The sequence below is a fragment of the Apium graveolens genome, chromosome 10, assembly GCF_009905375.1.
Source record: "Apium graveolens cultivar Ventura chromosome 10, ASM990537v1, whole genome shotgun sequence".
Taxonomy (NCBI): domain Eukaryota; kingdom Viridiplantae; phylum Streptophyta; class Magnoliopsida; order Apiales; family Apiaceae; genus Apium; species Apium graveolens.
In genome coordinates, this window is record NC_133656.1 from 179,274,888 (window position 1) to 179,346,976 (window position 72,089).

General features: G+C 33.7%; 7 protein-coding genes across 8 annotated transcripts; 5 read left to right on the forward strand and 2 right to left on the reverse strand.

Moving 5' to 3' along the window:
- Positions 1-12,923: 12,923 nt before the first annotated feature.
- LOC141689657 (amino acid transporter AVT6C-like) lies at positions 12,924-14,883 on the forward strand. The gene is made up of 5 exons (XM_074494012.1): positions 12,924-13,330; positions 13,470-13,622; positions 13,719-13,922; positions 14,005-14,473; positions 14,638-14,883. Exons 1-5 carry the CDS (start codon positions 12,967-12,969, stop codon positions 14,762-14,764), a joined length of 1,317 nt encoding a protein of 438 aa, XP_074350113.1. The 5' UTR covers positions 12,924-12,966; the 3' UTR covers positions 14,765-14,883.
- A 411-nt stretch (positions 14,884-15,294) lies between these two features.
- On the forward strand, positions 15,295-17,940 carry LOC141689660 (amino acid transporter AVT6C-like). The gene is made up of 5 exons (XM_074494013.1): positions 15,295-15,827; positions 16,376-16,528; positions 16,629-16,832; positions 16,921-17,386; positions 17,599-17,940. Exons 1-5 carry the CDS (start codon positions 15,464-15,466, stop codon positions 17,723-17,725), a joined length of 1,314 nt encoding a protein of 437 aa, XP_074350114.1. The 5' UTR covers positions 15,295-15,463; the 3' UTR covers positions 17,726-17,940.
- A 126-nt stretch (positions 17,941-18,066) lies between these two features.
- Positions 18,067-21,759, reverse strand: LOC141689661 (uncharacterized). 2 transcript variants are annotated; one of them, XM_074494014.1, is made up of 6 exons: positions 21,413-21,759; positions 21,267-21,330; positions 19,962-20,069; positions 19,770-19,868; positions 19,553-19,678; positions 18,067-18,458 (listed from the first exon to the last, which is right to left on the reverse strand). In XM_074494014.1, the coding sequence occupies exons 1-6, from the start codon at positions 21,440-21,442 to the stop codon at positions 18,313-18,315; spliced, it is 573 nt and encodes a 190-aa protein (XP_074350115.1). In that variant the 5' UTR covers positions 21,443-21,759; the 3' UTR covers positions 18,067-18,312. The 2 variants fall into 2 exon arrangements, with proteins under 2 accessions (XP_074350115.1, XP_074350116.1); XM_074494015.1 differs by having other exon boundaries at positions 21,267-21,338; positions 21,413-21,755.
- Positions 21,760-23,227: 1,468 nt separating this feature from the next.
- LOC141691363 (uncharacterized) lies at positions 23,228-23,704 on the forward strand. The gene has a single exon (XM_074496088.1). The coding sequence runs from the start codon at positions 23,228-23,230 to the stop codon at positions 23,702-23,704; it is 477 nt and encodes a 158-aa protein (XP_074352189.1).
- Positions 23,705-23,779: 75 nt separating this feature from the next.
- On the forward strand, positions 23,780-25,494 carry LOC141691364 (uncharacterized). Its single transcript, XM_074496089.1, has 3 exons — positions 23,780-24,132; positions 24,225-24,446; positions 24,987-25,494. The coding sequence occupies exons 1-3, from the start codon at positions 23,780-23,782 to the stop codon at positions 25,492-25,494; spliced, it is 1,083 nt and encodes a 360-aa protein (XP_074352190.1).
- Positions 25,495-27,624: 2,130 nt separating this feature from the next.
- LOC141693157 (ribosome biogenesis protein NOP53) lies at positions 27,625-32,312 on the reverse strand. Its single transcript, XM_074498175.1, has 12 exons — positions 32,062-32,312; positions 31,422-31,594; positions 31,291-31,327; positions 31,159-31,184; positions 30,868-30,948; positions 30,659-30,769; positions 30,447-30,535; positions 28,708-28,827; positions 28,445-28,567; positions 28,225-28,291; positions 28,058-28,137; positions 27,625-27,890 (listed from the first exon to the last, which is right to left on the reverse strand). Exons 1-12 carry the CDS (start codon positions 32,228-32,230, stop codon positions 27,806-27,808), a joined length of 1,161 nt encoding a protein of 386 aa, XP_074354276.1. The 5' UTR covers positions 32,231-32,312; the 3' UTR covers positions 27,625-27,805.
- A 9,854-nt stretch (positions 32,313-42,166) lies between these two features.
- On the forward strand, positions 42,167-43,206 carry LOC141691365 (uncharacterized). The gene is made up of 2 exons (XM_074496090.1): positions 42,167-42,599; positions 42,677-43,206. Exons 1-2 carry the CDS (start codon positions 42,167-42,169, stop codon positions 43,204-43,206), a joined length of 963 nt encoding a protein of 320 aa, XP_074352191.1.
- Positions 43,207-72,089: the final 28,883 nt, after the last annotated feature.

Consider the following 72,089-nt stretch of genomic DNA (forward strand, 5'->3'; position numbering starts at 1 on the left):
AATTTCATCAAGAGTCGTTTCATCAAGATTATAGTTGTCTCTTATAGTTGTTGCCTTCAAATCCCAGCTTTCAGGAAGAGCTAACAGGAATTTAAGGTTCGAATCTTCAAGATCATACTCCTCATCAACCAGTGACAAATCATTCAGGAGCTTGACAAATCTGTCATATAAATCAGTCAATGACTCATTTGGCTTTAAATCAAAGTGTTCATACTCTTGAGTGAGTATTGTCTTCCTATTCTTCTTGATCGAATCAGTTCCCTGACATCTTGTTTCCAAGGCATCCCATATCTCCTTTGCAGTCTTGCAGTTAATTACCCTATTTGACATTACATTATCAATGGCATTATGCAGCAAGTGTCGTACCTTCGCATCCTTAGCAATTGAAGTGATATCTTCAGCAGTGTAATCACTCTTCTCCTTTGGTACAGACTTTGCTGCTTCACCTGCAACTGCAACTGCGAGCTTTGTTGGATTGTGAGGTCCTTCCTTGATTCTGTCAAGATATTCTGGATTTGTAGCTTCCAGAAACATAGTCATCCTCACCTTCCATATGGGATATTCAGACGGTTTCAATATGGGAACTCTAATAGCTCATATCGACTTTGGATTTGTGTCTTTGGTGGTTCTTCAGTTTTGGTGGGCTTGGTTAGAGTTTCTGCTTCAGACATGATTGTTTTTGGATCTTAAATTGTTTGTGTGTTAACAGATAGGCTCTGATACCATTTGTTAGGTCACACACACTGTAGAGGGGGGTGAATATAGTGTATAGCACAATCAAATCGAATTCTAATAACACAAGTAACATAAAACAAACTTTATTCAAAGCAATAAACTCTGTTACAGTATGGAACTGTCCTCTCTCAGTGATGAACAAATATCACGAGAGCTGCTAGGGTTACAATGAATAATATTCTCGATAATGATAACACTTAAACTCTATGTATGTGTTTATATACTACACAGTTACAAGATAATTGCTAATTGATATGGAATATAATTCTGCTTCCTAAAATATATCAATCAGATATCTTTTCTTCCAAGTATTCTATTCTTCATAGAATTCCTTCTTCATGCATATCTCTTCTTACGTTTGTCTCGATCTTCCTTTCCTTTCAATCAGCCGCCTTCCTTATCTGAATGTTTCCTTTAAGTCCTGATATTATCTTCTGATAAATATCTCATGAACCTTAAGTACTGATGACTTAAGTTATGACTTCAGTATAAGTGCTAATTTCAGTTAAGTACTGATTTGTCCTATTTAAGTAAGATCTGAAAACTAAACATAAATCATATTAGTCATGACATTATCAAATATATCTAACAGAAGCTCAAGCTTTTTGTATATCCGTTTAACTTCTCACCGGAGTAACGTTATAATGCCCGATTTAATTCTTGTATATTCTTAGGGGCATTATAATCATTACCCGGTAATTAAATCCTAGTATAAACAAAAACTAGATCATTGTATAGGATTTGATTTGTAAATCTTTGTAGAAGCTAGGAACTTTATTGTTCTTAGATTGTAGCCGGTTAATTTATTTAATGGAGTGTAGCAACACCCTCGAGGATTTATATACGAATATATATTTCCCCGAATATCTTGTGTTCCTTGTTTTTATCGTTCCAAACACTATTCCTCTCAAGAACACGAAACCACTAACCGAGCACTAAATATTTTATCCGATAAAGATTCGAAAGAATTTTTAATTTAGTTATTATCGTATTCAACCCCCCCTTCTAAGATAATTCGGGACCTAACAAAGTTTTTAAACTTTAGTTTGTTATTTTTAAATAAAATAAAAATAAGTGAAACTTTTGCAAAAATTTGAGAATTGTGAGAACGAGTTCGTAAACTGAGTTATTTTTTATTAAGAGTTCGTAAACAATATTTATAAGTTATTCTTTGAATCATAGTTCGAGAGCATGTTCGCGAATAATAATTTGCTCAATAAGTCGATACAAGAATAAAACTTTTACTCGATAAAGGTTTGAACTCCAGTTCGATATATTTTTAACGAGTTGAAACATCTACACATAAGAGTCCGGTTCAATTCGGATTATTTACAACCCTAACAATACAACTAAAGTTATTTTAATACCAACACTAGACTTGCTCTAATCCCGGGCCTTTCTCTTGTCCACAATATAATTTTAATATTTTAAGGTTTAAATGGGCCTTTTGGAGTGGTCCAGATCATTTTATTGACTAGCCCAAGTTTGGTTGTTGAGTAGTCCATATTACAAGATTTTGTGTCGGAAGAAAAATAAATATAAGGTATGTATGATGTATCTAAGTTAGATTTTTAAAAATTAATGGATTTGGTATAATAATGATTGTCAAATCTTACTAAGGAAGACTCGCAATACTTACTAAGGAAGACTCGCGATACTTATCAAGAAAGACTTAATTTAATATTAGAAGCTTGTCACGAAAATCAAGATTTTGTTAACCTAACTAAGAAAACTTACCTATTAAGTTTTCTTAGTAGTTGATAAGCTCTACTATAAATTGAAGTTTTGCCTAGTCATTTGTACTTGAACAATCATAGAAGAAGTAATAATACTTTTGAGATCTCTATCTTTCATTCTCCATTTATTACTCTATAGTTTATAGTTTATTTATATCATGTTATCAGCACGAGTCTCTGCCAACTGAAGCTTGATTCTCGAAAGAGGTACGACTTATTCTGACTCACGAGTCTCTATCAACTAAAACTAATTCATAAAAGAGGTACGATTTTTTTTACTCATTTTATTCTAATTATTGTTACATATTTATTTATATAATAATTAAAAACTATAAGATGGCTATGTCGTTAAGTAATATTATAAAGATGGCTCTGCCATCAAGTAATACAACTATAAAGATGGCGCTGCCGTCAAGTAATAATCAAAAGTTTTCTGGCCGGCTATGTTGTCATAAATTTTATGTAAAGTTAGTATTTCAACTTGCTTGTCTAAATATTATGTGACATATTATATCTTGTTTAAAATCTATTCAGAATGGCGAATCTTGCAAAATTAGAGTTTCTTGCCTTGGATGTATCTAGGGATAATTATCTATCTTGGGTAGTCGGTGCTGAATTACACCTTAGTGCTAACGGGTTAAAAGACACCATAAAATCAGGAAAAACTCCAAGCATTGAACAAAATGCCAAGGCTATCATTTTTCTTAGGCATCACATTCATGAAAATTTAAAATATGAATACTTAACCATCAAAAACCCACTCACCCTTTGGAATAATCTCAAAGATAGATTTGATCACCAAAAACTTGTTCATCTACCTCATGCTCGATATGACGGCTTAACATAAGGTCACAAAATTTCAAATCTGTTGCTGAGTATAATTCTGCCTTATCCAAAATAAGCTCAAAACTGACCTTGTGTGGTGAGAATATTACTGATACTGACATGATTGAAAAGATGCTCTCAACCTTTCACCCCAATACTATGATTCCGGCGCAACAATATCGGGAGCGCAACTTTCAAAAATATAGTGAGCTGATATATCTCCTTCTTATAGCTGAAAAGAACAACAAGTTGTTATTGAATAATCATCAGATACGTCCCACAGGCTCTGCCTAGTTACCTGAAGTACATAACACGTCATTCCGGAAGAATGGACGTGGGGAAGGGCATAAAGAAGGACGAGATTACGGGCAGAATCATGGACACGAAAATTTTCGTGGTCGGTTTCGTAATCAATATAACTCTGGTCACCTGAAGTGGCAGCGTGATGGATACAACAACAACTCTGGCCACCAGAAGTGGCAGAATGAGATGCCAAATAAAAGGAAGGCACCACCATAAGGGGATACTAGAGATATCTGATTTAGATGTGGGGCTCATGGGCATTAGAATCGTATTTGTCGGACACCCAAACATCTTGTAGAACTTTACGAGTCATCTAAAAAGCAGAATGGACAAAGGATGAAACAAAGTTGGCTAGATATAATGATGAACCGAAGATTAAGACCACAAATGAACTAGAAAATGGTGTTAATATCTACTATGGCCTAGATGACTAGTTTTCATATGCACTTCTTTTATATCATGTGGTGCATCTACTTGTTTTGACATCTACTTCCATGTACTTGTTTTATGTTCTTGTTCTATGTTCTAGTTTTATGTACTTTTTTATCTTAATAAAGTCATTTTTCACTTATATATGTGTACACAGCACAAATATGGGAGACGTATGTATTGCTGACTACGCAACTACTCACACAATTCTACAAAATTAGAATTATTTTTCTCAGTTAACTAAAACCAACTCATGAGTATGGACAATTTCGGGTATGTCTAATATAATCGAAGGTTTTGGAAAGGCTAATTTTTCTCTACTGAATGAGACACATGTTCATATACCAAATGCCCTATACTCTAGCAAGTCAACTAGGAACCTCTTAAGTTTTAAGGATATTCGTCTTAATGATTTTCACGTGAAAACTACTAGTGAAGGTGGAAGAGAATATCTCATAATCACTTCAACTACCTCAAGCTATAAGAAAATCTTGGAGAAATTACCATCAGTCTCTTCTGGGTTGTATACCACACAAATAAAGGTCATTGAGTCTTATAATGTCACTATTCCCAAAATCATTGATCCAAAATCCCTTATTATGTGGCATAATAGACTTGGTCATCCAGGAGTTTCTATGATGCATCGTATTATAGGAATTTCTACGGGACATCCTGTTAGACACTATAAGATCATACCACAAGATGAACTTCCTTGTTCAGCTTGTTCTCTAGGAAAATTAATTGTTCGACCATCTCTTGTTAAACTTCAAACTGAATCCCCCAAGTTCTTAGAACGGATTCAAAGTGACATTTGTGGTCCAATTCATCCATCTTCAGGCCCATTTAGATATTTCATGGTTTTAATTGATGCATCAACCAGATGGTCTCATGTATATCTACTTTCTACCCGAAATTTAGCCTTTGCCAAACTGTTTTCCCAAATAATAAAGTTACGAGCCCAATCCCTGACCATCCTATTAAATCAATTCGTTTAGATAATGCTTCTGAATTTACATCCTCAACTTTCAATGATTATTTTATGACGGTAGGAATCTCAGTCGAACATCCAGTAGCGTACGTACATACCCAAAATGGTTTGGTGGAAACTTTGATTAAAAGACTTCAACTTATCGCTCGTCCCTTACTTCTTAGAGCCAACTTACCTACATCTGCTTGGGGTCATGCTACATTACATGATGCGAAACTAATAAGGATTAGGTCATCCTCCTATCATAAACAATCTCCCTATTAACTAGCACTTGGTCAAATTCCTGATGTCTCTCATTTTAGGATTTTTGGTTGTGCCGTATATGTTCCCATTGCCCCACCTCAAAGGTCAAAGATGGGACCACAAAGGAGGATGGGTATATATGTCGATTTTGATTCACCATCTATTATAAGATATCATGAACCGCTAACTGGGGATATTTTTACTGCTCTCTATGTTGATTGTCATTTTGATGAGTCAATATTTCCGACATTAGGGGGGATAAATTATTGCATAAGATAAACCCTGACTTGACATGGAATACATCAGGATTAAATGCTTTAGATCTGTGAACTAATTAATGCGAATCTGAAGTTCAAAGAATTATTCATATGCAAAATATTTCTAATCAAATGCCAGATGCTTTTAGTGATTCTAGACATATTGTTAAATCGTATAACCTGCCATTAACGCCCCAGCAAGGGTTGAAATACCTATTCATAAATCTGTTACCGAAGAATTGACTAGTAATTCAAAACCACGTCAGAAGCGTGGTAGACCAGTTGGTGCAAAAGATGTTGTACCACGAAAACGAAAAACGATTGGACATGCCTCTGAAGTGGCAAGTGTTCCAGACAATACCCCAGAAGTGGTATCACCTCCTGAAGAGGTTAAAACCCCTGAAGTGGCGGTGACAAAACCACTAGAAGTGGTATTGTCTCCAGAAGAGGATATTGCCCCTGAAGTGGCACATGCTTTCGTAAAAGCAAAGGTACTTGAAAGTTATGAGATCTCATTGAGTTATGTACATAACAAAAAATTATTGGATCGTGGGAGTATTGAAATTGATGATGTTTATGCTTTTTCCGTGGCATGTGATATTATTATGAACTCCGATCCAGAACCACAAAATGTGAAAGAATGTCGACAAAGAGATGATTGGCCAAAATGGAAAATTGCAATCCAGGAAGAATTGCAATCCTTGCGCAAGAGAAATGTATTTGGACCTGCAGTCCGAACACCAGCTGGTGTGATCCCCGTTGGGAACAGATGGGTATTTGTACAAAAATGAAATGAGAGAAATGAAATTGTAAGATATAAATTGCGGCTCGTAGCCCAGGGATTCTCTCAAAGGCCTGGATTTGATTACCAGGAAACTTACTCTCCTATGATGGATGAAGTTACTTTTCGTTTTATTATGGGTATGGCTTGTATGAAAAAATTGGAAACACGTTTGATGGACGTTGTGACATCCTACCTATATGGATCACTTGATAGTGATATCTATATAAAAATCCCTGAAGGATTAAAATTGGATGAGACTAAGACTCGTCATTTATACTCAGTTAAATTATAACGATCAATATATGGACTGAAATAATCTGGTCGTATGTGGTAAAACAGGCTTAGTGAATACCTATTGAATGATGGGTATGTTAATGATAAAGTATGTCCATGTGTGTTTATTAAAAGATCTCAAACTGGTTTCATTATTAAAGCTGTATATGTGGATGATTTGAATATTGTAGGTACTTCTGAAGATATTACTAATGCTGCTAATTATTTGAAAAATGAGTTTGAGATGAAAGACCTTGGAAAGACAAATTTCTGTTTAGGTTTACAGGTGGAACACTTATCTTCAGGAATATTTGTTCATCAATCAACCTACACAGAAAAAGTTCTTGATCGATTTTACATGGACAAATCTCATCCTCTGAATACACCAATGATGGTTCGGTCACTTGAAGTTGAAAAGGATCCATTTCGTCCCAGAAAAGAAGATGAAGATTCACTTGGACCAGAAGTTCCATATCTCAGTGTAATTGGCGCTCTTATGTACCTCACAAACAACACACGACCTGATATTGCTTTTGTTGTGAATCTATTAGCAAGATTCAATTCAGATCCGACTAAAAGATATTGGGATGGAATCAAGCATATATTGAGATATCTTCACGGGACAAATGAACTTTGATTATTCTTTCCAAATAATTTGAAATCACAGCTGGTTGGATATGCAGATGTTGGATACTTGTCAGATCCTCATGTTGGACGATCACAGACATGTTACTTATTCACATACTGCGGTACTGCTATCTCTTATAAATCTACAAAACAGACCATGGCTGCAATTTCATCAAATCACGCAGAATTACTAGCAATCCATGAAGCAAGTATGAAATGTGTCTGTCTACGATCCATAATCTAACATATTCAGCATTCATGTGGATTATCAAATGTCACAGGCGGCCCTACTATTTTGTTTGAAGATAATTCAGCTTGCATTAAATAGTTAAAGGAAGGATATATCAAGGGAGATCGAACTAAATGAATCTTACCAAAATTCTTCTACACTCATGAATTACAAGAGAATAGAGATATTGAGGTACAACAAGTTCGATCATGTGATAATCTGGCGGATTGTAACACCCCCAGATCCGGGGTCGGGGATCCGGGTTGTCACGGTCTTTCTTTCCACAATATCACTTCACTTAATTAATAATAAATAACCTCATGCTGTGACCCCATACTAACACACACCACAACCCGTTATAGTCTCAGAGATGAAATTGAAATAAGTACAAGTCTTTGAATCCACAATTTAAAATTATTACAACCCAAAATGATTACTTGATAATTTACAATTAATTACCATTATCTGCCACAAGTTATAATTATACATAATTTGATTCTCAAAAGTAGAATGCCTGAACTACAATGGATCTACCTCTGCAGCTATAGCAGCTATAACATCATCGGGAAGACGCGGGACGCTTCCCACGCGCTTGCGCTGGGTCTGCTGGAGTCTGGCCATCTCTCCTAACTGTTGTTGTGTGATGAAGAAATAAAGCAAGAGTGAGCCTTACAGCTCGCAAGATAATATATATAGTGATAACAATAATATAAGTATCTAAATGGATACTTAATAGAATCTCTATCATGCGTAAGATAATTACTTACTAGATATAAGTAAAAACAAGGAATGAAGTTACCAATACTTCACCACGCTTATATCATTTATAAAGCTACTTGAACTACCACCGTTCAAAGTATTATAAGTTTTAAGAAAAACATCCCATAGATGAGACCACAAGTTGAGACTTGAATAGATTCAATCTTTGAAATATTGTTGAATGAAAAAGTTATGAGATACTTTATTTAGTCCCGATATATATATATCCACATATATATATCTCTAAAACATTTCCTGGAACCTCTGTTATGTAAAGTATGAACAGAGTTTGAAACATCCAATGAATTTTGGAAAGGAAAAGAATTTTGGCATAAACCAGAAATCTTGCTGATCAGGCAAAGATACCAATAAGTAACCTTTTCTACTGTAGATGGATGAATTCCTCACCGGTCATCACCCTGGCCGCATTAGGACCTCGCGCTAGACCGTTACCCGGCCCCTCACGCGTTGATGGACTGCCACCCAGCCACTTACACAATAATAGACCGTACCCCGGCCTGTCGCTTATGCCGACTCAATCAAATGGACTTACTTCCCGAACATTGGGCAAGTAATCAAATTGTTTTCTCAAAACAGCAACCTCGTTGCGAATATAAAATACACCACAGAGCCGGATTCCCCAGGTTTTGAGCGAGTATTTAAATCCCCTTAAAAGGAAGATCTTAAATATAAAAAAAAGAGTTTTGGGATCCACTCTGACTTTTAAAAATCATTTTGAAGACTCGAAAACACTTTTAAAGAGTGTTTGGAGTAAAGCTGATTTAATGAAGTAAATCAGTCCCCAGAATATTTAGAAAATGACCGAATATTATTATTTAAATAATATTCCCATAAAGAATAGTCTTTATAAAAATAATTGAAGTAGAAGTATTAAAATTTATACTTGAAATGAGTATTAAATAACCAAAGATATACTTATATGAAAGTATTATCTTTATTTGAATAATCGAAAATAAGTTTGATTATCGAAACATTATTCTTTAATAAAATAAAGAATATATCTCAGCAAATAATCGGAGTCATAGATCCTCAAATGAATATTCAAATAATATTCATTAAATAATATAAACTGAGTCATAAGCCCTCGAATGAATATTCAAATAATATTCAATAAATAATATAAAAGAGTCATAAGCCCTCGAATGAATATTCAAATATTATTCAAATAATAAAATAAAAGGAGTCATAAGTCCTTGAATGAATATTCGTAATAATATTCATTAAATAAAATAAAGTTATCGAATAAACCTTATTCGATTAATAGTTTAAAAACTATATCAATATATATACATAAATATATATTATACTCGGGAGCCTCGCCTCCCGGTTTAGAAATATGTTCACCTTTTATCCACTATACTAAGGGTAAACTCAAATACCGCTTATCTCTAGCATAGGTATTATCAACTGAACCAACAGATATATATTTCAAGAATATGAAACAGGCATGCATATATACCATATCACATGCTACAATATATCGCAAGAATTTGCTAAATAACCAACATGCATCTATCGCAAGATAATGCATATACAAGTGTATACATCACAACAACAGTATAACGGATAGAATACTTGCCTGAGCGACTTGGGGGTGAGAAAGGCTCGGGACGAGTCTGATAACCTATAAACAACAAGTAAGTTGGAATTAAACCAAAATCACTTGTAAATCTATACTTTAACTAACTTAGACTCTAATGCTTGTTTTGCGCTCACTGATTTGCTTAAGTCACTCGGGTGCCCTCGGCTCCACCATTTTTAATAATTTAACCTTTACGAGTTTTAAAGCGATTCCTTCGCGAATGTCTTACCAACTTCCTAACACACTTACCATAAATGTTTCATACATTAATTAACCCTTTTTGGTCTTTAACCTATATTTCAAAGTAAGGCGAGGGAAAAAGTTTCGTTCGCGAAACGCCGTTACTTGAAACGGTCGTTTCTCCTAAACCGTGCATCGGAATCGAACGAACTACATATCAAAACGAAGCTCGTAACATGAGCTATCTAAACATGGCAGTGGTCATAATCTAGCAGGGGGTTCTCGGGTCCTAATGCTATGCACAAAAACAGTCCAAAGAAAATCGGACGTTACGACGACTATGTTTACGCGATTTCCAAATTTTAAACCATACAAAACCAACCACAAACCATCCTCAAATCCAACATACAACCAACATCCATCCTTATCACATCATAACAACCCCAACCAATTCAATTTAATCATTCATACTTATGCTTAAACTTAACTTTAATCATACTTAAGTTCCTTTAAATCAAAACCACAACAATTACCATTCCATTTCACTACCATTCCAAATCCCAAACTCTAAATCATAACAACAAACTACAATATCAACCCACTAATCAAAATCATCTTATAATATATAAGAATCTAGGGTTTGGAGATGGTATACCTTCCTTGAAGTGGTGGGTGGAGCTAGGAAGCCTTAAGAAGCTTTGAGAAGTCTTAAGAATGCTTGGATCTTCAAGAAAAACAAGAAAAAGTTCAAGTTAAAAACTTGAAAACACTATTCATTGTCTTCTTCTTTGATTAAATGAAGAAGATTGAGAAAGAATTAATGGCTTAAACTCATGATATAGTCCTAACTAAGCATGAAGATGATTAGGGAATTATCTTACCAATTTAGGAGGCTTGGATCTTGAGTTTTGAAATTCTATGCCTTTAAAAATGCTAAAAGCCGAGAGCAAATGAAGAACTAATGCCTTGGTTGCTTTTGATTTTTGATGGAAATGATTTTTACTTGGCTTGGTTGACTTGTTTTGTATTTGATTTAGTCAATTACTTTCTTGCCCTTGAAATTGTGTGGTTACAAAGCTACCACACCTCCTTCCTTCCCATGTCATGCTTATGTCATCCTCATGATGTCATCCTCCCTTCCTTGTCCTCTTTCTATTGGTTGGATGACATCATTCCCACTAATCCCTTTGATTAACTTCCTAATCATTTGCCTAATGACCGCTGATCTGTTACACGGTTCGCTTAACTTTCGTTCTCGTTTATCGTTTGAAGGATCATACCCGGGATCTTATTACTTAGGTTCCCTTAACCTTTCTCAATACATTATATTCCTTTTTATGATCCTCTATTATAATCCTTTAATTTAAATCCTTTTTATCCTGTTACCTTATACTCAATTCTCTCCGTATCTTGTGGATTTCCGGGAAAAACCAAAGTGTTCGGAATTGGATTCTGACGATCTTTACATACACTTATATACTTCATAGAGTACTAATAATATCCCAGAATATCCATAACAGAACCCCTACATAGTGTGGCATGAAAAGTTTTCTCATTCAGCTAAAACACTATTCACAAGGGTTACAAAAAGTTGAAAATTTTGGGGTTATTACACGGATATACTTATAAAGTCACTACCGACATCAACATTTGAAAAGCTACGAAATAACATCGGAATGCGAAGATTAAAGAACATATTACATCAAGATGTCAATATGTGAGATATTTTATTCAGGGGTAGACTGTACTTTTTTTTCTTCGTCAAGGTTTTTATTCTGCCGGGTTTTTCCTTGCAAGGTTTTAACGAGGCTGTCAATCTTTGAGATAATCACATTTGACAATCAAGTGGGAGTGTTATAATAATGATTGTCAAATCTTACTAAGGAAGACTCGCAATACTTATTAAGGAAGACTCGCGATACTATCAAGAAAAACTTAATTTAATATTGGAAGCTTGTCATGAAAATCAAGATTTTGTTAATCTGACTAAGAAAACTTAGCTATTAAGTTTTCTCAGTATAGTTGATAAAGTTTTACTCTAAATAGAAGTTTTGCCTATTCATTTGTACTTAAATAATTACAGAAAAAGTAATAATACTTTTGAGATCTCCCTCTTTCATTCTCCATTTCTTACTCTATAGTTTATAGTTTATTTATATCAGGATTTGTTTTAATTTATTATTTTTAAATTTTTTAACAATTTAACGGGGTTCATACAGTTTTGTGGATAGAGGTGATGTGAAATTTTAGTGATTTAAGTGGAGTTTCTTAGAGTAGGGTCCACATTAAATATAGGATAACTATAATAATTTTGTGTCAAATTTAAATGTATGATATGACATCTTAATTAAATAAGATCGAAATTTATAAAATAATTTTGGAAATCAGTGTAAGGTTGAAATTTATACAATAATTTTGAAAATAAGTATCTATTTATACTGATCATACCCTGCGTTACTTTTTGTTGTTATGTTCTAATCTTTAATGATTAAATCGACTGTTTTTGACTGAAATTTATTTATAATATATAATTGAAGTTATTTTGAAAAATTATATTATTGAAAACTAAGCTAGTTTATTTTACTATGTAATTTTTCGTTTTTAAAAATAATAAAAGAACAGGTTTGTAATTTATGATGAAAATGTGTCAATTTTTTTTATTTTTATTTTTTTTGCTAAATAAAATGTGTCAATTTGATTACTAAAAATGACGAAATGAGTAGATAACATCACATTTTTATAAATCTTTATAATTTAAAGAGGATCCAGCTGGATTCTTAGAATTAAAAAAAATCATTTGATATTCAAATTAAATACAAAATCAAATACTTTACGACCATTATTAAAAAAAAACTTTACTATCATAGTTCATAGGCCTAATGTTACCAACATTTCCGTCTACATGCATAGTATAATCTCTAATATAACGTCTTCTTTTCAGATTTATCAAAAAAAACATAACAAGAGAACAAGCAAGGGTCTCATAACTTTGAGTATGGCTTCTGCAGGAAAGGTCACTGGAGCTCATGTTCCATTGCTCGAAACGACACCAGTGAGGCGTGCATCGATACCAGGGGCAGTGTTTAACGTCTCCACTAGCATTATAGGAGCTGGAATTATGTCCATTCCAGCAACTTTGAAAGTGTTAGGTGTTGTTCCAGCATTTATTTTGATTGTTTTGGTTGCGATTTTGGTGGATATTTCTGTGCAGTTCATTTTGAGGTTTACGTATGCTGGTGAGACGATGACTTATGCTGGATTAATGAAGGAATCATTTGGGAGGTTGGGAGCTGTCACGGTGCAGATTTGTTTATTGATCAATAATTTTGGTGGTTTGATCATATATCTTATTATAATCGGTAAGAACACAAATTTATTTTATAAAATCTTTGCCAACAATTTTTTAAAGTGCGTCATTGCAATTCTTTTTGTTCTTCTGTTGATTGAACATTTTAATTTGTACTAATGTCCTGTAACATTTTAATTTTTTGTTGACAGGAGATGTATTATCAGGAAACCAGGCGGATGGATCAGTGCACTTGGGTGTACTGCAACAATGGTTTGGCATCCACTGGTGGAATACTCGCGCTTTCTCTCTGTTTTTCACCATTGTATTCGTTTTACTTCCATTAGTCCTCTTCCGTCGTGCAGGTCCGTTTAAACAATCAATGTATATCTCTCTCACACATATAGTCGCTAAGATTTCAGTTTAGTGACCCCTGTATATGTATTTTCTTTGGTTTGCAGAATCATTAAGGTTTAGTTCAGCAGTATCAGTTGTTTTGGCATTGGTGTTTGTGGGAATATGCTCAGGACTGGCAATCTCAGCGGTCTTGGGAGGCAAAACAAATACCCCAAAGCTCGTACCTCAGTTGGACAATCAATCTTCCTTCTTTAACCTCTTCACTGCAGCTCCTGTTATAGTCACTGCATTTGCTTTTCATTACAATGGTTGGTATACAACTAATAAGTACTTGTAAATGACACACTACTTCTCCAACGGCATTCCTTACCATTATTCAGTTAATTTCAGTTCATGCTATTGGAGGGGAGCTTGGTAAAGCATCAGATATGACCTCAGCTGTTCGAATTTCTCTCATACTATGTTCAGGAATCTACTTTACCATTGGGATATTTGGATACCTGTTGTTTGGAGATTCGATTATGGCAGACATACTTGTGAATTTTGATCAGGCCTCTAGATCAGCAATGGGATCTTTACTCAATGATATAGTTCGATTAAGCTATGCACTTCACCTAATGCTGGTGTTTCCTCTTTTAAACTTCTCTTTAAGGTCCACCCTTGATGAGTTACTCTTCCCTAATAAGAAGCCTCTTTTGGCAACCGATAACAAAAGATTTGCGTCCCTTACCTTTGCTTTGCTAGTTTTATCTTACATGGCAGCTATAGCCATCCCAAATATTTGGTATTTCTTTCAGTTTTTAGGATCAACTTCTGCACTCTTGCTTTCATTTATCTTTCCAGGTGCCATTGCTATCAAGTAATCTCTCTCTCTCTCTCTCTCTCTCTCTCTCTCTCTCTCACTTTCTCCCCCTCCCTCCCTCCCTCTCTCTACTTTTATATGAATTTGATAATTAGCATAATCATCTTCCTGCAACAATGCATGCTAAGTTGTAAATTTTTTCATAAATTTATCATTTTCAGGGATGTTCATGGTATTTCTTCGAAAAAGGACAAGATTATTGGAGCAACAATGATAGTATTAGCTGTAGTTACCAGCACAATTGCTATTTCCAGCAACATATACCTTTGGGCGGGGGACAGTTCTTAATTTTTGTTGGCCACAGAGGTCTACTATTTTGTTGTCATCATTTGTAACTATCTGTTTAAAGTGAAAGAAGATGAAATGAGACTAGTTACTAATAGCACAACTTCATTCTCTAGTATAGCACAAACATAACATGAGATAGTTGAAAACGTTAGTAAAATTTCAAACATGTTTACTTGATTAATAAATTACTAGGCATGCTGTTAATTTAGCAATTATTTTAGCATAACCATTAATTTTGCTGACGATTTTGCAAGGACTGATCGAATATGCGCAGAATCGTATAGAAAATAATGCTTAATTAAGTGGCAAACTCAACCACCGGAAAGATACAAAAAGAAGTTGAAGAACATGTGCTAGCTACCATGTTTGATAAGGAAAATGATACTCCAAATTAATTTTCCATACAAATTATAATCATGGACCCAATACATCCCACATTTCTGTCCACATACATTATATAATCTAAACAACGTCTATGTACATGTTTCACTTAATAATTTTATCCCATAACATTAACAAATTATAAGAACATGAATCACGATAATTATTATAAAGCAATATAATATTCTTCTATCATAGCAGTCTCAAGTCACAATGTTCCATATTTACCCTTGTCGAGTTGTTATCACTAGCAACAATGATATATAGGGAGGTCATGAGCACATGAATGAACAAAGCTAGAAAACAGGCAGAAGACTCATGGCTCCTGCACAAAAAGTAACTGGAGCTCAGGTTCCGTTGCTCGACTCGACGCCAGTGAGACGTGCGTCGATATCAGGGGCAGTGTTTAACGTCTCCACGAGCATTATAGGAGCTGGAATTATGTCCATACCAGCAACTCTGAAAGTGTTAGGTGTTGTTCCAGCATTTATATTGATTGTTTTGGTTGCGATTTTGGTGGATATTTCTGTGGAGTTCATGTTGCGATTCACGTATGCCGGGCAGAGAATGACTTATGCTGGATTAATGAAGGAGTCATTTGGAAGAGTTGGATCTGTAGCAGTGCAGATTTGTGTTTTGATCACAAATTTTGGTTGTTTGATCATATATCTTATCATCATAGGTACAATTATACATTTTATAATTTATATAATCTTTAAAACTAGATCTTTTTTGAAAGTGAGTCATGGCAGTTTTTTTTATGTTTCTTTGTTGTTAGAACATGGCAATAATTTTCCAGTTCAGTACAAAATCATATCCTTGATTACATTTATGAAGTGATAACTGATAAGATCCTGTCATTATATGAACATGTTTGATGTACTTATCTAGTTCTGGACATGTTTTTAAGAGTTAAGACACCCTTAATTGCTACACTAATGTATATGAGTGAACAAGTATAGCAATTCAGTTAAAGACTTTAAATTTGTTTGATTCAGTATAGTGTTTCACTACATAATATGTCCTTCATGAACAATTTGAAGTCAGTACTACATACCTTTATCTGAAACACTATCCCTTAGCTTCTAATGTAGTTCTCTTCAGTTTTTTTACCTTTGAAGTAAAACTATCTGTTGGGTGGTGTTGTGGTATTTAGAGTTTACATTACCTATTTATGGCACCTGAGTGTGTGCACAAATGTCTAATAACATTTTAATGTGTTGCTTACAGGGGATGTATTATCAGGAAACCAGCCTGACGGAACAGTTCACTTGGGTGTACTGCAAGAATGGTTTGGCATCCACTGGTGGAACACTCGAGCTTTCGCTCTTTTGTTCACTCTAATATTCATTTTACTACCACTAGTTCTGTTCCGTCGAGTAGGTCAGTACAAATAATCAATGCAGATATCTCTCGTGCTTACATTAGCTAATGTTTCAGTTTAGTGACCCCTGTATCCGATTCTTTGTTTTTTGGTTTGAAGAATCATTAAGGTTTAGTTCAGCAGTATCAGTTCTTTTAGCATTGGTGTTTGTGGGAATATGCTCAGTAATGGCAATCTCAGCACTCTTGGAAGGTAAAACAAATACGCCAAAGCTCATACCTCAGTTGGACAATCGAGCCTCCTTCTTTAACCTCTTCACTGCGTCTCCAGTCATCATCACTGCATTTACTTTTCACTTCAATGGTTAGTATACACAACTAACAGATATAAGTGCTAATACATAATACCAATTCTCCGACAAAATTACTTACATATGTTTAGTGAATATCAGTTCATGCTATTGGAGGGGAGCTTGGGAAAGCATCAGATATGACCTCAGCTGTTCGAATTTCTCTAGTACTTTGTTCAGGAATCTACTTTACCATTGGGATCTTCGGATACCTGTTGTTTGGGGATTCCATTATGGCAGACATACTTGTAAATTTTGATCAGGGTTCCGGATCAGCAATGGGATCTTTACTTAATGATGTAGTTCGCTTAAGCTATGCGTTTCACCTAATGCTGGTGTTTCCTCTTTTAAACTTCTCTTTGAGGTCTAACCTTGACGAGTTACTGTTCCCTAAGAAGCCTCTTTTGGCAACTGATAACAAAAGATTTGTGTTTCTTACCTTTGTCTTGTTAGTTTTATCTTACTTGGCAGCTATAGCCTTCCCAAATATCTGGTATTTCTTTCAGTTTTTAGGATCGACTTCTGCAGTCTTCCTTGCATTCATCTTTCCAGGTGCCATTGCTATCAAGTAATCTCCCTCTCCCTCTCCGTCTCTCTATTTATATGCCAGGCAACAAACTGCTTCAGTTTTATGACTAGAAGACATAATGCTGACTGCTGAGCATGTATCTGGTTTTATATAATTTGTTGTCCTGGCTTAAGATCTAATAATTAGCATAGTTGTCTTCCTACAACAATGCATACTAAGTTCTAAACTTTTTCTTTTCTTTTCATTATCAGGGATGTCCATGGTATCTCTTCTAAGAAGGACAAGATTATTGGAGCAACAATGATAGTATTAGCTGTAATTACCAGCACAATTGCTATTTCCAGCAACATATACAGTTGGGCAGGGGACAGCTCTTGATTCTCTTTGCCCCCCTCCCACCTGCACATAGATCTCCTGTTTTGTTGTCATTCCATGTAATCTTGTAATCTATTGTTAACAATATGTGTAGGAGGCTACAAATACAAAAATGCAACATTATACAACTTTTTTTTTAATCAGAGGTAGTCACATAATTTCAATGCAACACCATAGAGTCCTAGAGTGTGCTATTTCTCGATTAATACAAGTTTTATAGCCATTGAACTCCTTGAAACATTTATAACATATGAACATCCAAATAGCTCTATTTCATGCACATGTATTCCAATTAGTGCAACACACATTTTAAATCTCCACTCAAATAGCACTTGTTGGCAAACTTTTAAGGACTCCAAAACTTTATTTCGCCCAAGGATTAATTACACACATAAGTACAAGATACTTGTATGCCCCGCTACAAATATATAATTTAAAGTACTAGTGAAGCATGATTTAATCTCAAGATATTTTTTTAACTAAACCAAAGAGATATACCATTCCATCCATCAAATTATTGAACACATAAGGCGCAAACATAGTTTTTCTATTACTGAGAAAACTTCCGAGACCATAACAAAAAGCTAAACTTAAGAGGAACTATCATAATTTAGGTCTTGGAACCTCTTCAGTAGATCAAATTTGTGTTTCTCAACTTCGGAATCCTCTACAACATCAGGAGTTGCTCTGATCACGGATATTGCCCCGGCATTGTGTAGAGCACCAACGGCTTCATCTGCATTATCAAGTACAATTTCCGATGACTTACAAATAATATTTTATTATGATAGTCACACATCTCTCGTCACAACCATTACTGATTGACTTTAGATGTCAATATTTAATGTAAAATATGCATTGATACTACTACATTATATAATATGCATTTTATATTGATCTGTTGTGAGATTTTTCTTCTGTAAGTGTGTTATTATTATTTTTACTATAAGTGTATTATTAAGTGGTCTAAAACCAACTGAAATGCTAAAATGAAAACAGATGGAACGAGATAAGACATGAACAACTTAGCTAATATACTCATCTTTTATATAAAACTGATTTGTTCCAGATAAAAAACATATTTTATTAAATATATAACATACAAAAAAAATACTTATTATGCAATAATAGAATTAGTTCATAGACTTTTAGGAGGTCGATTATAAAAGTAAATTAGTTATGACATATCTATTACATTAGGGAACATAAGTTGGTAAGCATTTAGTAAATAGTTTATTATTAGGAGATCCTATAAGAATGAAATAATAATCACCTAGGAATATCCTTTGGTAGTAGTGGATTGAATCATTGAGCGTAAAATTTGTTGTTTGTCTTTAAAGCATTAATACAAAGGAAATATAACCATCAGATTAAAGACCAAATTTTTCATGTCAGTAGAAGGTGCACTTTCAGCTACTGTGCTAGGCCTTAAAAAGATTGGAAGTAACATTGACACATAGTTCATGGAGATTGACACTGAGGGGCTAATGTGAGCTCGCTGATTTGATGCTAAGATATCGGTGTGTGACTTAGATGATGAGATACAGCCATACAGGAACTTTTGTGGGTTTAAAGAAATTCTGTGAAGAACTGAAACGAGACTACAGACGAAAGTAGATAAAAATCAGAATTACGCTTATATAGGTATTTTGATGCACAACTTCTATTTCTAATAGAGCAAGAGCTAAAAATATAACAAATGGCGGACTAGTAATGTGAAAAGAAGGAAAACTAGACCCTATGGGATAATCTAGATTGAATTACACTTACTAAACAATGATCAAGAAATTTTCAAAGGCAGACAAGATACTGTCAGTTTAAAATCCCGACCTGAATGCGAGAGTGCAAGTAAAGCTTTTAAAGCTTCTTTCCTTGTACTGTCATCATTGGCAACCCCTAACATGTTGACAAGCTCTTGAGCCCCTCCCATCTCCACAATTTTCATTCTTCTTTCATCTGCAAGTAAGGCGGCAAAGAAATTGGAACAGCAATGTCAGATTGACAATTAAAAACGACTGCTAGATCTTGAGAAAATGAAAGAAAGTACCATCAGTTGCAAAACGAGCTAGTCTAGATGCTCCCATCCTTTTGAATAAAGGATCTTTCACTTGTAAGAGGGACACGGATTGCTGCATTATATTATCTCCTACACTTGTTTAGAAAAAAATTATTTATCCCATTGTAATTTAGAAGGTATTATTAAAACCAATGACAAGTTCTCATAAGACTATCTACATACCCAAGTAAGGAAGGAACTGGTAACCAACAAGTGTAGCAGTACCCGCAAAGAGTAATTTTAAAAACCACCCTATTTTCCTTTCAGCCTCCTCCTCCATTGCTCGCTCATCTAATGCCATATAATTGTGAGCAGCATTTAACAAGGAACATAAGAACTTCAAAACTGGACAACTAGTGCTTCTCCGGTAAAGGAAGTGGTTAAATACCAGATATATGGAGGAAATGTTTGAGAAAGAAAATTTAAGATTTGAATTGCTTTTCATTATTGCAAGTCGCAAACTACAAGAGTCAGATTGCCACACTTTCACAAAGATTATGGATGATAACTCATGTTCTTATCTATTCCAGCCAATAGCCATAAATCCTGACACCCTGCTACAAGGTTTACAAGATGATAATATTGAGCACTGGCACTGAGAACAAGTAGTTTGCAAGTTCGAGCTTGAATACACGATGATGTCAGAGGGCCTTATGTATCATGAAATTGGCAAACTATAATAAATTATTGTATGGACCAAGTTTTCTAAGAAAAATAATTTCCCAAATCAGCTTTCTTAAAAACTTTAACTCTTTCAGACTGAATAAACAAACAGTAGCTGAAGGTGGGACATCATATGGCTTGCTTCAGTGCTATGCTACCTTAATAGCAATACCTAAACTCTGGTTAAAAACTAATTACTACTAACCAAAAAATTCACCGCCTTCAATAGAGAAATGTGTGATAGCAACACATTAAGCGCTCTCTTACTCTGATGCTCAACAAGTATCCTGATGGTGAAATCTTTAGGCTCGATGACTTGACGTGCTCTCTCAACATACCAAATACAAATTATCTAATAAGAAAACCACACTTGCCAACTCTTTGAAGCTTATCATAACGTCAATTTTCAATCAATGTTCATCCTTTACATTCTTTTTTCATTTTTACCACTCAAACAGCCTTCTTTTTCCCTCTTTCATACTACATTATGACTTCAATAACTAATGTGTTGTAAGAATAATTATAACTACTAGCACCCGTGATTGAGTCACACTCATTTAAAGGCTTAGAATTATATAGTCCTTACAGTTGCTATTCTCGACACTTCACATATCGAATAAACTTAAACGATATCAAAATTTTGCACTAAAACCAACCGATCACCACATTTCTGTAAACTATCTCAATCAAGAAATTAAAAAAAAAACTTCATACAAAACAGTAGTTAATCATTTAATCACGACATTACAATACAAATAAATACGAAAACACGATACAGATAAAAACACGAAAAATGAGCAAAGAAATGAAAAGTGGGGGTTATACCGAAAGACGAAGAGGAGAGACTGCGGCGGGATTGAACATTGGCTGGTCTTCTTCTGCACAAATGCTGCAAATCTATTTAGAATTAGTCACTATAAAAAAATAATGAATAAAATAAATAAAAGTAGGGTTTAAGAGATGGAGCTTACAGAAGTGATCTGAGCTACAAGTGCACGCATCTCGATTTAATTTCTATCACTTTCACCCCCTTGCGTTTTTCAATTGAAATGCAAAAAACCCCTCTTTTTGCAGTTCCTATGTCGGGTCGGGTTTGGATCCGCCAAGTTTTGCTTTATTTTACTTTTTATAAAATTATTTGCGATTTTACTAAATTCTGAAAAGATTTGTAAAAATATTATTTTATCCTGAAAATATTTACAAAATGCATAATATGTTATTTTTTAATTTGAATTGTTCAATTATTTTAGGTTACATTTCGAATTGCATTTATGTTAGATTGTAGGTTACAAATTATATTACAAATATGATTACAAATTTGTATAATACATTTTCGTAAATATTTTTAAAAATTTAGGTTAGAGACCTGGTTGTAAAATGATTTCAAAGTTATGTCCCATTTAATTTAAAATCTGTTTCAAATTTGAAAAAAAAAGTTAATATTTCTACAAAATTCATGAAGTATGCAAAATGAAGGTTCACTGGTCTCATTCAGGAATTAAGTATGCAATGCTGTTAAAGATAGATAGGATGAAGTGCAAATTATATGACAGAGGAAGTAATATATAAATATACCAACACAGGCACCAAATAAATCCTAGCAGAGAATAATCAAGATTCAGAGAACTCATAGCTGCATTGAACTGAGCGGAGGGTAGGGTACCTATAAGCATGTTTTTTGCCAAAAGGCATGCCCAAATGATATGTCATTTATCAATTAAATATAATAAAATTTAATAAATAATTATTATACTAATATACAGTGAATTTGAATATAAAATTAAAGTTAGTTGACAGTAACAACCAAGTACCATCATAATACTCATTTAAATTAGTAATTTTTTAGATATTAAAATATACTAGTTTCATTAATATTTTTATATTAATTAAAATTATAATAAATTTTTTTTGGATCATTACCTTATTAGTATATTTATAAATAATAATATAAATATTTGTTATTGGCAGGATTCGAACCTGAATCTTGGGTAGTGTATAAATAATAATATAAATGTTTGTTGTTCGTGGGGTTCGAACTTGAGAGTTTTAGTATTGTATAAATAATAATATAAATATTTGTCGTTGACGGGGTTCGAACATGGGAGCTTGAGTAGTGTATATTCTTTTAGTATTGAATCGAACGATCCTTATCACTTAATTAAAAAGATCCGACGGTCATAAATGGGGATAACCAAACCAACCAAAAAAAGGCATACAAAATTATACCCCATTCCGGTTATTATAGTATAGTATAGATGTAAATATTTTAAAATTATATTTGTTATTTCAGGATATTTTTAATATTAAAATAATTATTAAAAAATAACAAAAAATTAGTAAAAAGACATGCCGAATCATGAAAAGGCATGTCTGGCTAAATGACGTCATGGCATGCCCATCTTGACATGCCTGTGCCGGTGTGACATGCACCCTAGCAGAGGGGGATATGGGATATGTTTGAGAAACTGAAATAGGTCTACCATCAAGATTCAGTAATAAGTTGTACCTGCCATCCAGATGGAGATGCTCTAAGGCACGAAAGACATGAACATAACAGTACACAATCTAAATTTCGTGATATCTGCTTTGTGTTAATTCACGACACGAAAATAATATATTTGTAATTAAATATTAATATTAAGAGATCTTTGAATTATGAAGGCAAGGTGGTAGTGGAGGCTCAAGGTAGGAGTGGTGATTTGGCTCTACTGTCGAAGAGAGAAGATCATGTAAATCTTATTAGTCTATCGAATAACCATATTGATATTGAAACTAAAATCCTGGGAATGGGTAGATGGCGATGTACGGGTTTTTACAGTGAACCAAATAGAACTAACAGAAGACGAACAGGGGAGCTGCTCAGAAATCTTGCTAGAGATAATCTTACTAGTGATGCTAACTTGCCATGGTACGTCATGGGGGATCTGAACAATATTGTTGCTCAGAGTGATAAACGAGGAGGGGCTCCATACCCAACTTGGTTAGTAGAAGGATTCAACGAGACCCTGACTGCTTCAGGGTTGAATGATATGAATATCATTGGGCATCAATACATCTGGGAGAGAAGTAGGGGTACGGAAAATTGGATAGAGACAAGATTGGATAGAGTGCTTATGAATGAGGAGTGGGTAGAATGGTTCCCGTTGTCAAAACTTTATAATTTGGAGGGTAGTCAATCCGATCACAGTCCAATCTTTTTGGATACTAGTAAGTTAATTCGGGAGCAACGTCCAAGTAGAAAATTTAAGTTTAAAAATGCCTAGTTAGCTGAACCTTTGTGCTATCGGTTGGTGAAAGACAGCTGAGAAGAATATGCAAGTGTGAAAATTCAGGACAAAATGAGGCAGTGTGGGCATACATTGGAAGCTTGGGGGCGAGAGATGACGAGCGGTTTTGGGAAAAGAATAAAGGAGTGTAAATTAGAGCTAAGGAAGTTGAGGGGCAAAACTGATGGTGACCCTGTGGAGCAGTTTAAAGCAGCGAAGCAGAAATTGTTCTTAATTCTAGATCAACAAGAAATATTTTGGAGTCAGCGCTCGAAACAATTATGGTTGCAGGTTGGGGATAAAAATACTCATTTCTTTCATGTTTATGCGAGTGAACGTAGGAGATCGAACTCGATTCAGAAGCTACATAACTCAGAAGGGGAGTGGGTTGAGTGGCACAATGGTCTGAAGGTTCTAATCACTAGGTATTTTGAGCATATTTTTAAAGCCACGGCAACTTAATGGGGGGAGGTTGTTAATAAGGTGCCAGTCACAATCACAACATCTCACAATAAAGATCTGTTGAGAGAGGTAACGGCGGGTCTGCTCTCTTCCAAATGCATCTGGATAAATCTCCTGGTTCGGATGGAATGACACCTGGATTCTTTCAGAGACACTGGTCGATAGTGGGTAGTGATATTGTGGAGCTGGTTAGAAAGTTTTTCAAAGAAGGGGAGCTGGATGTTGGGCTGAATGAGACGAATTTGGTTCTTATACCAAAGAAAAAAACCCGAGCAAAGTAAATGATCTTAGACCAATCTCATTGTGCAATGTCCTGGTAAAGATCATAACAAAGGTGATGAAAAATCGCTTAAAAATTTTGTTGGGTGTGGTGGTGTCAGAAACACAGAGCGCTTTCATTCCTGACCGATTAATTTCTGACAACATTTTGGTGTCATACGAGGTGATGCACTATCTGAAAATAAAAGAGGTGGCAAAGAGGGTTACATGACGATCAAGTTGGAAATGAGTAAAGCCTATGATAGGCTAGAGTGGGACATTCTGAAAGCTATTCTGGGCAGAATGGGTTTTAGTGATCGTTGGATTAAAATGATAATGGCATGTATAACCTCAGTCTCGTACAATATAGTGCATGGCACTCATATGATGGGTCATATCTTTCCTACTCGAGGGATCAGACAAGGGAACTCTTTGTCCCCTTACCTATTCATTATGTGTGCTGAAGGATTATCAGCATTGATGCAGCATTATGAATCAAATCACTGGATTCATGTCGTCAAGCTTCAGCAATCTCGCATATGTTGTTCACTGATGACAGCTACCTTTATTGCAAAGCTAACACATATGAGGCAAGTCGAGTTATGGAGTTACTTCGATTGTTTGAACAGGCCTCAGGCCAACAGATTAGTGTGGAGAAGTCCTCTGTGTTCTTTAGCACGAACGTTATCCCGTATAATCGACAAAATATTTGTCAAGTTATGTCAATGGGCGAAGCAGATGTCCACAACAAATATATGGGCCTCCCTAATATATTGGGGCAAAAGAAGTCTGTATTACTTGGTTTCCTGAAGGACATAATTGAGAAAGAAATTCGAGTGTGGAGAAGAAAATTGGTGGCGAAATCAGGACAAGAAATTCTGATCAAAATGGTAGGTCAGTCCCTACCTAATTATGTAATGAGTGTTTTTCTCCTTCCTATGGACTTGATCAAGAATATAAAGAAAATGTTGACAAAATATTGGTGGAACTCTACTCAGAAGGGCATGAAAAAGATTCATTGGGCGAGTTGGGAAAAGTTGTGTAGACACAAGTCAAAGGAGGCTTAGATTTCAGATATTTTCGGAGTTTTAACCTAGAAATGTTAGGCAAACAAGGCTGGAGGTTCTTGTCAAACCCTGACAGTTTGGCTTCCAAAGTTTACTAGGCAAGGTATTTCAGAGATGGGAATTTTTTGAACTCGAAACTTGGCTCCAATCCCAGCTTTACGTGGCGTAGTGTGTGGGAAGCTAGGGAGTTAGTCAGTGTCGGTGCATGTTGGAGTATTGGATCAAGGGCATCGATAGATATAACTGGACAATCTTGGTTGGCAGATGTGGAGAACTCTTTTATTTAAACGGAATATGAGACACTCCAGAATAATAAGGTTCAAGGTTTAATGCATACTGGTGGGAGGGAATGAGATCATTACGTGATAAAGGACTTGTTTAATCAACGAGACCAGGAACGTATCCTTCATACTCCCATATCTGCAGATGAACGGGTAGATAACATCAGCAGGAAGTATGAAATCTCGGGTACGTATACGATCAAAAGTGCATACAGACTAAACCAGAGGTTGAAAGGAGTCTTTAACTTGAATAAAAGATCGATAGTTCTCATGTCTCTGTGGAAGATCAAGGCTCCCCCCAGCTCTCAATGTAGTATGGAGAGCTATAATGGGTTGTTACCAACTCTCAGGCAATTATCTCATAAACGAGTCCCGGTCAGTACACAATGTCTGATCTGTTTAAATGGGGAGGAATCGGTAATGCATTGCTTGGTGACCTGTCCGTTTGCAAGCATGCGCTGGAACATAATATTCCCAAGGTTTCAGGTTTTACAGGTAGGAGATTTTGAAGAATGGATAGGGGATGTGTTTCAAGGTAATTCTCAGAATAAATGTGCAGAGGTGGTGACAGTTTGTTGGGCGATATGGAGGAACAAGAACGATGTGGTGTGACATAGGAAATTCTCAAATGTAAACAAAGTCGTAGCATCATCAAAGCAGTACCTTTTACAGTGAAAATTTGCCCAGGTTAATTGCTCTAGTGCATCATCCAGGTATGAAGTTCAAGGGGATGGTGCTATGACTTGGATCAGGTCTCAAGGCTGCTCAATAAAGGTAACCGTTGACGCTGCTCTATATACATATCGAGATGAATATGGTCTGGATGTGGTAGCTAGAGATGCAGATGGTAAGGTGGTCATTGAACTCACTGTTTCTCAGGTAAGGTGGCAGCAAAATACGTAAAAGTTCTGGTCATCAAAGAGACGTTATCTTGGATCAAAGAACATGACTAGCAGGAGGTGCTAATGGAATTTGATTGTTTGGCGGCTGTGCAAGCGATTAGAAGCCAGGTGGAGATGAGATCAAGCTTTGGTTTAGTAGTGGAAGAGTGTCGGCGTGAGCTCCAACTTTCAAACATATTATCATTATTATTCATTAAACGATCTGCAAATACGTTTACTCATTATTTTGCTAGAACTTCGTATAAATGCTCTGATCGTAGAATTGGTAGGACTGATATCCCTACGGAATTTCTTGATTGTATTTTGTTGAAATCTAGTAATGAATAAAAGTCCCAGCTTTTGTAAAAAAAATTATTAATTTTTAAAATAATACATGATATTCTAATATTTTATATAAATATAATTCAAAATGTATATTTGATTTCGTTTCTAAAATTTTAACTAAAGATCTTATATTTTTATTTTTATTATCATTTTATCATATTTTTTTTTGTTTAATTTTACACTAAACACAACATGAACACAACATGAAGGTGCACAAAAGTACACGAATCCTAAAATAACTGATTTTGTATTTGGCTGAAAACACAGTTCCAAATTAACTTAACGTCTGTCCATTTTTTTGTTAAATCTGTTCAGATTTGAATATGTAAATAACGTTATAATTGCGGACATTTGCGGCTAGAAACATCGTTTCGTTTTCATCGACTTCAAAGAATGAACAAGGGCCAGAGTTTAACCGACTAAAACATGCAAAACTCATGCCGTAACGGACCATAAAACTAATTTTGACACTCCGAATTCACCAAAATTTTATGCACTTGTAACTCAGCTCCGACATTCCACAACCAGACAAAATCCACTAGGTGAAAACAGAAAAACAACCAAGGCAGATTTACAGCTAAAAATTTTTTCCTGCTCTAAAGACACCACACTTCATGCCCAGAATCTTTAAAGAACATGAAAATCATTTCCTGTACTCCAGTTGATATATTTAAGAAATAAATACCACGTAACACTCAAAAATTGATACAATGTGATGTAATCATGTCTATTGATAACATTTAGCATTTTTAGAATCGAAAGGGCCAAAACCGATGAATTGGCTAAACTACCAGAAACCAAAGCTCAAATTGCGTCCTCTACTTGAAGTGCCTCCTCTACTGGGAGTGCACTCGTTTCTTCTTCTGCGAAGTTCCTTAATTCCTTCCTCCTGGACAAATGAAACCATAAACATTAAGAGCCAATATAAAAAAGCATAAAATCTATAAAGCACTAGATACAATTGAGCTTTTTACCAAACATCTCTTAGAGCATAGCATATGTAATTCAGTTGAAACGAAGGGAGATACAAAATTACACGACGACAATCAAACAAACCTGCTGCTCTTTGCTGTAGGCACAATTAAACCTCTTTTTTCGAGGCTCTTGAAGCGATCCCTTGCAAGGGTGCTACATCCCTTTAAGAGTCAACGAAAATACGCCTTTGAGTCTTTGAATACGGTGAGCAGTGATATTTAATTACAAGGAGAATAAAAAGCACAAACCTTCAATTTGCGGAGGGAGCCAGTTATATCTTCCGATAATAAGACTTGAGCTGGGGCAGGCACAAACCTAATATAAAGAAACCAAATATGTAAGTTTTACACGCATGCCTGATGTTTGTCATAAGAATGGTAAAAGATCAAATGAAAAGAGAATTTCATTATTTTATATTAAATTTTCAGTACAAATAACTGATTCATAACACACAAGGAACTTCCATACTTGTGCTTCCCAAAACGAGGAGGACGAGTTTTTAATCTTTCTTGCTGAGAGACCAGACGACGAATACGCCTTTTCTGCTTCTCTTCATCTTCTTTAGCAATCTCTTGCATTATATCTGGCAAGCTGCACACCAGAAACATAACCAGTTAACGTAAAAGGAAAAGGTATACAAAGAAATCAACAAAAAAATGAACAGAATATAGTATACAGATAAATAATAGCACCTATCATGTAATTAGCTTCCTTACAGTAAACCATAATACCTGTCAATTTCTTTTGAGAGCACCTTCATTTTTAAGGCTTCCGTTTTCTTTTTCAGTTGCTCTTTATTTCTAGCTCTTCTATTCATCTGGACTCGGGTAACCCTTTTTGGTTTGGAAGACCTGCAGAAACATTTCATGTAAAAACAAGATTCTCACTACAAGCAACTAACTTAGAGTCCCAACAGAAGGTATTGGTAGAAACATAGTTGAGATCAAACAATACAATATTATGCAAACTGCACCAAGCACAAGGACAGTAATGTTATATTGGAAAACTTGAGACGTAAAAAAGAAAGAAGGCAAATCATATCGAGATCATAGTGGTTCCGGTATCCGGTTTGAAAAATTACAATAGTATAATTCTGGTACATGTTCCAACAAAAGCATGTAATATAACAAGCTCAAGCAGTCAAAATAGTTGGTGTTATGTAGTTGTGGACTTATTTAACAGATTCATAAACTTGATCTTGGTTTTTCTTGCTAACCCTTGGAGAACTATACAAATAGAAAACAAAATAAAACTATACTGCTGGTCAGTATAATTACGTGAATCAGGATGACTACTAGTTCAAGGTTACAACTACTAGTTACATATACTATATTCTACATTCATCACTATTACCCACTACGTTAGAAATCAAGAATCAGCGGAAAACACTAAAGAAGGCTGTACTTTGTCATGATGCATCCCAGTTCTGAAACATATTTTTATGGGCGATTGGGAAAGGAAGAGGGGTGTGGTTGGTCATCTGTTTCAAATTATTAGTTTTCCTACCCGGAGTATGTGCATAACACATGTGTCGAATTAGCTATCTGAACCTAGACAACCATATTCCTTGTGCTGTAGCAGATAGCAGTTACCAATTACAATTACTAGGTACAGTATATATAATTATTACAGAAACCAGCATCGCTAATCATGAAATCCATAGAAAGGCTAAACAGGTGATAAATTTTGTTTACCAATTATTAAGCATCCAAAATTGTTCATATTGAAGCAAATATGTGTATACAATCATACATACGTGGAGAGACGCTAGCGCTTTCTGCCAAAACATTGGAAAGGAGGCCGAATCATTCAGGCTTTTGATTCCGTGCGGATATGTAGCAAATTATATAACAGCCGTTTGACATTTAATTTAATACAAGGTGAATGAGATGACAATGGAATGAATATTAGAGTATTTCCTATCGAAGCATTCATAATCTTTATATTTCAATCCGTCAAACTATGCAAAGATTCATGCTCCCCAACTTACCCTCCATTTAGTATAAAATGTTAACACCTTCCTGCCCACCCTCTCTTTCATTGTTTTTAAACAACTCTAATTCTATTTAAATTCTCATTAATACTCCCAGCCCCCCTTCCAACCAACCGCCTAACACGGCAATAGTGGGTTAAGAAGTACAGCTACGTGGACTTCTAGATGAAGTCTCAAAAGTTGATAGTAACACAGACTTATTTATAGTTTATTTTATTAGCAATCAGTCGTTCAGTTGAAAAATGGACGTACCGTTAAATATAAGTATTCTGAGCACAGATTTATATTATGAACCAGAACAGCCTTAAAAAATGAATGCTGAAGTGCAGACACAAACTTACTATTAAAACAATACAATGGATTTAATGGGACATATAAGAAATGGCTGTCTCTAAACGAGAAAACGCAATCGACAATTCCCTTCACAAGAAGGGCAAAACAAAAGAGTTGAGAAAATAACTGCCAAGTTTAACTTACTTGTTTTCGGTCTCTACATCAGCGTCTTCATTCAAATTATCGTTCAAGTCATCATCATCACTACCATTGTCCGCATCAAGGAAGAACATCTGCATAAATTATTCTCAAGTCAAGTTTCTGGCAAATATTAGCTACTACTTACTAGTTCACATCACCAAGTCAGCACACTATTTACACATAAAAAATCAAAATTATGTAAACAATGGACTCACATCTTCTTCATTAATAGCTTCCCCAGGGACTGTTAGTGGTACAGGTTCAGGCCCCAATTCGTTTTGATATATTTTCTGCATTTCATCCGCAACGGCACAAGCTAAAGAATCCTGCAATTGAAGCCGAATTTAAAGGATTAAAAAAAATTGCCACTTAAATGCATCAAGAGTTACCTACGAGCATTTTATTATATAGTCAGGAAAACAACCTGGTGACTTTCAGATGAGGGGTTGAATGAGCATCCAGCAGGATCAATTTCTACAGCAGGAATGATTGAAGTCTTGCACATCTGGCAACAGATAGCAAATGTGAAATCCACAGAAGACAAAAAAACTGTAGTTGCATCTATCATGCATTATATGATAAACTCAGAAATTAAAAGAAAATCAGAAAACAGCACATTTTCATGAGAAAAACAAACCAACATCTTTACATCAGCAACAGGGGAAAGACCCATGCCTTAATCAATGATAACAGTTTATTTAAATAGTTGTTTCACCTTTTTAGATTTGACACGTTGTTCCCCTGCAAAGAGGTCAAATATCTTAGTTGGACTTTCCATCCAAGGACAAAGACCAAAATCATCATTTTAGTAATTTTCCCCTTTCAGTTTAAAGCAAAAATTAAATACCTTTATCATCCCATAAGTCAGTCATTCCGCCAACATCCTGGGAGAGAACAGCGAAGGGTTACATACAATAACTTGTACTAGAACCATATGTATACAATTAATGAACACTATAATCCGCATATGTTGCTCACCTTTGCATCATTCTGGTTAGCGTCCTTTGCTATCTGGACCTCTTTTTGCTTTGGCTTACATTTCTTAAGAGTAGAAGATGGCACAGGTTGGACAAAAGAGTTCTTTTGAAGTACTCTATCGCAATGAAGTACCTTCTCTCTGTTTTTGTCAATCTTACGTCTAACACCGAGGTCTGAATGTAAAAACCATAATCCCATGTAAATCAAACAATTCATTTGAGCAAAAAAGGAAACAAAAACCACAAATAACAGACACATCATATTCTAATCAATAGCTAAAATCTTCAATATAATCGTGAAAAATGATATATTTTCTAACTTTACAACCAACAAACCACAAGCTTTATTATTCATACAGTCCCATTCTCGTACTGAATAATCAGTTAAAACACAATCAATAGGCACCTAATTCCAAAACTCGTGCAAGCCTTTATATATCGTGTCTTGACCTTCAAATGTGATATCATATCTCATGCATAGTACTTAACCAAACTAATTTCTCCAGTAATCAATTCAAATAATCAAAATTAACCCAGACATGGCTAACTATTACCTAATTATAAATAAAAACACACATTTAAATAACAAAATAACTACAAATACAACCAAAATCAATGAATTGAAGGAAGGGTGTTAATACCGGTGGATTTGTCGACAAAAAAGAGGGAATCACTGGGGAGTTGAGTGAGAGAGCCGCCGGAGAGAGCATCTTTAGTTGATTTCTCGTAGAAATCTTCGATGTCTTGAGTACTTATGTTGGCTCTCCATGCTTTCTTCCCCTTTCTTGAACTCTTTGCTCTCTTACCCATCTCTCTCTCCTCCCAATCTCTCTCTCTCTCTCTCTCTCTCTCTCTCTCTCGTTTGGCTTGTCAGCTGTTGTAGAGAGGAACCAAAAGAAACCCTAATTGATGTTACCGCCGTTATATACCAACTGTGTACATGAAACTTAAATTTTTAAATAAAGGGTTTTGTATTAATATGTCCCAATTTAAATATCCATTTATAAATATTATAAATATGTTCTATTTATAATTTTATTTATAAATATATTTTATTTTCAAATTTTTTAATAATTTTAAGTTAACCATAGTTAATTTTATTATTTAACATTTTTATATAACATATATAACCTTTAGACCTAATTTCTTAAATATTATATTTTTTAATATTATCACTTTACTTGTAACACCCCAATCCTACGTCGAGAAGATTCGGGACTTCTGTTCAGTTTATAAGGTAAAGTACTACTACTATGTGCACCAACAAATCATGATCTTTTGGGGGTCTATGGTGGGTTAGTCGTTAGCCAAGTTTGTTGCATTTGGGACACTAGGCTTCAGCTTATTTCGGACTCGGAATCAGGACTTGACTCGATTTTCGAAAAATGCTCAGGATTTGACCCGGGTTGTCACATATGGTATTAGAGCCAACTCTCGAAAGTTTGATGCGTCAAGTTGTCGGAGGTGGGGACACGAACGTTGGTGGTATTATCCCACAATGATAAGAGGTCCAGAGGTGGGGACACGAAGTCAGCCGGTATTATCCCACAATGGCTAGAGAGGTACGATCTTGGTCCTATGGGCTGTCTGTTCGGGCGGAGTTTATAACACCATAGTTCAACATCGAGGAGATTCGAGACTTTTTTTCAGTTTATAAGGCAAAGTACTACTATTATGTGCACTAACATATCGTGATCTTTTGGGGCCTGTGGTGGGCTAGTCGTTACCCAAGTTGGCTTTCGGCTTATTTCGGACTCGGAATTGGGACTTGACCCGATTTTCGAAAAATGCTCGGAATTTGACCCGGGTTGTCACATTACTTCTTGTGAAATTATTCAAATATAGAATACTTAAATAATTAGTTCAAGTTATAACATATTTTGTCATGAAACTTTTTAATAATGTCTGACGCTATTTGTTTTAGTTGTGTCTGATTGTTTGAGACTAAAAATAATTAATATCATTCTCCTCACTAAAGTAAAATAGCTTTATAGCCCGTGCGAGGCACGGGCATGCTTTATTCTGGAAAATTTTAAAAATTTATATACATGCTTTTTAAATAAATATACAACATGTTGTGACTTATGAGAAGCTCATACCTCTATGTAAGTATGAGCTTCTTCGATTTGTATATTTTATAGACCGTGCGAAGCACACACTTTTTTTAAACTCATGTATGGACCGTGTTTATATTACATAAATGAAGTAAAGGTTATGTTGTGAGATAGTCCTTTTTCTAATTTTCAATTGAATAATAGATGTATAATATTCGTAAATTATTTAATTTGAAGTGTTATGAATTTTAAAATTCTACAATTTGTGTCATTGAGCATGGACATTCCTAATTATTTTACAAGATCGTGTTAATGGATTAAGAAAAAAATTAGTTAATTTGATTTAGTAGCCTTAATTTCTTATTTTGGGTTTGCAATATGCACCATAGCGATTGTCAATCTTTTTCACCACACATGTTGAAAATGCAAATGAATTATTTTTTTAAAAAAAATAACTAATGTATTTTGTTAAAAGTGCGATATCTGAGTTACATGGTTGTTGATCATGACAGGAGTATATGTTGTGAGACCAATGATCTCATGAACGAGAAGTATATGTCGTAATATTAATAATTCTTGAGTTTGTTAAAATGTTTTTCCTATAGAAATGAAAATTTTATATTTGTTATATGTAGTTACGTGTAAAATTTTTTACATGTACATCACATCTAGCCTTAAAAATTACAGTCTCATCTTCGTTTACATTTAGTTTTCGCTGTTTTATGATAACGATGCTTTATTATAATAGTTCATTATATTATTATAATATATATATATATATATATCTGTGTGTGTGTGCGCGCGCGCGCTCGTGTGTGTATGTATATTGTTATAAATTGTTAATTTAATTTAGATAATGAAGTAATAATAAATAAATGTATTAAAGAGTCATACTAATTAATAAATACATATTAAGTTAGATGCAATTAATAATGCATATTAAATAAACTAATTATTAACATACAATTATGAGGGGTAATTTAGTAATTTTGATAGGAATAAAATGTCTCATACAACCCCCAAGTTGCTCTATTATATATAATAGATATATAGATGTCCATTGTGAAAAATCCAGTCAAAACAATTAAAAAGTTTCAAAAGTTATTATCATAAATATGGAACAAAATCAACAATCTAAACAAACGAAATCAACTATCTACTTCCATTCTGACCCTTTTTCTTTTTGAGTTAGAGCCTATCCTGGAATATCTCGTCTTAAGTTTTTTTTTCTATTATTTCTAGGTCTGCCTTGTTTTCTTATTGCTCCAGGCTACACAAACAAATACAATGATTATTAGTTATTTTAAAAAATTGCTTATATGATCTAATATAGCAATCCTTTAATATAAATACCTCTTCTCAATCATCAGGATCTTCGAAAGGTATCATCTCTGATGCTTATGTTATCTTATAATTATCCACAGAATAATATCTAGCATAATACCTGAGAATCCACAAAAATAATTTAATAATATTGATATGTATTAATAACTATTTAATTATTTATTTAATGTTGACAAGGGAAACCTCTCAACTGCCATTGCACACAACTACATGTTTTTTTATCAAGATCAACTGTGAAAATTGAAGGGTGAATGCTTATAACTCCATAAACCTTGCTAGCCAACAGCTCACGCTACTTTGTATTCCCCTGTTTTCTTGAACATTATTTTTAGTAATTTCTTGGCGCTAGTAACCAAATCTCTAGAATCCCAACCAACACATGCAGTTCTTCTCTTGAAAAACAAGCCCATGACCAATTGACCGTACATTAATACTAATGTACAAACAGGTTTCTCCCTAATTTTTGTAATTATATTATTAAAAATTTTGGAGAAATTGTTACTCAAGTGTTCACAAGAGCTGTTATGACCAAAGAAGACCCTACACAAGCTTTTAGGATCCTCCCCCATCAAGTACTCAAAAGCATTAACATTTTCCACCATCATTATATCCATGTGTCCCTTTAATTAAAATAAATTTACCTAGCAAGCTTTAATTAATGAAAACTATTAGAATTCACAAAAAAATAGTAATAAATAATATCACCTCAAAGTGTTTAGCTTTATAAGTTCTGGCAGCATTCCAGAACATAGTGTGAAGCTTCGAATCTTTGAAATATGATTTGAAGTTCTTAAATATATGTTTGTGATCAATTCATAAATTAATGCAAAACCATGTCTTATAGAGGTTAAGTAACAAGAAATATCAAAATGTAGTTACAATCCTGAAATAAAACCTTTGTGACGAAGTTGGGAATAATTTTTGAACAGCTTCCCTCAATCATATGAAGTTAATTGCCTCTACCGGATGCTCATCCAACCTAGGCTTTAGATATTTCAAAAATTAGAACCAATTACCAGCACACTCATTTTTACAAATCATGGTTCCTAAAGGCACCAAACTGTTTTGTCCATGTAGAGCAGTGGTTGATAATAATCACCCACCATACTTCCCCTTGAGGTGACATCCATCAATACCAACCACATTTCTACAACCATTAATAAAAGCCTCCATAACTGCATCAAAAGATATTGTTACAGATTTAGAAGTTTTATCTTCACTGAAACAAGAAAAAAAAAGTTAAGGCACACATAAATTAAAGTTATAAGTATTAGTAACTTTAGTTAAAAATATACTACAGGTCAATTTTTAATAAACAATTTTAACTAACGTAATATTAATGGTAAATATGTCTTAATTTGTAATAATGAAAAAATGTACTAATTTTGAATGCTAAATCACAATTATACTAAAATATGTACTAGTTTCTAAATCTAAATTAGTATCAACACTTAAATATGTGCTATTTTTTTATGAAATTAATATGTACATATTCTTTAAAACTAAAGTAGTGTTATACTACAACATGTATTAATCTGTGAGAAAGAAAAAAATAGGTACAAATTTTTAGAACCAGAACAATATTAACACTTACATATATATTAATTTGTATGAAAAAATTATGTAGTAAAATTTTAAAATTACAACAATATTGTACTAAAATATGAAGTTAATTTATCTGGGGGAAAATATCTACTAATTTTTAAAATTGAAGCAATATTAAACACTTAAGTATGTATTATTTTGTGGTAAAGAAAAACATGTACTAATTTTTAAAATAAAACATATTTACACTTAAATATGCAGTAATTTGTATAAAAGAAAAAAATAATTACCAATTTTTAGTAGTAATGTAGTATTAACACTCAAATATGTATTATTTTTGTAGTAAATAAAAAAAATACGCACTAATATTTAAAAACTAAAACAATATTGTATTAAATATAAACTATTATGTGAAAGAAAAAATGTACTAATTTTTAATACAACATTAATACTAAAAGATATATCAATTTTAGGTACCAGTGTAGTTTTAGGGCTTGCTCCCGAGTTTTTTAATGGAAAAGAAAGAAGTGATTCAGAGGTAAAGTACTTTCATCCCATTTTTGGAGTGAAAGTTTTGGAGTGAAAGATTGTTAAATTTGCATTCATTAACACTTGTGTTCGCTTCTTTTAAATACTCGGATCACGATTACGGAGGGAAGTGAAACTACTTTAATTACCCTCTACTTACTTTCCTTCCTTTTTAAATCTCGGGAGCAAGGGGTTAATGCTAAAATATATATTATTTTAGATACTAATGTACTAAAGTATGTATTAATTATCATAACTAAAAATAGAGAATACCATAAACTAAAGAATGTACCTGTTATATATGTAAGTTGCAATTGATTTTGGATTGGTTCTGGTAATCATCTAACATAAGCTTGGTACTAGTTTGAAACTTTCATCATAACTGCCATTAATTTTCTTCAAAATATTGTTTCTGGCCTTCCAATCAATATGATAGGGAATTAAGGTGTTGTGACTAGTCCAAAACTCATCAGCAATCTTATTAGGTTTGGGTATAATTTTGCTATGTGATTTCTTCATCTTTTCAATCAAATACTCAGCCACAAACTCATGATTTGCACTTGAATTCTTTCCATTAAGATCTCCACTTGTCACATTTTCTTATACTCCAAGTTGGTTCACCAGGGATCTTCCGTGCGTATGCAAACCAGGGACACATGATCGCTTGTCCAAAATTTTGACATACGGCCTTGATTCTAATATTGTAACTTTTATGAAACTTGCATCCTATCCTATAAGATACACAATATTTTCTAAGATATTTTTTAAAATCAATCTTGTCCAAAAATTGCAAACCTACTTTAATTTTATCATAAACAACTTGTTAAAAAAATAACTCGGGATCCACCAAATCAGCATAATTTTTTTTATCAAAATCACTATCATTCAACAATGGCCCAATACGAACATTACTTTTTGAAATATTAGAAAAGTTCTTAAATGGAACATTGTCATTAACTATAACATTTTGCTTTGTTAAATTAAGAACATTACCTTCAGCTTCTTTCTCATTATTCTCATCATCATTTCTGTTTTTCATGCTAAAATAATAAAGAAACGCATCCCACTCTCTATCATCTTCACCCTCACTATACATATGTGGTTGGCTCCATGGTTGATTTTCGGGATGACAATCATTTTCTCCAAAATTCTCAAGTTGTATAATTGGTTCTTAAATCACACTAAATGCTTCTTCAACATTATTAACTTTTTCAGAGACCAAATTTCAGAAATGCGGATCTAGGCCTCAATATTTTATATTCACAAAATCTTGATTACTCGCAACACGAGTTTCAGACATTAGACTAAACTTTTCAACATGACTTTCAAAATCCAGCACCATCTTTGAAACATTTTGCATTAGTATGTTAGCTTTTTTAATCAAACATGGATTTTTTCTTGGAGTGTATGCTGTTGGATGGTTGACAAATTATTATTTTTAGATGTTACACACCTAATTTGTGGGCTACAAATCAAGGTTGATCTTGAATCTCTGTTATAATTAACAAAAGGCAATTATATTAATAAATCAATTAGAAATGTTATATTTTATAAAAGAGAATAACAAGTAAATAATCAAGAAATATTACCTTGTAGGATTGGATGATATAATTTATTCTTCATAATTATGAGAGAACACAAGTGATGAGAGAACACACGTAAGTGAGAGGAGGTAGGGGTAGATGTATATTACGCGGGAGTTTAGACATCTAATAAAAAAACAAGTGGCCGGTAAAGGCGGGAGTAGACACCTAACATAAAAATTTTGGCGGGTCATATTACGTGATCACTTAAAACTAATCTCTAGTTTATTAACTAATCTGTAAAATGCTGGGGGTATTTTAGTCAATTTAAGTAAACAAATATATAAATTAATTATATGTGTATGAGTTATATAAGAATTAGAATTTAACCTTGTGACATTTTTATAATTGTTAAACAAAAAGGGATACATCTGTAAAGTAACATATTAGTTTGGGATATATTATAGAAATCCTCTTAAATAAAAGTTTCAATTTGATTTAATTTTAACCCAATCCGAACGTCCACCGAAACTAAACTTAAACCCCGCCGAATCCAAAATATTAAATACGAGCATTTATGCCCGCGGTGCTGGGCATATTTAAATTAAAAATAGTAATAACTGAAATATAAAATGACATTGCATACTTCATAAAATTTCAGGCTAATCAAAAGTTGATAACATAAACTGAAATTAATTGGTCTGACAAAAATCCAGGCAAATAAAATTAAAGAAAATATCCTATTTTCTTTATTCAAAGTTTAGGCTAGACATTCCATCCAAGTGGCAAGTCGAAGTAGATTCCTGCATTTTGAGATCAGGAAAATTAGTTTGACGTAAAATGTAAATTACAGTAACGTAAACTGGAAATGAGAGAATTATATTTGTAAAGACATGAATGCTTGATTCCTGCATTAATTCTGTGTGTTGTTGTGTCAGTTCCGATGGCAAGTGAAAACCTTCGTAGATGTTTGTTGCCCATAAAGGGTTACTTTGGCTGAGATTTTCCTATTTGATGAGTAATTTAGCTGTGATGTCTTTTTTGCCAAATTTTTTAGTATAGGCGGGAAGGAATTTATATCCTTATTCTGGTAGGAAGGATGGAATAATGATTATGTAAGGTTTTATGCTTAAATTGGTGAACATAAGGCGGCGAATAAAAGAACTAACTTGTTTGTATACTTGTTCCGCTCTACTTCCAGTTAGTATCAACATTACCACCAGAAGAAGTAAATGCAAAAATTGTATTATACATCTGAATGCATCTTTGAAAGGCAAATGATGTCCGGGACTCCTCTAAAGAGCAAGTAGATAGGGTGGTGTTGGCAATGCGGGAGGAAGTATGACATTTCCTTTTTTATAACAGAGTGAGAAAACATGAGGCTTTTTAGTATGATGTTTGTTGATTATTTCCTCCTTCCACATTATCACCTAATAATGTTCACATTTTGCAGTGGGTGCACCCAGTGAGGCATATTCTTCGGGAAAGCCACTTCGCTGATTTTTACCTCGCTTAGGGACAATGGTATCTTCAAAAAGAGCAGAATGTTAGTACTTTATGACGGTTGCTATGTCAGACACGATTTATATATATATACAATGGATTACAACAATGTGCTCACCATGCATGTTGCCTCCATTAAATTCTCTTTCTAAGTCATCGTTACAAAACTCAACTGCACATATATTAACAAACTTCATATGTAACATAAGGTTATACTACAACCTACATCAATGAATATTGTTGTTGACAAAGTTTAATTGAAGTTCGCTTACACTCGTCACCGTTAGATTCCTCATGTATAACAACATCATCTCTTATTATTGACTCCTCTAAAATATGAAATTGTTAACATAGTTCATTCATTTCATAGTTAGTATACGGTCCCCATAACAAATCTACACTACACATGGATGACATATGATACCTAGCTGATGATGATATTCGTCCATCAAATGATTTAATTTGGTATTGTATTCCTCTTCAAACAAATTTCGATTGGGACCTTCAACGGGTGATTTACCCTTGTTCTTCAAATAGCTGGATGAACCTTGAGTTATAATATTGGACAATCAGACATAGGTTGTCTTTCCCTACAATGTGGTTTTGCCTTCAGGTTGAAAACACTGGATGATGGTACAATTCTTATGCTGGATATATTAGACAGTGGTTCGACAGAGGGCGTTCTATGACCTGTTCAATGTCAGCCATCTAAATTATGTCATCAATATAACACATTAAATTATATAAGGTAAAATGTTTTCTTAATGTTGTCATTAATGGTTATATATAGCACATGCCAATGATGATATCAAAACAGTTGACTGAGGAGTGGTTCCTCTGGCATGAGCTTGAGGAGTATTGACTGCACAATTTCAGACACCAATTATGAACATTCAAGTTAACTAACGGATTAAATGCATTTTTTAAGCAATAAATAAAATAAAGCTCTTATACATATCTGAAAGGGTAGACACAGGAGTTGGTGGAACACCATTTGTAGGAGATGTAATGTTCTCCTGCCCAATAACTAACCTCCACTGTCTTCTCTTCTTGGGTTTATTACCTAGAAAAGTAGTTACCACGTAGGGTTGTATTTAAATTTGAAATCAAACATAAAAAAACCCGACTTTGTCTATTACAAAACTACCCAACTTTCAGATCATCGTCGTTGAAAAACCGGCAGTTGGTACCCTGAAACCATATTCAAAACATTTAATCAGCTGGTTAACATTAGTTGATATTAATAAATAAACAAACACAAATGTATAAGAAAGAAGCATACGTCGTTCATCATCGTCGAAATTTTTTATAATATCACTTGCAAGAGGTAAGTGATAAGATAAAAAAATGAGATGGCTGACGAAATGAACTGATAGTGAGGTATAGACTTAATATGGTTCAGCTTCAAAATTCAAAGTTCAAATTTTAATAAGGATAAGAGGACCATGTTAGTGACGAAATGAACTGATAGTGAGGTATAGACTTAATATAGTTCAACTTCAAAATTCAAAGTTCAAATTTTAATAAGGATAAGAGGACCATGTTAGACATATTGGACACATTACTTGATACATTCTGTATATGTAACTTTTCAAGAAGAGTAGTCAACTTAGCTAGAAGTCAACAATTAGTTATAACAAACTTTTCATTAACTGTCAATTAGAGTAGAAATATATATAAGCATAGTTCTTTTTCATTTTGAGTAACAACTTGTAATATGTAAAAACGCAATCAATATACTTGATGTTTTTCTCTTTCTCTCTAGATTTAGATCTGTTTTACATTTCATCTCTCTAGTTTTATACTAGACTTACATGGTATCAGAGCAGATCTTCAATTGCAATGATGAAGTTTCTGGTGAATTACATCTTTCCGATGACTCCGATGATGAGTTCTCCGACAATTACCGATCGATCGTCATTCATAAACTAGGTGCGATCGTTCTTTTACAAATCTCCTTCGCTGAATATATCTTAATCTCTTTTGTTCGTTTACAATATCTCTTTCGTTTATTTGTAAATCTCGATCTAGTTCTCGATTTGCCTTGATTCTTGCTCTTTAATTCAGTTTCGATACAATCACTGCTTCCGCATCGTTAATCCTTGACGTATGAAGTATAGATACAAAAATACTTACAGTGTTCATATTTGTTATGTTTGATTCATCTGCTTCATAAATATAATCACAATCTTGTAACATCGATTTGCTTGTTTTCATCGATTGATTTTTGTTTCGATTATCGATTTGTCATGGCTGAATCTTCTAATACCAGTAGTGCTGGAAATGATAATACAAATCCACAATTTAACCAGGATAATCCGTTACATCTTCAATCTTCTGACAATCCTGGCTTGAAACTCGTTAGTGATCAATTTGACGGGACTGGATTTAGTAGTTGGAAACGTTCTATGACCATTGCACTTTCTGCCAGAAACAAAATTGGTTTCATTGATGGTTCTATTCCTAAACCTAATTTTGATTCTCCTATGTTTAAAAGCTGGTCTCGTTGTAACGATATGGTCATCAGCTGGATCCTTGGAGCCTTGTCCAAGTCTATTGGACGAAGTGTCATTTATTCAAGTTCTGTTCGTGAAATCTGGATGGAATTGGAAGAGAGATATTGTGTGTCTAATGGAGCACAATTGTTTGGATTGCACAAGGAATTAACAGATATTTCTCAAGGCATTCCAGTGTGGCTGATTACTTTACCAAGCTCAAAGTACTGTGGGATGACATAGACTCTTTGTATTTAATACCAGTTTGCAAATGTGGATGTACATGTGGTGCTTCACATAAAATCTCTAAGTTTCAAGAAGATCAGAGGGTTATTCAGTTCTTAATGGGTTTAAATGATTCTTTCAATATTATGAGAGGTTCCATCCTTATGAAATCCCCTCTTCCTTCTGTTGGACAGGTTTACAGTCTGTTATTACAGGAAGAAACTCAAAGGAAAATTCATTCTACCAGTCACTTTATGGCAGGCTATGCATCTCTGAATGTTAACTCTTCAAGTTCCTATCCTTCTGGTCAGTTGGGAAATACTGCTCCTTATAATAGTTTCTCTAAGAAACCTGGAAATGACACAAGAAAACTTCACTGCAACTACTGGAAGAAACCAGGACATCTAATTGAAAAGTGCTACAAACTACATGGTTTTCCAGCTGATTTCAAATTCAACAAACCAAACAAAATTGTTGCTCAAGCTGAATTGTCTGATCAAATTGAAAATACTGCTATAAACTCCAACAATGGAACACAGGCTGCTTCATCATCTCAGCTCAACAATTAAAGGTCTTACTCCTGAAATCTATTCTCAACTTGTGAACTTACTAAAATCTGCTCAGAGTCAAGCTCCAAATACAATTTACTCCTCTGCACACTTTGCTGGTAATATGTTTATCCTTCCTTCATTTGCATGCTTTACTGATTCTCATCATGCCAGTTGGATTTTAGACATTGGTGCAAGTGACCACATGTGCTATATTAAATCATTGTTCTCTTCATTGAAACTTTTACCACAACCTTTACAAATTTCTTTACCAAATGGTCAGCTAGTTAGCATTTCTCATAGTGGTACTATTTTCCTCAACAATGACATCACTCTGACTAATGTGTTATATGTTCCGCATTTTAAATATAATTTGCTTTCCATAAGCAAATTAACACAACAGCTTAATTGTAATGCTCACTTTACTCCTACTACTTGCTATCTGCAGGGCCATTCTCTGAGGAAGCCACTGGCTCTTGGTGATTCTCAGAGGGGCCTCTATATCTTCTCCTATCCATCTTCACAATCACAAGCTTCTACTGTTTCTTTGGATTCTATTTCTTCTTTAAGTTGTAATAAAAATACTTCTGCTGTAATTTGGCATGCCAGGCTGGGGCATTTACCTATGTCTAAACTCAAATCAATCTGTAATATTGATGCCACTAGTTTTAAACAATTATCTTGTTGTGAAATTTGTGTTAAAGCCAGATAACACAGACTCCCTTTTCCACATAGTCAAATTCAAACTACTAGTAAATTTCAGCTTCTTCATGTGGATCTTTGGGGTCCTTATTCTGTTCACACTTATAACAAATGCTGATATTTTATTACAATTGTTGATGATTTCACTAGATCAACCTGGACCCACTTGTTAAGTTGCGAAAGCAATGCTTTTACTTACCTTACACAGTTCATTGCTTTTGTTGAGACTCAATTCCACAGCACTGTTCAAATTGTGATAACAGACAATGCTTTGGAATTAGGATCTAGTACTAATGCCACAAACTATTTCTTGACCAAGGGTATCATTCATCAAACTTCTTGTCCACATACACCACAACAAAATGGTGTAGTGGAACGAAAACACAAACACCTTCTTAAAACCTCCAGAGCCTTACTCTTCCAGTCTAATTTGCCAGATAAATTTTGGGGGGATTGTGTACTTACCTCTACATACTTAATAAACAGATTTCCCTCAAAATTACTCAATGGAGCCTCCCCTTATGATCTGTTATTTGGATCTGCACCTTCTTATGACCATCTTAAGCCTTTTGGCTGTTTAGCCTATGTTTCCACCACTAAGCCAAACATAGATAAATTCTCTCCTAGAGCTATTCCTTGCATTTTTTTGGGTTACCCTTTTGGAAAGAAAGCCTATAAGTTTCTAAATCTAACAAACCATTCAATTTGTATATCTAGAGATGCTGCTTTTCATGAGGATGTGTTTCCTTATATTAAATCCACTGATTTACATTTCTGTCCTTTACCAATAGAGGATTTAGATTCACCAGTTTCTTCACAATTACATGACATTGCCATTTCTTCAGGTTCTCAAACTCCCCACTCTCATACAAATCCACCAGATAATACTTCTGACAATTCAATTTCTTCTGATTCTACTTCGCGTCATTCTGATCCTATACTTAGAAAATCTACCAGAACCCAAAAACTCCCACCTTATCTAATGACTACGTGCATCCATATTCTTCTGTACATTGTATTTCTTCTTCTTGTTTCTGCACACTAGTTTCTGAATGTACCGTTCATCCTGCACCAATTCCTTCACAATCTTTTTGTCATTCCGTGGTTCCAATTCCTCCTGAGCTCCCTCCCGCTGAACCAGCCTCATATGCTATTGCTATTCAATATCCTGAGTGATAAAAGGCCATAGCAGCTGAATTCTCAGCTTTAGAATCCAATAACACCTGGGAACTTGTTTCATTACCTCCAGGAAAGAAACCCATCTCCTGTAAATGGGTATTCAAGGTCAAACAAATTTCAGATGGTAGTATAGGACGATATAAAGCCAGATTGGTAGTGAAAGGATTCACACAGAGAGAGGGTATTGACTATAAAGAAACCTTTTCCCCTTTGGTCAAGATGACTACTATTCGAAGTTTAGTTGCTACGACTGTCAAAAAGGGTTGGTCTATGACTCATCTTGACGTAAATAACACATTTTTACATGGTGAATTACATGAAGAAATTTACATGAAACCTCCTCCTGGCTTACATCTTTCTGATCCCAATCTAGTATGTAAACTGATAAAATCCCTTTATGGCCTCAAACAAGCCTCTAGGGAATGTCATACTAAACTCTGTACTACTCTACTTTCCAGAGGCTACACTTCTTCTCAAAATGATAGTTCTCTATTTTATAAGAAAAATGGCTCTATGGTTGTCTATCTTGTTGTGTATGTAGACGATATTTTGGTGGTTGGTAATGATTCTTCTGAGATCTCGAACATTAAAGCTTATTCAGACTCTGTGTTCAAAATCAAAGATTTAGGCAAACTACACTATTTTCTGGGTTTAGAATTTACTGAAATTCCTGATGGGATGGTGGTTTCTCAGAAGAAATACACTATAGACTTGCTTGCTGAATTTCATTGCTCTACAACATCTTCTGTGGTCAGTCCCTTAGATCTTAATATCAAGCTTCAACCTGATCAAGGGGATGCCTTTGATGATCCCTCACTATACAGGCAACTTATACGTAAATTAAATTTTCTCACTAATACAAGACCTGATCTTTCCTTTTGTGTCCAACACTTGAGTCAATTTATGTCAGCCCCTAAACAACCTCACTGGGATGCGGCTCTTCACGTTCTGCGATATATCAGTGCTAATCCTACTCAATGATTGTTTTTAAACAAGACCTCTTCCTTTACTCTCGAGGCTTACTGTGATGCAGATTGGGCTTCATGTCCAAATACTAGAAAATCTGTTAGTGGCTATGTCATTCTGCTTGGTGGTAATCTGATCTCCTGGAAATCAAAGAAACAACATACTGTTTCTTTATCCTCTGCTGAGCCTGAATATCACTCCTTAAGACGACTTACTGCGGAACTTTCTTGGTTAACTCGTCTCTTACATGAACTTGAAGTTCCTGATGTCAGACCTGTTCCAGTTAAATCTGATAGTCAAGCAGCCATTTACATCGCCAAGAACCCTTTTTATCATGAGCGTACTAAGCATATTGACTTAGACTGTCACTTTGTTCGATAAAAGCTTCTTTCTGGACTCATTTCTCTATCTTACGTCCCTACAAAGTTTCAATTGGCAGATGTGTTAACTAAACCTTTAACTGGCATACAACATCGTACTCTTCTTGGGAAGTTGGGTTTGTCTTCTCCAACCTCCAACTTGAGGGGGATGTTAGACATATTGGACACATTACTTGATACATTATGTATATGTAACTTATTCAAGAAGAGTAGTCAACTTAGCTGGAAGTCAACGATTAGTTATAATAAACTTTTCATTAACTGTCAATTAGAGTAGAAATGTATATAAGCATAGTTCTTTTTTATTTTGAGTAACAACTTGTAATATGTAAAAACGCCATCAATATACTTGATGTTTTTCTCTTTCTCTCTAGATTTAGATCTGTTTTACATTTCATCTCTCTAGTTTTATACTAGTCTTACAGACTAAGATAAGATTTACAATATATTAATGGTAGTAGGTTGAAACTTGGATGGTGGTTGAGTTTTATTAGGTATATAGACTTAAAAATACTGATAATAACTTTGTTCTTGTTCATTGTTATCTGACATGAGATTTATGTATAAGAAATTTCAAAGAATAAAAAATGCAGATTGAAAGTATAAATGTCCTATGGGTGATGCAGAAGCACGTGAGAAGGTTGGCACATGCACGGTTTGGCGGCGTACTTGGTAAGATTTCACAGTGGCATGCTTATAATTCGGAGCAAGGTCAGTGGTAATTTGACATTTTGAAGTTAACCTGTAGCAATCACTCAACATGCACTATAATATACATTGATAATAAAGTCATATTGTATTTATGTGACATATTAACACAATTAAAAATTAAAAAAATGAATATATAATATTTTAATTTTTTTAATAAAATAGTACTTGCATTAATATAGTCATATTGAATCAAGATCCACTACATGAACAAGAAAATTAGGAGAAATAACATGTCAGCTCAATAAACAAACTTTACTAGCACTTAATCAGTGTACTTTATAAGATGAAAGGAATTCAAAACTATAATATTGGGCCCGTTTCGGATATCTTAAAAAATGTAACTTATAACTTAAAGTTGAAATATGTCATATAAGTGGTATAAATATCGTAACTTATGAGTTACTTAGTTGTTTGAATAATTTTATGTATTAATTAAAAATTTGATAATATATTTTGTAAATCGGTAAATCATAACTTTTATTTATTTATTTTTTAAATTAAACAAGATTAAAATGTAAATTACAAAATTTTAAAATTTTGACAAAAAATTTAATCCAAAATAATATTAATCCGAAAAACAAAATTTTAAAACAGAAATATTTGAATTTTTTATGATGCTTTGCATTTGTGCTCCTATTATAAATTCACCGACCATGTATCTAAATATTTTACAATTAAGATTATAGTTTATTAATTTTTTTTTTTAAAATATTAATTTTAATTACATAACCAAAGAAATTTAAAATATGTGTATTTACCTGCTAATTATGCTTACGTTTTTTCTCAAGTAAATTGCTTGTGCACAATAAGAATGAGAAAGCTAAAATTCGAATATACCGCATAACCGATTTTCAGATTCTTAACATTAATGTTGTAAATAAGACTTTTCAAAGATTTAGCCATACAATTTGACAAAAACCTGAACGATAATTAGACCCATTTAAGCCCATTTTCCTTGTAACCAAACATGCACAATATCAAAGAAGGCTTCTCCAGATTTACCATCGCAAACATCAGCCCAAAACTTAAAATTTGTCTTAAAAAACAGTAGTTACTACTGCTGTGCCAACAGGCCCAACACCCAAGACAAAACCACCTTCATGCCAATTAGGCAATTACCTCCGCTTCTAGCGATTGTCACCATCCTTCAACCTTCTTTCTATTAATCCGTGAATTCTTAAAGATGCATTAAAGAAATCTACAACAAATAAGATTGTTAGTTAGTTAGATAAGTATTAAAGTTTTGTTTAAATGTTAACTTAGTTAACTGGATAACCTTTGACTTATCTTTTCAAAACAAACTCTATATTAGATAAATCTAACCTATTTCAAATTCCTTATCTTTCTCAGGTTTATCTCTTTCAAGAAACAAAACTAACGAATTACTTGTTTTACACATTCAAATATTTCAAACCTAATCTTATCTTTTATTATATTCAAAAGAGTTTGAAATACAATCTATCCGTTACATGTTTTCTATATATACTTGAGTTGGTGTTTTTCAGAAATATACAACTCTCTGCACTTTCTATCTTATATCTTTCTGAGAAAAACATCCTCTTAATTACATTCATTGATTATCCAGTTAATTAAGAGTTTATAGTCGAGTTGTAATCTTTCACATTATTATCTTTGTATTTGAAAGAAATGTGTATTGTATCACTTGTCCCGGGTTGTGGGAATATTGATTACAAGATCAAGGCCAAGTAGCTGTGTGCTAGGGAAAGGGTTCTTTCATTCAGGGCCAAGATTGTAATCAAGGAAAATTTGTAAGTACTTTATTTAAGTGGATATAATACATTCTCTATCCTAGTTGGCATGGGGACTTGGATGTAGGCCATAGACTAGGTATAGGGGCCGAACCAAGTGAAAAGATTTGGTGTTCTTGCATTAACATATTTCCAGCATTGCATGTTTATATTTCTGCAATTTACATTCTGCTGAATATATAGCATATGTCTCATTTAGATACAGCCTGTCTAATTTGCTAAGACAAAAGAGACTGTCTCATTCGTGAACAGTTGCACTTTAACTAATTCGATTGAGCCTACGAATTTCATTTGGTATCAGAGCAGGTGCATTTAATTCTCTTTTTAGTGTTTATTTTGCTAGCGATCCATGGCTCAACCAGATAGGTATTCAAACAATTATCCACCATTGCTTCATGGTGCTGAAAACTACAATGACTGGAAGTTTCAGATGAAAATCTTCCTCCAGCGTGATGCATTCGAATGTGATGCTGTAGAAAATGGTTTTACAATTCCCATGAAAGAAGGGAAGCCAAAATCTCTCAAGGATCTTTCTCCTGAAGAAGTGAATACAATGAACTCCAATGCTAAAGCTATGAATTCCCTTCTCAATGGCATGGTAGCTACAGAATTAAGAAAAGTATCAGCATGTACTACTGCCAAGCAGATCTGGGATACGATCAAAGTCAGCCACGAAGGCACGTCTAAGGTACGTGAAGTAAAATTAAGTATGATAATGAGTGACTATGAAGGTTTCAGGTTGGAAAGAGATGAAAGCGTTCGAGATGCTCAAGGGAGGTTTCTGACATTAATAAACTCTATCTCACTTCTGGAAAGGATCATTCCTCAATCTGAGATTAATAGGAAAATCCTCAGAGCAATGCCAAAGAAATTTGCTCCAAAGGTTACAATTCTGCAGGATTCAACACTACCTTCGACTATGGATACTCTAACACTGTTCAGTGAATTGGAAGAATTCGAGTACCAACTACGTAAATATGATGAAGAAGATGAAGCCCCCAGGAAAAAGAATCTAGCTCTTAATGCAGATGCAGGTGATTCTTCTGAAGATTCTGATGAGGAGATTGCACTTCTCACTAAGAAGTTCCACAAATTTCTGGCCAAAAAGAATGCATCTAAATGACCCATGAAGTCTTCATTTCCAAAGAAAGAATTCAGACCTAGTTCAAGCAAGGAAGGCAAAAATAATCAAAACAAGGATGCATGCTTTGAGTGTGGAAAGAAAGGTCACTTCAAGAAAGATTGCTACAAGCTCAAAGCCAAAAAGAAAGCTTTACTCACATGGAGTGATGATGATTCTGAAGTGGAAATTGACTCAGACGATGAATTAGCTCAACTATGCTTTGCTGGACTTGAATCTGACTCTAGTGACAATAATGAGGTACATACTGTTCAAATTAATAAAAATTCATATATATCTCAGGATGTACTAACCTTGCAGGCTCAAAATAGAAAGTTAAGAGAAAAGAATGCTTATCTTAAACAAGCATTGAGTGAGGTTCTCAATGAGGTTTCTAAGCTGAAAGAAGAAGTCAACTACCTCAAGAATGAGATCGAGATGAAAGATGCATGTCTTGATGCATTAAAGAAGGAAACTTTTTCTGCCGAATCAAATGCATCTTCTGATTCTATAGTTCCTGAACTCGAGCAAAAGGTTGCCCAGCTGGAAACTGATCTAGCCAAATGTTTTCATGGAGAAGGAACCTTGAATGCTTTACTTGCCCAACAGAAATCGTCTCTTGACAAAGAAGGTTTAGGGCATGGATCAGCCAACAAGAAGAAAGTTTTTCAAAGTGGCTACAAAAGAACTCCTATGAAATACAAGATGCCTTATGAAAAATGTCAAGATTGTGGCAAATCTGGTCACACTAATTCTGCATCTTGGTTATGTGGTATTAAGGGCCACGATACTAACTCAGCAACTAGATCTAAATCTGTGCATAAATCTGTTAATATTGTTTAAAAGTGGATTAAGAAATATGACAGGCATTTGTATAAGATTTATGATACTAACATTCCAGGACCCAAAGTCACATGGGTACCTAAGAGATAAAGGATCTTTTGCAGGTCTGTTTTAAAGTCCATGTTCCTTGAAACAAGTGGATTATTGATATCGGTTGCTTTCGTCACATGACTGGAGATAAATCAAAGTTTCTCTCATTAATCGCTAAAGAGGGAGGCTTAGTTACTCTTGGAGATTCCACTACCGTACGTATTGTAGGTAAAGGTACCATAGGTAACGATAAGTTTGCTATTAATAATGTTCGTCTAGTTGATGGTCTAAAGTATAATCTTATTAGTGTAAGTCAGTTAACTGATGCTGGTCATATTGTTAAGTTCGATAAAGATGTTTGTTATATTGGTAATAAAGCTAACGAGTTTGCTTTAGTAGCCAAAAGAAAAGGAAACATCTTTGTGTTAGATTTTGATGAGCAGCAAGAAGAAATCTGTCTAGCTACCGTTCAAGAACAACAAAATCTGTGGCATAGGCGTCTTGGTCATGTTCATATGGATCTACTTCGAAAGATATCTTCACATGAGTTAGTTCGAGGTTTACCAAAGCTGAAATACAAGAAGTCAGAACCGTGTTCAGCTTGCCAGCTTGGAAAACAGGTAAAAACTTCCTTTACTGCTAAAAATAAAGTATCAACTTCTGTTCCTTTGCAGTTGTTACATCTAGATCTTTTTGGTCCAGAAAGATATGTAAGTTTGGGAGGTAACAATTATGCTTTCGTTATAGTAGATGATTACTCTCGTTTTACTTGGGTGTTATTCTTGCGTACTAAAGATGAAGCTTTTAGTGAATTCAAAGATCTTATTACTAACCTTGAGACTAAGTATTCTTTAAAGCTCAAGACTATTCGTAGTGATCATGGAGGAGAATTCGAGAAAGATTTCGTAACTTTCTGCAAATCTAGAGGCATTACTCATGAATTCTCTGCCCCACGTACACCTCAACAAAACGGAGTTGTTGAACTCAAAAACAGAACTCTACAGGAAACTACTCGTACTCTTCTTCATGAAAGTAATCTGCCACGTAAATTCTGGGCAGAAGCGGTAAACACTTCCTGTTATGTGTTAAATAGAGTGTTTATTCGTCCTATTTTGCTTAAACTCCTTATGAATTGCTTAAGAATAAAACGCCTAACATCAGTTATTTTCGAGTATTTGGTTCAAAATATTTTATCTTAGATACACAAAACACTCGAGGAAAATTTGATGCTAAGTCTACGGAAGGAATTTTCTTGGGATATTCCACTACAAGCAAGGCCTATAGAGTTTATAATTATATCAAGCTCAAAGTTGAAGAATCTATCAACATTGTATTTAATGAATCTGCCTTGAAGATATCTCAAATTGAAGAAGATGCTGCGGATCTATCGTCTCATTCCCAAATGAGACAGTCTCATTCTGAAAAGAGTCGGTCTCATTTTGACAAATCAAGCAGTCAAGACTCTCCAGGTCCATCTCAGTCTTCTGATAATTCTTCGGGATCTACTCAAGCTTCAGATGAATCTTCTGGCTCTCCAAAGACTCTCGATAGTGTTTCAAATGTGAATTCTGTTACTCCTCCGGATAAATCTTCACAAGCGGAAATGAGGCAGTCTCTTTTGAATGAGATAATTCCTATTCATTTCCAGGCAGACAATTCTAATGAGGAAGAGATGAGTAATATTCAACTTCCTAAGTCTTCTAGGATTGTGAAGAATCATCCACCAGATAATCTTCTTACTGATTTAGATCAAGGGATTTCTACGCGAAGCAGGCTTCATAACTTATGTGCATTCTGTGCCTTTGTTGCTGAATTTGAACCGAATTTGAACCGAAAAATGCTCAAGAAGCTGTTGCAAATGAATGTTGGTCGATTGCCATGCAAGAAGAATTGAACCAGTTCGAACGTTGTCAAGTCTGGGAACTTGTCTCTCCTCCTTCTAATGCAAAAATCATCGGTACTCGTTGGTTTTTCAAGAACAAGAAGGATGAAGATGGTAACATTATTCGGAATAAAGCTCGTTTGGTGGCTCAGGGATACAACCAACAGGAAGGAATTGATTTTGATGAGACATATGCCCCTGTAGCTCGTCTCGAAGCTATTCAGATTCTAATGGCATTTGCAGCTCACAAAGGATTCAAGCTTTACCAAATGGACGTTAAAAGCGCATTTTTAAATGGTCATCTTAAGGAAGAAGTTTATTTGAAGCAACCTCCAGGTTTCATTCATGAAAAATATCCACACTATGTCTACAAGCTCAAAAAGTCTGTCTATGGATTAAGACAGTCCCCTCGATGTTGGTATGAGCGTCTCAGTCAGTTTTTGCTAAAGAATGGTTTCACTCGTGGTACACTCGATCCAACTCTCTTTATTTTTCATAAACGTCATCATTTTCTATTAGTACAGGTTTATGTAGATGATATTGTGTTTGGATCAACTGATGAATCTTTGTGTAAGTGGTTTTCTAACTGCATGCATAAAGAATTTGATATGAGTTTAATGGGTGAATTGCAATATTTTCTAGGCTTGCAAATTAACCAATCTGCTGCAGGTATTTTCATACATCAAAGTAAGTATGTGAATGATTTGCTTAAGAGATTTGCATTAGAAAATATTTCTGCTAAAGCTACTCCGATGAGTACATCTGTCAAGCTCACTAAAGATGAACAAGGTACACCTGTAGACATTACTAAATATCGAGGTATGATTGGCTCGTTATTATATTTAACTGCTTCTCATCCTGATATTATGTATAGTGTTTGTCTTTGTGCTCGTTTTCAATCTCAACCGAAAGAATCTCATCTGAATGCAGTTAAACGGATTTTCAAGTATCTTAAGGGAACTAGAGATCTTGGAATATTTTATCCTAGTTCTACTTCTTTTAACTTAATTGGTTTTTCAGATGCTGACTATGCAGGATCACAGGTTGATAGAAAAAGTACAAGTGGTGCGTGTGAATATTTAGGTGATTGTTTGGTTGCATGGCACAGTAAAAAGCAAACATCTGTAGCTCTTTCTACTGCTGAAGGAGAATACATTGCAGCTGGTAGTTGCTGTGCTCAAATTTTGTGGATGCAACAAACATTGCAGGATTTTGGTATTTCTTATACAAATATTCCAATTTATTATGATAATACCTCTGCTATTAATATTTCTAAAAATACTGTTATGCATTCTCGTACTAAGCATATTGATGTTCGTCACCATTTTCTGCGAGATAATATCTCAAAAGGTAATATTGAGTTAATTTATATCTCAACTGATGAGCAAAGAGCATATATTTTCACCAAACCTTTAGGTGAATACCGTTTTTGTCTTATGAGACGTGAACTTGGTATGTGCACTATCTCTCATTAATTCATTTTTACATCCCTGCATGCATACTATTTAGCTTATTTGTGTCAATTATTTGCATAATTCATCTTTGTGACTAAAATTGTATAATCGAGTGTTTAATTATTTGATTAATTTAATGCTGATTTATCTATGGAATTTATTGATGAATTTTTGTGAATTAATTGCCGTGTTTGGTTTAATTAGTTTGCGTATTTCGGTCTTAATTATATATTTTATATGTAATTATTTGATGGGACTCTTGAACTTTGGAACTAAACCGAGTTGCATGCATTTTCCTTCAAGTCTTTCACTTTGATTTGACTACTCCATCTGTTTCTTCTCAATCTCTGTGCGTCTCCTCGTTTTTCGAGATACACTCCACCTTTCTACTTCCATCTCACTTCTAACTCTTCATATTCTTCTCTTGTTCTATTTAATCTCAACTTCTTTTTCTTTTCCTCTTTCCAAACGTTTCTCTTCTCCTTCAACAATGTCGACCCCTCATACTCGATCCAAATCTAAACCCGCTAAAATCCCTAACCCATCATCTTCTTCTTTTAAACGCCAAAGAACTAATCCCGATACCTCTACTCCAATGTCACCCGAAAAATCTTCTCAGCCTAAAATCGTGTCAAAACCCATTCTTAAAGAACGTATTTGTGATCTTGCTCTGCTTCAGCGAGTGGGTGTTGTTGATTTGTTCTCCGCTCTGGGTTGTGAACCTCTTTTATCCCCACCAGATGTTATTTACCCTTCTTTGGTTCGGGAATTTTATTCTAATTTCTCAATGATGAAGGAGGATATGGTTTATTCTGAGGTTCAAGGTGTTCCGATTGTGTTCAATGCTAATTTGTTGTCTCGAGTTTGTGGTATCTTGTGCTCCGGTATCTGTCTGTATACCACGCATGCAGCTTTCATGGAGTTTCCAGGATTACAGTATGAAGAACAACTGAAAGTGATTCTTGGTGAGAACTTTATCGGCACCTCTCTTAATCCAATGGTACATGATCTTACTCCACTTGCTTTATTGCTTTTTAAATTGTTTCATACAAATCTTTTGCCTCGTAAGAGTGGTCGTGACCGTGTAACTTATCAAGATGTTGTTTTAATTTCGGTTTTCATGACTAAAACTCCTTGTGATATTGCTTCGTTGATTATCAAATACATGAGTCATTGTGCGTCTTATGAGTCTATGAACTTGTCCTTTCCTGCCTTGTTGACAAAGATCTTTAGACATTTTTCTATTGTTTCTGATGATGATAACACTGAGCCAGTGTCCACTATGTTTGATCTGTCTGTCCTGTTTGCTAATAATATTGAGATTATTGAGTCTGGTGTTCTTATCTTTGGTGAGGGTCATAAGTCGTTTGGTTCATTTCCTGAGTCTCCTCACTATATGTCTGATCCTGATCAAGAGGACTCTGCTTTATTGAAATCATTGTTGTCAAAAGTTTCTGAAAACAACAATCTCTTGGAGTCTCTTAAAACTCAGTTTGCTTCTATCGAGTCTTTGGCATCCCTGACTTCACAAGTCAGTATGATGCGTGCCTCCTATGAGATGTTTAATAAGTCTGTTACTGCTTCTCTTGACTCAATAAATGCTAAGTTGGAAATTTTACATGTCCATGATAAGAAGGCGAGTAGGGCTATAGATTTTGAGTTTGGTGCGCTTTATGAGGGGATGGTTACCACTGCCAAGGCTTGGGAGGAAGAATTTGTCAAGATCTTCTATAAAATTGGTACAGAAACCAAGTACATATCTCAGCAGGTCTCTACTCGTAGCATGCCATGGCACCAGAAAAAGGACTGGCTTTGTGATATGACTCTGGCCGAGATTACTTCTCCTTTGCCCCTGCCTGCAGTTCCTCCACCCGAAGCTTTTGGGATGACTCGTGCTGAATATCGTTCATATATCTTGGAATGGCTTCGCAAGAGGGATGGGAAAGCTCCAGATGAAGGCAAGTTGGACAAGCTGTTCTCCGAGTATGGTGATCCTCCAGTTTACCACAACAAGGGAAAGAGAAAGACTCGAGATTCTGCTCCTGTCGATGTTGATGATTCTGACTAGTTTCTTTACCCGCCTTTTATGATATTGAGGGGGAGAATTTTTAATGTGTTTGTTAAGACGATCGCTTTATCTGGGTTTGTGTTATCTGGTTTGTGTTGGTTAAGACTTGGTTTTTAATATTGCTTAGTTTGGATAGCACTGGTTTATGTGCTGGATTAAATATTTAAGGTTTTATAATCTTAAGTACTGTTGGGTGCTTGGTTTTTAATCTTGGTTTTTAATCTTATTTGCTGTCCCATTTGTTTACCTGTCTCATTTGATTAGTCATATGTTTCATTTGCATATTCTCATGATTATCAACTGATTGTTGCATATATACACTGTTACTATCTAACATATTACAACAGGAGATTAAAGTGTTTTTGATAGGGGGAGCATAACACTTCTTTACCCTTGGCATCATCATAAAAGGGGGAGAATGTTAATCCGTGATTTCTGATGATGCATTGAAGAAGTCTACAACAAATCAGATTGTTAGTTAGTTAGATAAGTATTAGAGTTTTGTCTTCTCCAACCTCCAACTTGAGGGGGATGTTAGACATATTGGACACATTACTTGATACATTCTTTATATGTAACTTATTCAAGAAGAGTAGTCAACTTAGCTGGAAGTCAACGATTAGTTATAACAAACTTTTCATTAACTGTCAATTAGAGTAGAAATGTATATAAGCATAGTTCTTTTTCATTTTGAGTAACAACTTGTAATATGTAAAAACGCCATCAATATACTTGATGTTTTTCTCTTTCTCTCTAGATTTAGATCTGTTTTACATTTCATCTCTCTAGTTTTATACTAGTCTTACAGACTAAGATAAGATTTACAATATATTAATGGTAGTAGGTTGAAACTTGGATGGTGGTTGAGTTTTATTAGGTATATAGACTTAAAAATACTGATAATAACTTTGTTCTTGTTCATTGTTATCTGACATGAGATTTATGTATAAGACATTTCAAAGAATAAAAAATGCAGATTGAAAGTATAAATGTCCTATGGGTGATGCAGAAGCACGTGAGAAGGTTGGCACATGCACGGTTTGGCGGCGTATTTGGTAAGATTTGACAGTGGCATGCTTATAATTCGGAGCAAGGTCAGTGGTAATTTGACATTTTGAAGTTAACCTGTAACAATCACTCAACATGCACTATAATATACATTGATAATAAAGTCATATTGTATTTATGTGACATATTTACACAATTAAAAATTAAAAAAATGAATATATAATATTTTAATTTTTTTAATAAAATAGTACTTGCATTAATATAGTCATATTGAATCAAGCTCCACTACATGAACAAGAAAATTAGGAGAAATAACATGTCAGCTCAATAAACAAACTTTACTAGCACTTAATCAGTGTACTTTATAAGATGAAAGGAATTCAAAACTATAATATTGGGCCCGTTCGGATATCTTAAAAAATGTAACTTATAACTTAAAGTTGAAATATGTCATATAAGTGGTATAAATATCGTAACTTATGAGTTACTTAGTTGTTTGAATAATTTTATGTATTAATTAAAAATTTGATAATATATTTTGTAAATCGGTAAATCATAACTTTTATTTATTTATTTTTTAAATTAAACAAGATTAAAATGTAAATTACAAAATTTTAAAATTTTAACAAAAAATTTAATCCAAAATAATATTAATCCGAAAGATAAAATTTTAAAACAGAAATATTTGAATTTTTTATGATGCTTTGCATTTGTGCTCCTATTATAAATTCACCGACCATGTTTCTAATTTTTTTACAATTAAGATTATAGTTTATTAATTTTTTTTTAAAATATTAATTTTAATTACATAACCAAAGAAATTTAAAATATGTGTATTTACCTGCTAATTATGCTTACGTTTTTTCTCAAGTAAATTGCTTGTGCACAATAAGAATGAGAAAGCTAAAATTCGAATATACCGCATAACCGATTTTCAGATTCTTAACATTAATGTTGTAAATAAGACTTTTCAAAGATTTAGCCATACAATTTGACAAAAACCTGAACGATAATTAGACCCATTTAAGCCCATTTTCCTTGCAACCAAACATGCACAATATCAAAGAAGGCTTCTCCAGATTTACCATCGCAAACATCAGCCCAAAACTTAAAATTTGTCTTTAAAAACAGTAGATACTACTGTTGTGCCAACAGGCCCAACACCCAAGGCAAAACCACCTTCATGCCAATTAGGCAATTACCTCCGCTTCTAGCGATTGTCACCTTCCTTCAACCTTCTTTCTGTTAATCCGTGATTTCTAATGATGCATTGAATAAATCTACAACAAATCAGATTGTTAGTTAGTTAGATAAGTATTAGAGTTTTGTTTAAATGTTAACTTAGTTAACTGGATAACCTTTGACTTATCTTTTCAAAATAAACTCTATATTAGATAAATCTAACCTATTTCAAATTCCTTATCTTTCTCAGGTTTATCTCTTTCAAGAAACAAAACTAACGGATTACTTATTTTACACATTCAAATATTTCAAACCTAATCTTATCTTTTATTATATTCAAAAGAGTTTGAAATACAATCTATCCGTTACATGTTTTCTATATATACTTGACTTGGTGTTTTTCAGAAATATACAATTCTCTGCACTTTCCATCTTATATCTTTCTGAGAAAAACATCCTCTTAATTACATTAATTGATTATCCAGTTAATTAAGAGTTTATAGTCGAGTTGTAATCTTTCACATTATTATCTTTGTATTTGAAAGAAAGGTGTATTGTATCACTTGTCCCGGGTTGTGGGAATATTGATTACAAGATCAAGGCCAAGTAGTTGTGTGCTAGGGAAAGGGTTCTTTCATTCAGGGCCAAGATTGTAATCAAGAAAAGTTTGTAAGTACTTTATTTAAGTGGATATAATACATTCTCTATGCTAGTTGGCATGGGGACTTGGATGTAGGCCATAGACTAGGTATAGGGGTCGAACCAAGTGAAAAGATTTGATGTTCTTGCATTAACATATTTCCAGCATTGCATGTTTATATTTCTGCAATTTACATTCTGCTGAATATATATCATCTGTCTCATTTGCTAAGACAAAAGGGACTGTCTCATTCATGAACAGTTGCACTTTAACTAATTCGATTGAGCCTACGAATTTCACTTTCACATTGCCCCTGGAAAGCAACAATTTGCGTCTATAATAACACTTGCAACGCCAATGCTCTTATGTTGAAAAATTGTAGCATTAACATTGATTTTCAACCTGTTTTCTCGGAGGTTTACTCCATATTAGGTCACATGCATTCCCCTATGAGTTACACCCTCTACCACTCACTTGCACTTCTTGCCATTCTTGGAGTAACCTCATGGTAGCAATATAAACACCAAACACGGAATCATTGAACCTCTCTCACATCCACGTATTTCTCAACGAACACAGCATACCTACAAACACACACTGATTTCTTGCAGCTACATCAAAAAATTTCTTAAGTACCAAAAATGTCAAAATATAAGATAGTTAATGGTTTGAATGAATTAAGGCCTTACTCCAGTATTTTTATTTGGGAAGGAAGTAAGTAATAGTATGGTAAAGTACTTTCATCCTAAAAATGAAATGAAAGTTTTAGAGTAAAAGTACGTAAAATTTACATTTATTATCACTTTCATTTTTTTAAAAATTCGAGAGCATAATTAGATATGAAAGTGAAACCATTTTACTTAACATCTACTTACTTTTCACCCTTTTTTAAACTCGGGAGTAAGGAGTAATGGTCAATTAGATTGCTAAAGGAGTTCTACTTTGTGTGTTTGTTAAGATTTGGTTAGAGATAAAGGAGATCTACGGGCTTGTATTGAAACACATGTAAATTTTGATAGTGGATTATTTTTTGAAAATCATTTTTAGTATTATTTTTTCTGAGTTGTTATCATCTTTTTTACATATGTTACTTTCTTTTCAATTTTTTAATCATGAAAAATTGGTTTAATTATTAAATTTAATCATGCAAATTTATTTTATTTTTATCTACCACTTACATTTGTACATACTATGTTTGCAACAATTTGAGAATACTTTTGTTTTATAACAAAAAATTTATAATAAACTTGTTTTTAAGATCTCATTTTGATATTTTGTATATACTTTTCGAGTTTCCGTTAAAACCAAAACTGTTTAGTTTCCGATTTTTGGATTTCAATCGTTTTAGATTTGGGTTTGATAAAAAAATGTTGTACAATTTTTTTTGTCAAACCCCGATCATACCCACCCCCGTTACCATCCCTAGTCCTATCAGGGGTATAACCTAGTCGAGTCGAACACTCTTCTCGAACTCGATTAAAAAATGTGGACTCAAGTTCGGGCAAATTTTTAGGTTCAAATTTAAAATTCATCTCGTAAAAAGATAGGTAGACTGGGCTCAAATCAATTTCATCTAATCTATAATATATTATGCTATAATAACTGTAATAAGGTATAATTTGGTATGCATTTTTTTGGTTGGTTTGGTTATCCCCGTTGATGACCATCAGATCTTTTTACTCAAGTGATCAAGACCGTTAGATTCAAATACTAAAAGAATATATAAACTATTCAAGCACCTATGTTCGAACCTCGCCAAAAGTAAATATTTATATTATTATTTATATAGTACTAAAGCTCCCAGGGTCGAACCTCACCAACAACAAATATTTATATTATTTTTAATACACTACCTAAGATTCAGGTTCGAATCCCGCCAATAACAAATATTTACATTATTATTTATAAATATACTGATAAAGTAATAATCAAAAATAACTTTATTATAATTTTAAATAATATAAAAATATTAATGAAGATTCATGAATCGCACGGGTTGTAAAGCTAGTATTGATAAAACTTGAAATATGATCTGTTCGACACATGTTTGATATTCTAAAAGAGTTATACTCGTCAAACTTTATATTATTTAATGTTGGTAATTGTATTAGCCGAATAAAGTTGAAATTGTACTATTATAGACGTTTTTTTGTCACTATTAAATTATGTTTTAAAAGTTTTGTGTTTACAATATTTAGAAATATGTTCAAATTATATTTTTTAAAATATTAATATGAAGTTATAAAAATAAATAAATTAAATGCAAATACCAAAATATGAATATCGTACACCCAAATTTATAATATTTTAATCATATACAATAAATTTTTTAAGTGTTTTTTATCAAAGCCAAACTTCTTACTCATTAAGAAACATCACTCGAGAGTGCCTCCAACACATGACGCGGAGGAAACAAAATATCAAGATAGCTATTAGCCTCACAATCAATACGAGCTAATAGATGAGCTAACTTATTTGCTAAATGACAAACATGCTTAATACTAATTAAACAATGACTACAGACCATCCTTATACATTCATAAAAAACATGGCTAACCTCCAGCTGGTTTTGAGAGTCCCCAACTATAGCTTGAGTTGCGACAAGAGGGTCAGATTTTATCTCCGCTTTTACACCTGTTCTTGATTTAATCCAGTTCAATGCTTCAAGGATGCCTACTGCTTCGATACTTTCCTCCTAATTCTCATCACCCTTCCTGCAATGAAAGAACCTTGATGATCTCGCAGAACCATGCCCACTACGAAAGAGGAAACTTCTTCAACAACTGATGCATCAACATTTAGTTTTAGAACTCCAACTGTAGGTGCAACCCATTTTGTTCTCCCATTCTGCTTTATTAAAACATTCACAGACTGCATATTTCTATTAAACTTATCGAGCTTAGTTGTTTTCCAATCCCCCAGCTGCTTCTTTCTTCATTCCATCGCATACTGTGCTGTTATTACTTTACTATCCCAAACCTTCTTATTTTGGAAAAACCAGATTTTCCGCAAGGTCATAGCAATTATGGACAATCTCTCATAACTCTCAATAGCAAGCCTTCATAGAAGCCAACTAGGTGCATCCTCCTCCTCCCACATGTTATACTGAAGTTTCATCTCATGCCAGCACCTCGAGGTAAAATCACAATAAAAAAAAAATACATGAAGCAGGTGCTCGACACCACCACTACATATAGGACACTCTATAGGACTGCCTGAACTTCTTCTCTGCAACAGATGCCGAACATGGACATTATTTCTACAGAATCTTCAAAGAAAAAACTTAACTTTTGCTAGAATGTTCAAATTTCACAGGCGTTTCCATCCTATAGATTGTTGAATTTGAGATTGAGATTAAGAAAACTTCTGCCACATATGATAACCAGATTATCCTGAATAACAACCATCTTTACTAAACACCCATATTAATCGATCATTTGTAGCATACAGAGGTATACGCATCTGCAGAATAATGGCAGCATCAGTGCTAGAAAAAAGTCTATGCACCTTTTCCTCATCCCATGCCCTTTGATTGAGTTTAAACAGATGACATACTTGAATGTCACTATTGTGTTCCCTGCCCACACTATCCACCTTAAAATCCTGTTTATTATTTAACTATGGATCTGTAGTAATTGTTAGATATTGAATGTTAAGAATACAACACAGAGGGGGAGGGGTGAATGTGTTTCTTGAATAATTTTGTCTTTGGTGAACAAAGCAGTTAGCAATTTGTGGAGATACTGAAGTAAGCATAAATAACACAAACACAAAATATTAAAACTCACTTAAATATATTAATAAAGCTTGTCTTGCTACATATCCGTGTTCTTAAGAAAATAAGAACTCAGCTTCTATCTTGAGAGAATACAAGAAAATCTAGATTTGTTTGTTACATGTGAACTAAGGACTCGTGCATGCTTTATAGACTAGCAACACGAGTTTAAAAGACTTGCACTAAAATGTACTAAACCATTTTCTAAAACAATCTTTTTCTATTTTCATTTCTGGCTTAGCAAATATGTGCAGAATCTAGCAGGTCTCTGACCACCCATTGTCCAGTTAATCTTGGCCCTTGATCTTGTATTCTTCAAACTGCTTTATAAACTTTCCAATTCAGTGAATGAATTATTTGTTGACTACTAATCGTGAATCTTGAACTTGTCTTATATTATGAATTTGAGGTTGTATGTCGAGATCTCCAATTTGTTCTATAGAGAAGTGACATATCGATAAGTATAATGACTTATCGATATCTCTGAGTTCTCTATAGGTATACTTGACTTGTCGAGATCTCTGAGATTTTTGCATGTGAAATAACTTGTCGATATGCTGAGATCTCTACATGTAAAAATGACTTGTCGGTATCTTTGAGATCTCTATATACACAATTTGACTTATCGGTATCTCTGAGATCTCCATATGAGAAATTGACTTGTCGATATCTTCCAATTCTTTACATCTTCATTTGACTTGTCGATATCTCTGACATCTTTACATGCATAAATGACTTATCGATATCTCCAGTTCTCTACATCTTCATTTGACTTGTCAGTATCTCTAACACTTCTCTATAAGCCATTTTGGACTTCTCTACAAGTCATTTTGGACTTCTCGAATGACTTCTCGATATAACTTGGTCTCTGACTTGTCGATATCTTGACTTTAACATTTTTCATAGAACAACTTTATTCAACTCCAAACTTCTACATCTTTTGTCTGAGGCATGATCATTGCTTGATCTTCTTCCAGAGTTTATTCCTTAGCTTGAACCTGTTCACAGAAAAATTCCCCAGTCTAATCTTTTAACCATTTTTACAGACTCGAGAAATACAATTACAGAATACAGAATTGATTATCAAATAACTTAATCTTAGGGCTGTCATTGTGACTTAGTCTTGTTATTGTATAGGCATGTCTTGCACAATAGTAACATTTATATTTCTTCCACTTCCCATAACCCATCGATAGCCCTTCTTTAACTCTTCTTTAGCAGCCTAAATTCCAGATCAAATGAAACTACTGCTCCCATTCTAGCAGCATCTAAAATAGTACTAGTTGGGAAGTACCTTGCTTTGAATACACGAGCAACAAACGTATTTGGTTTATTCATGAAATTTCAAATGTATTATCTCAACATAGCAATATTATAACTATGAAGACTGCGAAAACCTAGTCATCCCTTTGATTTGGCCATGTTCATCCTATCCCAAGAAAGCCAATGTATGGCTTTTGAGCTAGACGAGTTAGATTTTCACCAAAACTTATTCATCAGACATTCAATCTCTTTACACAAGGTTTTAGGGAGCATAAAACATGACATAGTATAGGACGGTATAGTTTGAGCCACGCTCTTAATTAATACACCCTTGCCTGCACGAGAAAACATCTTAGCATTCCAATTCTTTATTTTTTACTCCACTTTGTCTTTAACAAACTTAAACATAGCCTTCTTTGATCTCTCTATCAAAGAAGGTAAACCAAGATACTTGGTTTTTGTCAAGTCATTCCACACATCCAGAATGTTGGATAACTCTTGTTGCTTGTTTCGGCGAACATTTGAGCTGAAAAAACTCCCGATTTCTGAAAATTCACAGCTTGTCCAGGCATCATCTCATAAGAATTCAACATCTCATTAACTTTAATAGTTTCGGTGTTATTTGCTCGGAAAAACAGGAAACTATCATCTGCAAAAAGAAGATGTCTTACTGAAGGAACATTATGACTGATCTTGCAACCATGAATTTCATCATTTAACTCTGTTGTTTTAAGAGAGTTAAAGAGCCCCTCAACACACAATAAAAATAAATACGGGGACAAAGGGTCTCCCTGGCGCAATCCCCATTTAGGAATGATCAGACCAAATTGAGAACCTTTAAAACATACATTATACTGTACTGTGGTAACGCACAACATCATCCATTGTATCCACCTCGCACAAAAACCCATTTGTTGCATTCTCCTCTTCAAATAAAGTCAGTTAACGTGATTGTATGCTTTACTAATATCTAGTTTCAATGTGACCTCACCTTTAGCTCCTTAACGTTTCTTTGCATATAATGAATAATTTCAAATGCCACTAAAACATTGTCTAAGATGGATCGTCCAGGAACGAAAGTTGACTGGTTCTCGAAAAAAATCATAAGCAAAATCAACTTTAACTTGTTAGAAAGAACTCTGGCCACTAATTTGTATAAAGTATTACAGAGAACAATTACTCGTAAGTCTCTCCTACATTCTACATTTGCTTGCTTCAGGACAACACAATGTTTATGTCATTTAACTCTGCTAGAAAACTACAATCTCCTAGCCATGCCTTGCAGCTATCATAGACTTCTCGATCCAAACTAGACCAAAAATGCTGGATTTAAATCATCAGGGTCAGACGCTTTATCTGACTTAATGAATTTTATAATATCATACTAGTCACAAATATTGTCAATTTCGAAAATTTTAATTTCTTCTTATTTTTACAGAAGTTATAAAATTATATGATTTTAATATTTGATGAGTATAATAAACAGTGTCTTTTCATCGAGAAAGTTGCATTCATAACAAGAAATATCTCTTCATGAAAAATAATTTCAAATATATTGAGCTTAATTGACCTTTCCATGTATTTTAAGAAATATAAAACATATTTATACATAAAAGTTTAAGAATCAATTATTTATAGGGAAAAAAGCGGGCTACTTGAAATTGAAATTAGGAATTTGGACGATAAGTCACAAAAATCCCAATCTCAACAGAGAGCAAACTTTTTTTTGGGGTGTAAGTTCGACAAAAATAAGAAGTTAATATCTTTTAAATCTAACAATAAGTTGTTATTCCAAAACAAATTTTCACTAAACAACAAAAAATTATAAGACCGAATAAATTTTCTTGTCAAGTGCAACCCATAGATGATCATTCTTATAGCTAAATTGACTATTTATGTATTTTAAGAAATATGATAACACATTTGTACATAAAGTTTAAGATTTAAATATTTGTAAGAAAGAAAAATGGCCACTTCAAATCATACCAAAGAATTTTGAGTTACCACCCTAAATCAAGTGAGCCACCATTTTTGTGTGCAAGTTGGACAAAACAAAAATTTTATATTTTTTTAAAATTATGGAAAATTTTATTAATATATTAAAATTCAGCCAGAACAAACATTCTAAGTGTCAACTACTGATTATGAAACAAAAAATAAGCTAAATAAATAGTCATTTTATTTTCAGATTGCTTAGCATATAAAATATCAACATTCTTTAATCTAAAAAGTATTATAATGATATCTCGAGTAATCTAACCTACACCAGTTATGAAACAAGTAACATCACAATTGACCTTCACATCAGTGTCATATGTAACCCAATATTTAGAACTATAAATTATATCAACCTATGTTGGAGGAATAAAAAACTCCCAAATTATGGAACAATTTTTTTTTGTGAAAGGAAATCTCCTGATATATCACATAAATCATTATCGAAAAAACTATCAAAATCTGTAACATGACATACCTAAATATCAAACATGACACACTAATATCCCAAAATGACGGGTTCGACTAACGACCTTGGTAACAAGTCACTTAACAAGATCTAATTCAAAGTAAATCGTTCATTTGAAAAAAATTAAAACCCTTCTTATTGGATGATCATGATGTTCCCAAAAATCGAAATTCTTGATTAATGGAGGAACAATAACACGGTTTTTGTTCAATAATTTACCAAAATGCATGATTGACTTATTTTATACTAGAAATAATCGTAGGAAATCCTTTACTAACACGGATTCCTATTTCACGATCAATATTATTGGCTGTATCCCATGAAACCATTTTATATAAGTTCATTGATATTGTATCTTCTTTTTATAAAGCAAATTGACTTCGATTCTTAAATAATCCCATCATTTCTCCTTCTATTGTGATATAAGATTCCCTTTTTATTTAGAAAGACCCGTATCAATAATTACGATTTTATGTATGGATAATTTTTTGATTTTATTGAATAAACTTGTAAATAGATATGGAAGAGCGAGGGGGGAGTGGGATGAAGAACTCGAAAACTGGCAGCTACAACCTTAGACTACTTTCAAAACCCTAGATATTAAATTTAACTGACTCTGAAAACCCCAGATGTTAAATTTGTTGAAACATCATCTAAACTTAACTTCAATTATTATTACAAACAATATTTTAGGAAAAAAGTGACTTGGAATCAAACCTAAAATCTTGAGGTGATAAGTCTCTAAAAAGCAACCGTCTTTGTGTGCAAGTCTGACAAAACGAAAAAGTAATATCATCTAAATCTACATTATTATTACTGTAACAACCCGCACTACCAGACCATTAATTCTAAATACACAACTTAAATAAAATTGATTATTATTCAATAATTCAAAATATATAATGAAGGTCAAAGCAGCGGTCAAACTCAATAATCAAAATCATAAAAATGGAGACGCAACGCCACAAATCTGATAATAATTGTCTAAACTAGATAATCAAATTTATTCTCTAAAAACAAAGTCTTTATTCTAATTCAAATAACACGAAACTAAGCAGCAGAGATCTCCACATAGTTCTCATTCCTTATTCTTAATATGCTCCAAATATTCTGAACCTGAAATATTAAAAGGGGTAAGCTACAAAGCTCAACAAGTACAAATTGACTAACTATTTAACTGAAAAACAATGAGTATTTTTAATAAAATGATTTTTCTCAAAATAATAATAATTTTGTAAAATATTTTCTAAAAATAAATCCAACCCAAAGTTTTATATTTTAAAATTCATAATTTAAAACAGAACAGAGCAGATTTTATAACAGATCAGAAGAGTAAAACATAATAAAACAGAATGAAACGATAATTATTATAAATATCACGGTCTTGATCTACGACCACACTTCGCCAGTAGCCGGCATCTAATTCTTATACTTATTCTTTATACCACACTTTGCCAGTGGTCAGCATCTAAAGTTCAATAATTACGCGCATTTAATAGGTATTTAAATTTGCACACTTGTGCGTCTACTGAGGGTATCTAAGGCTAGTTTCAGAACTTTAACGTAAATTACGAACGGGGTCGAAAATGTAGAGACTGGGATTCTTAAAATTCTCGAATCTTATTCTTATATAGTTCGAAACAGAATTCTTATATCTTATACAAAATTCGAAAATCAGAGTATCAAAACTTTTCAGAAAATAAAAGTAAGTCAAAAAGTACTTACCTCAAAGCATGACCAGATCTGAATATAGCCTTTTTGACCCTCTAAACGACGTTATCTTGAAAAACATAAATCACGAAAAGTTTTAGAGAACGAAAATATCTTTCCGAAAAGTCCAGGATCACTGAATTCTGACTTATGATAAATTTTCTGCGAATTTTTCAATATTGCTGATTTTTGAGAGAAAGGCTTACGAATTTTATGAATAAAAATGAGTAAGACGAATAGGGTATATATATAACGATACAAAACCCTATTTCTTAACCTACAAGTTATTTGTATTAAAATATGATCCAAATTTTATTCCCATTAGTCTAATTCAATTTTAAATCCTAGTCTTTATCAAATTTTAATCCTTTTTTTCTAATATCCTATTATTATTATTATTCTAAAAATTACGGGATATTACATACTACCCTCCTTGAAAATAATTTGGTCCCCAAATTCACCAAAATCATGTAGGTCTATGCCCTCTACTATCCTATAGGTCAAACTTAACTATGGTCCACAAGATCGAACCCTAGGGAATGTACTAGTCCCATACCCAATATACTCCGAAAGACAGGTTGCTCTTGATACTAACTACAACAGCCCGCACTTCCAGACCATTAATTCTAAATACACAAATTAAATAAAATAGATTCTTATTCGATAATTCAAAATACATAATGAAGGTCAAAACAACGGTCAAACTCAATAATCAAAATCATAAAAACGGAGTCGCAGCTCCACAAATCTGATAATAATTGTCTAAACAGATAATCAAATTTATTCTTTAAAAATAAAGTCTTTATTCTAATTCAAATAGCACGAAACTAAGCAGCATAGATCTCCCCATAGTTCTCATTCCTTATTCTTAATATGCTACAAATATTCCGAACCTGAAATATTAAAAGGGGTGAGCTACAAAGCTCAACAAGTATAAATTGACTAACTATTTAACTGAAAAACAATGAGTGTTTTTAATAAAATGATTTTTCTCAAAAAAATAATAACTTTGTAAAATATTTTCTAAAATAAATCCAACCCAAAGTTTTATACTTTAAAATTCATAATTTAAAACAGAACAGAGCAGATTTTATAACAAATCAGAACAGAGTAAAACATAACAAAACAGAATGAAACGATAATTCTTATAAATACCACAGTGTTGATCTACGGTCACACTTTGCTAGTAGCCGGCATCTAATTCTTGTTCTTATTCTTTATACCACACTTTGCTAGTGGTCGGCATCTTAAGTTCAATAATTACGCGCACTTAGTAGGTATCTAAAGTTGCACATGTTGGAATTTATATTATTATTTATTCCAATATTAGTTTGATTCAAAAGAAAATTAATATTTATAAGTTTGAGTCTTTTTATTTAAGATTTTTCACTTGTATGACCTTTGGTATTTGAGACATTTCACTTTGAGACCTTTTAGATTTCATCTCCCCATCATCATTATTTGTGACCTATGACCTTTCAACTATCTTGGAGTTACAAATTTTCCCTCCTATAATAGGAGATATATACCTCTCTTTTTAGATGAAGAACCAAAAAAATGTATTCTCATACTATATACACATGTTTTGGGCAATGATCAAAAGGTGTTCTCTATCTGTCTCCCTGTACTACACCAGTGAGGCGGATGTCGTGTAACACTGGAGGTTGATTGTCATGAGTCCGTGTGTACGTAGCGGGGCAAATTCAACTTTAGCGTAGTGATTAATTTCACGCCACGACTTTTATTCAGATAAGTAATCCTAATTTTATTTGTTATCATCGATTCTTTCATTATTATTACTTTTATCATTCGATGAAGAATGCCCATGATGTTGACCACATGGATAAGAGTGTTAGCCTTATGTTTCTTGAGATATAAGGTCGAGATCTTGAACATATTGATTTTTGAACATTTGAAAAATATTTCATCTATTTGTTAATTTATAATCTCCGACTTAGGCATTATTTTTCTTTCTCGTATAATGTTAAGTTAGTATAATCTGTTTAATTATTGGTCAACCGTTGTGACTCAATAACCTTTTCTAACATTCTAAAGTTGAATTTTTTTTGTTAAACGGATTTATACCAATATATCAAGATTGAGGTGCAACGAATATTATTTTGTTAAGACGATCTATATGATATCAATAATGTGATAGTTTAAATAATATGCTTGTTTGATAATATGCCCGAAAAGGGTTTGACATTTGCTGGAATTGCGCTCTTAACTTAAGTGTGTAGTTTTTGACTTCTCTTTATTTATGTCATCTTTTTACGATACACTTGCAATGTATATTGTAAATTTATATGTGATTTTTCGGTGTATTCAGACATGCTTCATTAAATATTCGAGGCGTAGTGTTGAAAATTTTGTGACTCTATTTTTTTAAGGAGTAGTGATGAACATAAACTGTAAATGATATATATAATAGTGTGTCAGTCTTGTATTGGTCATAATATTGTGATGTATTGCACAACTGTAAATTTCATGCTTATTTGTTTTTTAAATGAGGATATATCTGCAAGACAAGACAGCTACATGAATAGGAGTATGAGAATTTGAATCAAATTTAATTTTTCTAGATTTTATAATTTTGATGCCCATTTTATTTCACTGTGGGGGTTTGAAAAATATGTCAATATTAGGTAATTGTGCAATCATTTTCGTGTCTCATGTAATAGTCTTTTGTGTTAGATGGATGATTGAGATGTTTGGACATGAATATTCTTAAATAATAAATACATGAATTACTAGTGTAGTCTTGAGGGGGTAATTCAAGGAACATTATACATGTTTGGTTTCTCATCACTCTAATTATGTAGAAAAATCTTATGAATTTGTACTACTTGTCATTATTGCAGCAAGTATCTCATGTGTGATGTGTGACCCATATTTTACTAGATAATTATAAAGGCATTTTTTATAATTTTATTGTGTTTTCATGAATTAATGTGACATGAAATTGGTGATTGATATGTATCAAGATGGATACTTTCATACGAGGAAGGTACCTCATAATGAGGTTCCGTGTTTTATAACTCTCTAATTAGTTTGAAAGTTGTTTCCTTCTATACAACAAGTTAGTACATGGGAATGAGAAGAACACTTCGTTAATTTTTATATTTTTTACTTTATAGATGCATGTACAATATAATAACTTTGTTAATCAGAATGACTGAGTTACATGCATATTGTTGGAGAGAAATTATATTTATAAGTCGTCGCAAGCATTAAGAATATACTTAAAGAAAAGAGCCAGGCCATGTGAATTGAGGTTGATAAAATAATCTACGTTTATGAGAAAGAGAATATAGACACATAAGGCATGCCATAGTATATAAATCTGATCAATAGTAATGTGATATCACTCGATCATGTAAAGTTTAAGGGGAATATTGTAGATCCTCTTTACAAAGGTCTTTGTTAAATATTGTTGCTAGAGTTGGCGTAAACCACGTCTAAAACCTATCGTGGAGTAAATTATGTTAAATCAAAAAAGTGCTCAATATGATCTTTGGATGGTGCTAAGAGTTAGCACAATTGGAATGGTTTTAATGCATATATGGAGTGAATTGTGATGGATACCCATCTTAAAAATTTCTAAGTTCAATGGGTCAAACGAAATCACAAAAGAACTCATGTTTTACTGCCACCATTCCAATTTAATATAAAAGGTGTAGTAATTTTTTATTGTCACATGTGTTAGGTTGAGTTAATGCTCTTAATAAGTTCATAGCCTTGTAAGAGGTGGTTTAAGA

Coding starts and splice junctions, on each gene's coding strand:
- LOC141689657 (XM_074494012.1), top strand. CDS start 12,967: ATGGCTTCTGCAGGAAAGGTCACTGGAGCTCATGTTCCATTGCTCGAA. Junction 13,623..13,718: donor AGTCCTCTTCCGTCGTGCAG/GTCCGTTTAAAC, acceptor TTTGGTTTGCAG/AATCATTAAGGTTTAGTTCA. Junction 13,923..14,004: donor ATTTGCTTTTCATTACAATG/GTTGGTATACAA, acceptor AGTTAATTTCAG/TTCATGCTATTGGAGGGGAG.
- LOC141689660 (XM_074494013.1), top strand. CDS start 15,464: ATGGCTCCTGCACAAAAAGTAACTGGAGCTCAGGTTCCGTTGCTCGAC. Junction 16,529..16,628: donor AGTTCTGTTCCGTCGAGTAG/GTCAGTACAAAT, acceptor TTTGGTTTGAAG/AATCATTAAGGTTTAGTTCA. Junction 16,833..16,920: donor ATTTACTTTTCACTTCAATG/GTTAGTATACAC, acceptor AGTGAATATCAG/TTCATGCTATTGGAGGGGAG.
- LOC141689661 (XM_074494014.1), bottom strand. CDS start 21,442: ATGCGTGCACTTGTAGCTCAGATCACTTCT. Junction 19,869..19,961: donor CCAGTTCCTTCCTTACTTGG/GTATGTAGATAG, acceptor AAACAAGTGTAG/GAGATAATATAATGCAGCAA. Junction 19,679..19,769: donor AGCTCGTTTTGCAACTGATG/GTACTTTCTTTC, acceptor CCTTACTTGCAG/ATGAAAGAAGAATGAAAATT.
- LOC141691363 (XM_074496088.1), top strand. CDS start 23,228: ATGGGTAGATGGCGATGTACGGGTTTTTACAGTGAACCAAATAGAACT.
- LOC141691364 (XM_074496089.1), top strand. CDS start 23,780: ATGAGGCAGTGTGGGCATACATTGGAAGCTTGGGGGCGAGAGATGACG. Junction 24,133..24,224: donor CTGAAGGTTCTAATCACTAG/GTATTTTGAGCA, acceptor CTCACAATAAAG/ATCTGTTGAGAGAGGTAACG. Junction 24,447..24,986: donor AAGAAAAAAACCCGAGCAAA/GTAAATGATCTT, acceptor CACTGATGACAG/CTACCTTTATTGCAAAGCTA.
- LOC141693157 (XM_074498175.1), bottom strand. CDS start 32,230: ATGGGTAAGAGAGCAAAGAGTTCAAGAAAGGGGAAGAAAGCATGGAGA. Junction 31,595..32,061: donor TTTTGTCGACAAATCCACCG/GTATTAACACCC, acceptor TTTTACATTCAG/ACCTCGGTGTTAGACGTAAG. Junction 28,292..28,444: donor CCTCGTTTTGGGAAGCACAA/GTATGGAAGTTC, acceptor TCTTTATATTAG/GTTTGTGCCTGCCCCAGCTC.
- LOC141691365 (XM_074496090.1), top strand. CDS start 42,167: ATGGCTGAATCTTCTAATACCAGTAGTGCTGGAAATGATAATACAAAT. Junction 42,600..42,676: donor ATTAACAGATATTTCTCAAG/GCATTCCAGTGT, acceptor ATTTAATACCAG/TTTGCAAATGTGGATGTACA.